The 72,089-nt window shown below is 42.9% G+C and overlaps 1 protein-coding gene across 1 annotated transcript; it reads right to left on the bottom strand.

Annotated features, from left to right (window-relative positions):
• Positions 1 to 33,976: 33,976 nt before the first annotated feature.
• LOC123518980 (homeotic protein empty spiracles-like) lies at positions 33,977 to 69,566 on the bottom strand. The gene is made up of 3 exons (XM_045280084.1): positions 68,243 to 69,566; positions 35,398 to 35,570; positions 33,977 to 34,661 (listed from the first exon to the last, which is right to left on the bottom strand). Exons 1-3 carry the CDS (start codon positions 68,787 to 68,789, stop codon positions 34,281 to 34,283), a joined length of 1,101 nt encoding a protein of 366 aa, XP_045136019.1. The 5' UTR covers positions 68,790 to 69,566; the 3' UTR covers positions 33,977 to 34,280.
• Positions 69,567 to 72,089: the final 2,523 nt, after the last annotated feature.

The following is a 72,089-nucleotide window of genomic DNA, read 5'->3' as shown; positions in this document are numbered from 1 at the left end:
CTCAGGTGAACTAGCGGACCGACTTCCTTCTCTTTTAGTTCCCTGTAGTGATGCTCCTTAACCTCATTTCTCCTGTACGTACTTCTGAGCTTTCTCGGTCGTTCACTCTCTCTCTCTCTCTCTCTCTCTCTCTCTCTCTCTCTTCGTTAGCAATATGTGTTTCCTTGTGCAGTGTTCTAAAAATAGGTCAGAGGTTTGCCTTTTAAAAGAGAATAATTATGTGGATTTAGTTTGGTTTGGTTTATTTTGCTTCCATTTTTTATAATAAATTAGAAGATAGTGAATAACAATACGCTACTCATTTATTCGTCTGTCAGGCAGTCAGTCATTAATGTTCTACGACTGCCTATCTACCTATCTGTCTGCTTGCTTGTCTGTGTGTTGATGTGGTTTTTCTCTGTCAATCCATTCATCATACGTACACAGAAATATCATGTTAACTAATAAGAGTTACAGATGTTATCCCGTCTGTCACACTTTGTTCTGTCACACTTTGCCTTGTCATTGAAAGATCAATGTTTTGCGTTGAATGACACACACACACACACACACACACGCGCGCGCGAACTCAACATAAAGTATATCATCCCCATAACAATACCTATCTTTTCACTCTCTTCAGCATATTATCCTAGTTACGTAAAATAACAAGGCAAAACATGCCACACAGAGGAAGGAATATTTTCCAAGAGATTGTCAATTCACTTATACGTTTAATGTGTGAAACAGGAAACCATGTCAGGTTATCATTGTTATTTTGCTGCAGGTGTTACTGAGAGGATATCATTAAATAGCTAGCCAGGTGTGTGTGTGTGTGTGTGTGTGTGTGTGTGTGTGTGTGTGTGTGTGTGTGTGTGTGTGTGTGTGTGTGTGTGTGTGTGTGTGTGTGTGTGTGTGTGTGTGTGTGTGTGTGTGTGTGTGTGTGTGTGCGTGTGTCTGGTTGGAGATGTGTTTCCCACACCTGTTCTCAAACTCCTAAGTGTTGGTGTATTAGGACAAAAACATTAGTATTTTACCACTACCACCATCAGCATATCCACTAGCATAACATCATCAGTGCTTCTATTACTACTACTACTACTATCACTACCACCACTACTGCTACTACTGTTATTAGTACTACCACTACTACTACTACTACTACCAATACTACTACTACTACTACTACTACTACTACTACTACTACTACTACTACTACTACTACTACTACTACTACTACTACTACTACTACTACTACTACTACTACTACTACTACTACTACTACTACTACTACTACTACTACTACTACTACTACTACTACTACTGCTGCTGCTGCTGCTACTACTTCCTTTTTCTTATAATATTGTACAGTACTTCCTGTTGATCATCATTATATGTTCTTTCATTTTTCATCTTTATCATCCACATTCTCGAAATCATTAATATTGCAGGTGGTTTGTAATAATATGCTGATAGATGGAGGGATAGTTAATTGAAAAAGAACTCCTTAATGGATGAAAAGATGGATGAAGTGACAAATTCATAAACGGAAGTATGGATAGATGAAGAGATAGAATGATGAATGAATGGATGGATAGATAAAAAGATAAACTAATAAACGGAACTATGGGCAACAGCAGCAGCTATTAAGGGGTAGATGGATAGAGGGAAGGATGCGTTTTAGTTTCAGCTTCTATGGGAGACGAAACAAGATTTGACGCTTCACTTATTGTGAATCCCTGAACTTTGAGAATTGCCTCAACCAAGATATTCCTTTAAATCACATCACGTTATTTGAAGAAAGGAATAAAACGAAATTACCTGCAAAATCCCTCTCCTAATCTGCACTAACCCTATTATTACCTTCTCTGATTTGATTTGGTGAACCAAAGTTGTATATTTGCGGCGGGAGTGAGTGTGGCAGTGGAGCCTTTTATTACATATCCCGGAAAATAAAGGCAGGGTGGGATGTGGTTACATGTTATCAGCGACGATTAGAATCACTAAAAAAAATAATTGGAAAATTGCAAATTGGCGTTGGTAGTGCATGTTTATCCCGGACCCTCTTGTGTTTCCTAGGCCATCCCCTCGTGTGGTTCATGGTAATGACGCTCAAACACACCCATTACCTTATGTATCACTGGCAATAGTCACTCTGTATATGCTTAATCGTACACCTCCTGATCCTTGCCATTGAAAACCTATCAGTTAAAACCGTGCTGTGTGTTATTAAATCAAATCTGTCATCGCTGCTCTAATGAGGCTTAGTGTGAATAGCGTGGCTTGGCTTATCATTTAGAGTTGCGATGTGTGTTATTGTATTAACTGTTCGTCAATGCGTCACTTCTCGGGCCTCCAGTAAGTAACGTGTAGGAATACTTAGTTTTCTAGTAAAAGCTGGTTTTTGTATTAACTCTTACTTAGTTTTCCTGAGAATATGGCGCAGGAATATTTAGCCATGGGGAAATACAAGAGAAAGAAGTATGTTATACTATTAAACTTCGCAAATTTGTTCTTTTGCACTGTTCTCAATTAATGAAGTTAGTTTGTAATATTTTTTTTCTGATTTGCTTTTTCTAATATGAGAGAGAGAGAGATAGATAGATAGAGAGAGAGAGAGAGAGAGAGAGAGAGAGAGAGAGAGAGAGAGAGAGAGAGAGAGAGAGAGAGAGAGAGAGAATGTATGCCGCCTATTGTCCGCCTTGTGATGGTGGCGGTTATGGTGGTGGTGGTGATGGCAGGGGGTCAGCACCACACTTACCTGGAGGCTGTGGCACCATCGTGAGGGCGAAGAGGTGTTGAAGAGCAGAGGTATTGTGATGTTGCAAGGAGCTGCTGGTGTTCCGAAATTGGATTCTCTCCCCTGCTTTGTTCTCGCTCGTCTGCGTTCATCTTCTGCTGCTGCTACCCCCCTTCTCTCTCTCTCTTTCTCTCTCTCTCTCTCTCTCTCTCTCTCTCTCTCTCTCTCTCTCTCTCTCTCTCTCTCTCTCTCTCTCTCCTCCTGTCAGGCTCATCTTCCTTTTTTTTTTTCCCTCTGACTGTATCTTTCTGTTTCTTGCTCTTTGTATTGTCGTCATCTTCGTCTCTCTCTTCCTTCTATTTCTTCTCTTTCTTATCATGATTTTTTTTTTTTTTCGTGTGCTTCTGTGGCTTGCGTATTCCTCTTCCTGCCGCTCATTTACGTTTTTCTAATCCTCTGTATTTTTTTTTGTCCCTCCTGCTCCTGCCCCACTGCCTTCTTCCTGTTTTCGTGAGGTGTTTCATGGCTGCATTCTACATCCATGAGTTATTGCCAGTTTCGGTTTATTGCCTTTTGTTTCTAGTTTTACTCACCATACTTCGCCAATGTCTCAGTCTCACCTGCGTGTTCTGTGACATTAAAAGCCTCACCTGGTCATTGCTTTATGATGCTCACCTTTCTTTCATCTTCCTCCTACCTTCTTTCCCTTCGCTTCCTTTTCTTCCTCCAATTCACTGTATTATTTCAGTGGAAGTTATCGGGAAAGAATAAAGCTTTCTATCACTATTTCTTTTCCTGAAACATGGTCTAATTTACTAGTTTTCTCTTTTCTTTTCTTTGGAGTGAGAAGAACAATACGAGGAAGGGAGGTGCTAAATAGAAATGAATGGGAATGGGAAGTTATGCGATGGTAGGGCAGGTGATGGGAAGAGGGTGAAAGGAACAGGGTGGGTTTGGATAGGGGGATGTGGCCATGGGTGTGGAAGGAAGAGGTTGGAATGGGCAGTAATGGGTAGGCGTAGGGAGCTATGGGTAGTGGGGTGAAAAGTATAGGTGTAGAGGGGAGGTGAGGGGAAGAGAGGTGGAGGTAAAAGGCAGTAGCATCTGAACAATGGGAGCTTCCAGGAACACCTCTCCTGTCCTGTATCGAATATGATGAGAGATAGAACGATTAATAAAATGTAAATATTTTTTTCAGTCCATCCATCATAAATTACTGAAGGACATATGAACGGTAGATGTCCAAATATGAAGCGAAGTTTAATATGCTATAAAACTGGAGGCACGCACGACAAAGATGGGCACTGTGCTGGGGTGGTGTAAGGGTCACTTTTCTTGGGTCGCGTGGGTGGCTTAGGCCTCTGTGCGTGAGATCCAGTTGCCAATAAATAACATTTACAACCAGGCCCTGACTGAGGTAACATTTGTAAACATTACTGGATCCTATTATCTCCCGTGCTATAACTCATCCCTTAATTCTCCCTTTCGTCTATCAGCGGCCATCTTGCTCATTGGACCTTTCTTTCAGTCACCGATTTTACTTGAGCTCCAGTCACGCCTCTCCACTTTTAATGCCGCGCATGATTACCATAACAAAAACATACTTGAATCTAAGTAATTATTTCTGCCCCTCGTAATTCAGGCATATTGTATAGAAAGGTGCCTTAAACACTATAATCTACCGGTTAAACCAAGCCTGCCTTCCAATCCTGTAGGGTGAGCAATTCTAGGCACTATGAGCATTAGACTAAAGGCGGTAGTTAGACGCCAGCGAGACATGATGTACAGCTGGAGGTCGCCGTGCTCTTTTTTTCATCGTCAAATATTAGGTTTTTATACTGTCAGAGGAGAGAGATGTGGCACTACATTAGTGTTCCGTCCCTGGGAGAAAAAAAGGGCGGCGCTCCGGAGTGTTGGTAAGACCTATTACCTCCGTGGCCTCATTAACGTGGGATTCCTATGATGAGGGGCCAAAGTATAGGGAGGTAGAGGGGAATAGGTGGAGAGAATGAGGAGGAGGTGGATGAGGAGGAGGAGGAGGAGGAGGAGGAGGAGGAGGAGGAGGAGGAGGAGGAAGAAGAGGAGGAAGAGGAGAAGGAAGGATGAATGAGGAAAGGAAGGGAGAGTAAGGAATGGAAAGGAGAGGGGGGCAGATTAAAAGAGGAGAGAGGAGGAGAGAGAGAGAGAGAGAGAGAGAGAGAGAGAGAGAGAGAGAGAGAGAGAGAGAGAGAGAGAGAGAGAGAGAGAGAGAGAGAGAGAGAGAGAGAGAGAGAGAGAGAGAGAGAGAGAGAGAGAGAGAGAGAGAGAGAGAGAGAGAGAGAGGAGAGAGAGAGAGAGAGAGAGAGAGAGAGAGAGAGAGAGAGAGAGAGAGAGAGAGGAGAGAGAGAGAGAGAGAGAGAGAGAGAGAGAGAGAGAGAGAGAGAGAGAGATTAGAGAGAGAGTGGGAGAGAGAGAGAGAGATGATGAGAGAGAGGAGAGAGAGAGAGAGAGAGAGAGAGAGAGAGAGAGAGAGAGAGAGAGAGAGAGAGAGAGAGAGAGAGAGAGAGAGAGAGAGAGAGAGAGAGAGAGAGAGAGAGGAGAGAGAGAGAGAGAGAGAGAGAGAGAGAGGAGAGAGAGAGAGAGAGGAGAGAGAGAGAGAGAGAGAGAGAGAGAGAGAGAGAGAGAGAGAGAGAGAGAGAGAGAGAGAGAGAGAGAGAGAGAGAGAGAGAGAGAGAGAGAGAGAGAGAGAGAGAGAGAGAGAGAGAGAGAGAGAGAGAGAGAGAGAGAGAGAGAGAGAGAGAGAGAGAGAGAGAGAGAGAGAGAGAGAGAGAGAGAGAGAGAGAGAGAGAGAGAGAGAGAGAGAGAGAGAGAGAGAGAAAATCGGTGTGGAGGATGGCGGACATTGCAAGAGAACTATAGTTTAAGAGTAAGAGACAGAGGGACCTGAGGCGTTGGTCAGGCGTACGTACCTATCTACATACATATACACACAGAAAGAGAACAAACTGACCAGTGATCGCATTAAACTGTCCTGCTTAAGACGTGATGTAGTAGGAAGAAGAGAAGGACTAAGAAGAAGAGCAGGTATTGAACAACTAGCAAATAATGGCATAGCTCGTTTTGCTGACTGGAACCCGCTGATTAGGCAGTGAAACTTTGGACTCGGTAAATCATAGCGTATCAATGCATCTTGGTAATAGCGATGATTTGGTAGTGAGCCGAGCGGCCGTCTAGCGAGGCACCGAAGCGTGAGGGTGGACAGGGATGCAGGTGGTGATGCTTGTGGTGATGGTTGTGATGCTGGTGGTGATGCTGGTGGTGGTACTGGTGGTGCAGATTTGGGTGGTACTGCTTGGAGATTGGTTTATGTGCCTATGATTGGGTGATGACATGATTCATCGACTGGCTGCAGTGAAAGAGAAGTGCAGTGGAAAGGAAGAATGTTTGGGTTTTTAAGTATTGTTGTGCCCGGGAATAAGGTGTGGGAGTGATGTGTGGTGATGGGGTAACTGAAATGTGCTGTGGTGTGTGTGGAGCATTATGGATATTAAGTATACATTGGGGGGCAGGGAGAGTTTCTGGAAATGAAGGGGTGTTGTCACATTGTTGAATTTAGATCAACATTACTTTATTCAACTTGCTTCTTTCTTAACTGCCCTTCGATTTCATTATCTACTTCACAATATGTACTTGTATACATCCATTATATATATATATATATATATATATATATATATATATATATATATATATATATATATATATATATATATATATACATATATATTTATTTATTTATTTATCTATTTATTTATTCAATTATTTATTTATTACTCCATAACATAAACCATAACAATTATAATGCATTCATGAATATTTACATGGACATTCCTCTCTCATCTCCCAGCCACATCCTGACCTACGGCAACACCACCTCTGCCTCCTCTTTGCTACCTCTCTTATTCTTCGTGTCTCCTCGTTCAACTTTGCACTAGATTTCACCGCCACTATCCCTATCGCCCATATTCAGTAAACCCTTACACACCTCCCGTCATATGATCACTAAATCAACCAGTCTTATGTTTTAACTTACAAAGTATATTATTGATAAGTTCTTTGTATATATATATATATATATATATATATATATATATATATATATATATATATATATATATATATATATATATATATATATATATATATATATATATATATATATATATATACACTACCTTAAGGTTTCAGAAAGTCCAAAAGATTATCTATTTATTGCTGACTGAAACTTTTATATGCTTTGATATAAATTAGCCTTTTTTCCTTTCTTATATATATAGATGTAAGATGTTAGTTAAACAAACTTTTATCGATGGAATGATGGGTCGAATGAACAGATTTGTCAAAACACGTGTATCTGCTCCAGTGTCGAGAGTAGAGGAAGTGTATGCAAATATTTTCATCCACATTCAAGATGGGTGATAAGGTCTGGCAAATTATACAGCATTGCGTGCATCATGATGTAAATTAGTTTTGTTACTTGGGTCAAGTGTGCAATCACCTCGCTGCACGTGCAGAATACGTGTCTGCAGCCCCACGTGCTTGCATGATTCACCGCGCCGCAGAACACACTGCTTTGGGCCACTTGCTTGGTGATATACAGCCAACGCACTCAAGTGGATCCCTGTAGCTACAGCGGTGCGTCCCACATTGGAGGCTTGGAGGGTATGAGTGATGTCCTGCCGTTGGCACATTCTTTTCCCTGCGAAGGTCAGGACATAAATTCCCATAAAGGACTCAGAACACACTTCACACCCCTCACGGGCCCCAGGGGTTCATATACTCCTGAATGAGCCACTTTAGTCGCCTAGCCAGGCCGCGCTCAGACCCTCGAGGTGTGTGCTCTCTTCACAAAGGCATCTAAGGCACTCACTCTTCCCCTCCCCTTCCAACGCGGCCCTCCACACGCACTTGACTTCCTCCTCCAATCCTCCACTCCACTACTCCACCACTGCACCACTCCTCTCTCCACTTCCCCTCCCCAGGTGCCTTAGGAGGGGGGGAGGGTTACTTTCACTCCCCGCTGCTCAGGTGTGGCTGTTTGTGTGTCCAGGCGGGAGCGTGACGTGTACAAATGCGTCTACTCAGCCGTTCAGGTTACGTTCCTCCTCCTCCTCCTCCTCCTCCTCCTCCTCCTCCTCCTCCTCCTCCTCCTCCTCCTCCTCTTCCTTCTCCTTCTTGCGTCTGGCGTTTCCTGCTCTTAAAATATCCTGGTGGTCTGTTGCTTTGTTACTGGTGCTGTTATTTTATTATCTCTTCTTCCGCAATTCTACCATGATGTATTTTTAGTGGTTGCCTTGCCTTGTTATTTGGTGCACGGATTTGTTGCAATTGATGAAAATCGGTAGGTTACATTGAGTCAGGACCGAGTGAAATATGAATTCCTACACTTACAGGTATTATTCATTCAGCATTCGATATTGTTTTGCTACTTTGTCTGTTTTCATTTCCTATGGATGTGTTATTTCTATCCGGATTTCGATACATAAAGTTGTTTCTCTTATGCGGTTGTTAAACTGCTAGACAGTATAGATATGAAGATATGGTGAATCGAAATAGAGAAGATGAAGTATAAAAACTTCCAAAAGCTTTGACAACTCAAGTTACAATATATAATACATCTTGTGGGGTTATGATCTTAAAAAAAAAAAAAAAAAAAAATATATATATATATATATATATATATATATATATATATATATATATATATATATATATATATATATATATATATATATATATATATATATATATATATATATATATATATATATATATATATATATATATATATATATATATATATATATATATATATATATATATATATATATATATATATATATATATATATATATATATATATATATATATATATATATATATATATATATATATATATATATATATATATATATATTAATAAATCAAACATGCTATTCGTCAGTCTATATAGTCATATATGAATGGTGATAAGAAACTCCATTAATGAAGTGAATCAGAGCAGGGGAAAGGATCCATCTGGTATTTACATCTTGAATGTGTGAAGACTTCATCAGGACAGCACCTGGTCCTCCTGCCGGGCAGGGTAGGTGGGTGTCCTGGGCCTGTGTTGGACATGCGGTACAACATGCCTTTGCCGTGTCTCAGAGTTAGCCGAGACCTGGACCTGCCCACATCATCTCCCGCTAATGGTCTAACAAAGCCTTTGACACCGCGGATAAGTGGTGGGGAGTGGCCGGCCGGCCTGAGGGATGGCGTCGCGTGGAGGCCGCCGGGCAGGACGGACACACCCGTAAAGACCCGTGAGGTTATGGAGGTGTTGAATTAATGGGCGTCCTTTGTCCAAGTAATGGTCAAACGTGGGCGATGCAGGTCTGGCGGTGCGAAGGAAACCTGCCGCGAGAACGAAGGGAAACAAACCTATATAGGATAATTATACACTACGGAGAAGTAATGTGTGTGTGAGTGAGTGGGTGGTGTTTGGGTCTAGTTATGTGAAAGAGAGAGAGGGTGACGTAAAGGCTGTCCATTGAATAGAATGAACGGAGAGTTTGCCATTAGATTTTTTATTGTAGTTATTTATTTGCTTTTCGATCGTCTTTTCTCCGCTTTATGACTGCACACAGCAAGCAATGTTAACGCTCTGATTTAAAAGACCAGCCGCCCCTAAACCTGACTTATAGAGTAACGAGCGAACACACACTCACACACACACACGCGCACACACACACACACACACACACACACACACACACACACACACACACACACACACACACACACACACACACACACACACACACACACACACACACACACACACACACACACACAGGTTACTGGTGCAACACTGTATACCTTGTATATTTAGTTGGGCTGCCTCACTTGCAGCCACTCAGCAAGGAGTACTGCTCAACACAATTAATTTTCTAGCCTGGAGATGTGTTAGTGGTGGTAGAGGTGAAGGTAATGGTGGTGGTGGTAGTGGAAGGGATGGTCGCGGTGGTGCAATGTGGAGGCCCAGCGCGGCCAGAGGGCAGCCCCGAAATACAGCATCCAACTGCAGGATGCTTTACATAGATGGGTCTTTAAGATAAAACTTTTCTAAATTACTACCCGAAACCTATTCACAAACAAAGGCTCGGGATGGGATCCATTATGCATCAGTTAGTAGATATTCTCATGCAATTATGTTTACAATTTACAACGCCTCAATACAGGGGGCGGGACGATTTACATTCCGGCACCAGGAGCTGTCGGCGGCCTCCTACCTACTGAGAGAGGTATGGACTAGGAGAGAGGGAGCTGCAGCCCAATTACTATCAGCGTCCAGGAACATTCCGTCACCGTTCATCCATCTTGCCGTCACCTCTGCGGCGGACTAAGTAGGATGACGGAAGACAAGAGAACGCCCTGCTTCAGTATTCATTGGTGTGGAAACAGGTGCCGAGGCGGCAGGCGGGGTGTCGGGTGGCGGGCGGGGGTTCATTACAGGCGTGGCATGAAGTGTGGAAGAGGTGGTGGCGGCGACGACGGGACGTTACCCCATGGGGTGTGAGTTGTGGCAGCGACGGTGGGAGGTAGAAGGTTTAGATTATGCGTAATGGCCCAGCCTGGTGATGACTCTGTGTTTGGACGCCACCACCAGCGGGACTAGCGGCGACGATGATGACGGGGTGGTGGTGGAGGCTGTAATGGTGTTGGCGGTGCGGGTGGTGGTGGAGTCAGTAGGAGGAAAGAACAGTACGTAAATAATTCCGCATTTTGTAGTCAGGATTTGACTAACAAAATACAATCGATAATCTGATTCCTTTATTGTTTTTATTTGCAGTCTTACAGTAGGGAATCATGAACTATCATTCATTTTTTTTTTCCTGTTACCAGCACTACATAGAAAAAAATAAAGCATAAGACATTACTTTGAAAACCAACTCGGCTTCCATGTAAGACAGAAACAACTTGACAAAACAGAATCATATTGACAGAAGGCATCTCAAACATAGAGAAGAACTTTACAAAAAGATAATCAGAAATCAGGATAGTAACAGAGAATCATCAGCGAGGCAGAAAACAACTTGGTAATAAGGAATCATGAACAAAATCCACTGGTACAGATAAAAATTTTGTTGGGAAAACATATAATTGCTCTCGAATCTATATTCATCTGTGTTTTAAATAATGGTGTATATCCTTATGGTGTAGTCCTACGATGAACAATATAACTATACAGTAGATAGTCGATTCTGCTATTGAACGTTACGCAGCAAATTGTGCCACCGGTTAGTGAGTGGATATCTAGTCTTCTGCCCTCCCATGGATAAGAAAGAACTTTGCAGCTTCCTTCATACTTGCCTAAAATTGTGGCGATATGAGAGCGAGCTGAGTTGTTTATATGACCTGTATTTGTATGTAAAACATCTCAACTGGAAAACACAATGGAGATTTAGAATCTTCCTGCCTTTTATCCACAAACACAGTCTCCTCCTCCCCCTTCTCTTTCTCCTCCTCTTCTTCCTCCTCCTCCTCCTCCTCCTCCTCCTTCTCCTCCTCCTCCTCCTCCTCCTCCTCCTCCTCCTCCTTCTCTTCCTCCTCCTCCTCCTCCTCCTCCTCTTCCTCCTCCTATTGCTGTCCTCCGCGCGGCTGCTCCTTACTATTAAGGATTCACATTAGCCACGGTAGGCGGGTCCTGGCCTTACCGACAGTTATATCCTTCGTGGGCTTCCTCAGTGACGGATAACTGGTCATATTTATCGCTGAGGCGGTGGAGATTTATGTGATGGAAGGCAATAGGTTGCTAATGCGTTATTTCTATACAGGTCTGGGGCAAGGTGATGCATGGGGCGGCGCTCCGAATAAAGATACGAGGCATTTTTCCCGCTGATGGATGTGAAGTGTATTTTGAGAAGCCTTGATGGACACATGGAGCTTTGGCCGTCTGGTGAGCGTGAATTATTGGTACTTTGAGGATGAGTATAATTCAAGGGGGTGGACGTGTTGGCCGATGCCCTGGGGTGTGTGGCGTGAATACACAGACGCCTGTTGTATACATCCTCCTCTCCTCTCATCATATATATATATATATATATATATATATATATATATATATATATATATATATATATATATATATATATATATATATATATATATATATATATATATATATATATATATATATATATATATATATATATATATATATATATATATATATATATATATATATATATATATATATATATATATATATATATATATATATATAGTTATAAAGTAAACTTTTGTTCAGTGCGAGATCTTCTCATGCGACTCACTCTGTCCTGCTCTGAAAGCACTGTCTCCACCACACCCTCGCAACACAAGATCTTCCTCAGGGTTGTGCCTCCTTTAAGGAGCTTCTCAAGTATACGTAATATACGTTTGTTTACAATACCAATCTAAACCTCAGGAGGTTTATACTTGAGTCTGCCCATCTTGAAGAAAGTAACACGTCAACCTGCATCTTCTGATCCCGACGAAGAACAACTCTCATTTAATATCCTGGTCACGTTATCTGCCTGCAGTGTAAGCAGTTTCCACCCACCCACTGAGTCTTCAGCACTACCCGAGCCCAGAGCTGGCAGCGGATCGGATGCCATGCTTCCCCAACATGGTGGTAATATCATTATAGGGCGGCGTCACCATGGCGTTACAAAGGTGCTCAAGCGCCTCATCATTGGGCATAAAGATGGGCTTGGGGCAACGGAAGGAGGCGCCCCACCTTACCTGTGCTTGGCCGCCGCCTCCCGTCGCCTCAGTGGTGCACAACGGAGGTGTTCTGGCCCAGGATTGGCTGCGGCCGCCCAACCCTGTGGAGAATCGAGTTTCGGTAGGCGCTCGACTGACCGCTACATATCAAAACCTAAACCACACCGATAACATGTCGGGTTACGGAGCGCCGCACCTGCGTTTAAAGCCCATCGCCACATCGTTACGCCTCTATCTCACATTACACCGAGGACTGTATGTTCACAGCGTAGCCGCCTGGAGCAAGCCGCGGCGTTGACGACGATGTCAAAGACGGAGTGGTGGGGACTTCAGCAGGTGGTGTCGCAGTAACCGGGTTGAGATGTGAGGAATGTAATGGTGTAGGCCTACGATCTCTCCTCCTCTTCTTTCTTTCCTTCTCTTCCTCCTCCTCTTTTACTCCATCCTTTGTTTGCCTTTGTATCCTCTCGCCACCCATCACTTACTACATCGTTCCTCCTTCCTTATCGCCGCCAACTGATCTGCGAATTAGCCAAGGGTGAAATGGTTTCCCTCACGGTGCTCGGTGCGCTTTCTATTCACCACCATGTGTCTGAAAACTGCGTGCCTTCCATTTACTTGTTCTTGATGCTCTGAATTCGGGTATGAACTCTTGCACACCTTGAAAAGTGAATGGATCCTTCGTAAGAGTTTTTCATTTGCTTTATAGTCCAGTATGTGAAAAAAATCTATATCTATCTATCTATCTATCTATCTATCTATCTATCTATCTATCTATCTATCTATCTATCTATCTATCTATCTATCTATCTATCTATCTATCTATCTATCTATCTATATATATATATATATATATATATATATATATATATATATATATATATATATATATATATATATATATATATATATATATATATATATATATATATATATATATATCCATGCATAATTCATCCACACACTCTGGAAGGTGCGAAGTGATCAGTTCGCTCCATCACGTGCAGAAAAATAGCCACAGTACGTACCCGCAGTGAACAGATAAATGGCAAGCAGGATATTTACAATTACTGTCTGATGTGCAGTGAGGCCAAGCGAGGACGTTGCCAGACTTCCTGAACCACATTATGCAACACCTCATAAGGAGGCGGTGAACTCCCCTCCTGCTGCCGTCACCCGCTCCCGGGCAGTCCAGGCAAGGGAGAGCGACTTGAGATAGTGTTCATTCTCGCTCGTGTTTCCTTCAAGTTATCGATAAAGCGGGATTGCCTCTTCCTATCGTTGTTTAACAGGTGTTCAGGAAAGCAAGAGAAGAACGTTGAAGGCACTGCCACTTAAAATCATCAAAGTTTAATTTCTTTTATTTTCGAAATATACATAAATTTTTTTTCTGAACTTCAGGCCACACAGTGCTTGCATAAAAAGTCTCTGATTCTTTGTTTAGAAATATTAAGAGATTCATAAAGGTGTCATTAAAAAGCCTCGAATGAAAAGGTTGGTGCTTCATTATGCAGACTGAACTCGTACATTTTTTCTTTATGGGTTTGTTACGACGTGCCGCGTAACTACGCTGCCAACATAAACTTGAGCCAAAGTGAGATTGGTAGCATTTTTTGTAAGGACAAGTACAAAGCGTAAAAAGAAGCCCATCTGTCTAGACACAAGGCCTTCCTCAGGTGTGTGGCTGAGGAATGTGGTGGCGCGGAGGCGTGGGAGCTTCCGCGCGTCCAGGGGTGGCGGGTGGTGAGCTGCCCCGCCCTCAGACAACCCCTGGGGGCGGGGCGCACTTGTTCTCTGTAATAGGTTTTTAACCCAACAAAAGAGAGACCAAGTGTTAGATTAGCCTTGGAAATGGGTGAGAGTTCCCGACTGTGAGGGAGACGAGTTAAATTGCTGGATTTCTCGCGTTTCTGTCACTCGAAAGTTTATGGAGTGAGGGGCGAGTGTTGCCCAGGGGTGGAAGTGTCAGGGCGTCTCGGGAATTCTATTGCCAAACCCCCACTGCTCTCAAGTATGGCCACTTCCGTCAAGTCTACATGGGCACACAGGGACAACTGCGCCTCGCCTCAAGCCTGGCAACGCTGCTCTACTGACATGAATGGATATTTGTGTTGCCTAGTGCCGTTGTCCAAACGGTGTAGAGAGTGTATTAACTCTGGAGGGGAACGGCATCCACAACAACAACAACTGCAGCATCGACAATAACATTCTTCTTCTTTACTACTACTACTACTACTACTACTACTACTACTACTACTACAATTCCCTTCCTTCCTTCCTTCCTTCCTTCCTTCCTTTCTTCCCATCCCTTCTTTTTCTTTCCCTTCCCTTCCCTTCTCTTCCCTTCCCCTTCCTTTCTCTTATCCTTGTCCCCTTCATCCCCTTCAGCCCCTCCCACATACACCCTTTGAAGGACGTATCGTCGGGCCGGGATCAGTGTCGGGGGCGCGGCGGCGGGCAGGTGTCAGGGCGGTGCAACAGGTACGCGGGCGGGGCGACGTAAGGCCTGTGACGTTATTAATCAGCGGGCGACACCTGAGAAACGAGTGTGGCCTGCCGCCCTGGCACGACACTTCCCTCGCCTTCTGCTTTCTACCCATTATCTCCCTTATGGATTCACTCGTTGGTACTACAAGGGAGATGGATAGTTAGTAGGTGAGGTGAGGTGAGGTGGTGCTTGTCTGTCTGTCTGCTTTTGTGTCTATTACATGCTTTCTTCTTTTTAGTTTCTTTTTTTTCTTTCTCTCTTTTCTCTTCTATCTCTTCCTTTCTTAATTTTCTTTGATTGTCTATAAACTCTGGCTTATAATTCTCGTCTTGCATAGCTATTCATTATATCACTGTTACGTCCATGGTTAAATAATTAAATTTCTCTCACTCTCTTTCTCTTTCTCTTTCGCTCTCTCTCTCTCTCTCTCTCTCTCTCTCTCTCTCTCTCTCTCTCTCTCTCTCTCTCTGTCTGTCTGTCTGTCTGTCTGTCTGTCTGTCTGTCTGTCTGTCTGTCTCTCTCTCTCTCTCTCTCTCTCTCTCTCTCTCTCTCTCTCTCTCTCTCTCTCTCTCTCTCTCTCTCGCTCCAGCTCTGATTGTTGAGGAAGTTAATGCGCGGTTTAATTTGTTATTCGATAAGGTCTAAACCCAAGGTGGAAGTGGCTCGCTAATTAAACAGTAACTCAGATAAGAGGACTCATTGCACTATCGGAGCTCCGGCCACTACCTCGCATCGCAAAAGGATTACTCTCAATTAACACATCCGTTCGCCGCCCGGGCGTCGTGTAGCGCGTGTGGGTAAGTCTCTGAATGCTGCGCTAACCACCCGTCTTCTTCTGCTATGCTTGGCCGGCTCTTGGTTTTTCTGTCGTGCTGAAGAGGGACTAGATTTGTTCTCTCACTGTTACTGTTTGATGGTGTGTGCCGTGTCGTTTTTTTGTAGCGGTGATGCTGTGTTGATTATCATGCACTTTAGCTCTATTTCCAGCTGTGTACGTGCATAGTTCCGGGTTGCCTTTTGTTTTCTGTTTTACTTTTGTTTCGTGGGGTTTTGGTTCTTCGATTTATTGATATGGTGTTCAAGTTTTGATTTTTTTTTTTTATGGATAATGATTACTATGATTCTTAAGATTTTCATTCATTGAATAGTTGGGTGAAAGTTTTGCGAAATAGAGTATTGTTTATAATGTTTTGTTTTCTCTCACGTGTTGTCTTTCCGTCAACTCACACGGCTCACACCAACTCATACTGTCTTGAGCAGTCACGAGGCTCCATTGTGCTACAACTATATCTGAGGGAAATGTATAATTAGAAATATACCTGGTGCACAGTTTCATATTTCTGGGTGATTTACGTTTGTTTTTAAATGTTTGTATAGATGTCATTATTTATTCAATACAGTTACAGAAAAGTACAGTGAGGAAATGGACTTGTATGTTGTAACTGTATGTTGGAGGAGAACCTTATAACTCTCCACTTCACAACACCCGACAATACATCTCTCCCTTGAAGGACATCGAAGTGTTCCTCAACAATTACCTCTATTACCAAGAAAAGAGACGTATAAACTTTATCATCACTACATATAAGCGTAGAACTTTACAGTCTTTCAGTTCACAAGAAGTGACAGTGCATCGCTTTCCTTCAGAGGACATCGACGTGTTTCTTGTCACTTACCTGAGATAATGATAGAAAAAGAGACTAGTATGTACATTACTAGTACATACACAACAACCTTACAGACCTCAACTACACAACATCTCGCAATGCATCTCCTTCCCTCAATGGGCATCGAAGAGTCACTGCCACACGATCCATCTTCCTCACGTGCAACTAAGAAACGTGTCGTGTTGAACCAGTGCACGCCCCTATACCCTTCCCTCAGCCCCTCCTGGCCCGGGACCCCACACAGCGCTTCTCCCCGATGCCCACACTGTCCAACAGAAGCCGGCACGCCACATGTCACTCCACTACACTTACCCCAGCACGTCACCATTTGTCATTCTCCACAGGGCCCTCCGTGTCCTGCAAGCAAACATACCTCCTCTTCAGCCCAGTCCCTTTCCCGCTCTCCCTTGCTCGAGCTCCCCTTGTGTATATCCCCAGTAGACTTCCTTCCTGCCAGACGCACATACATACGCATTGTTCCTTTCAGGTCTTCCTTTGTTCAGCTCTTCTCCCGCTTTTCCTTTCTCGAGCGTTCAATGTGTGCACCTCCAGTAGCCTTTTCCGTGCCACACGCATGAGAACATTCAAGCAGCAACGGTACACCCTCTTCATTGCAGTCGTGTCTCCCGATACTCACCTAACAACCGGGGGGTTGCAGCGGCGGTGTACTGGCGTGATTGCACTTTGCCTCATTACGTGTTGCCTTCACGATAAGCCCCCCACGTGTCTAGGTTTTTGCCTGCGATGCGCCTGAGAGTTATCACCCGCTCGATCTGTACTCCGCAAGACTTCCTGGTTTTGTTTTGCTTTCCCTTCCTTTCACCCGAGTCACCAATAGTTAGGCAAGCGCTCCCATATATAGTGGTGGAGATCCCTTCAGTAAACCGATCAGCTTTGAGGGCTAGTTATCATTAATTATCATGGTGGCGGCCACAAACCTGCTCCCTGACGTCGGCGGCGGACCGTGGCCCCGGAATCCTCCCGGACTGACGTGGCAAACAGCGCGGCCCAGCCAGAATAGTCACTGCCTCCCCCACTCCTCTCTCCGTTCTATTCCTTCTGCTCTTCCTTTTCTTCCCAGACCTTTACTCTACGGCTGCTTAATTTTTTTAGTGTGTGTGTGTGTGTGTGTGTGTGTGTGTGTGTGTGTGTGTGTGTGTGTGTGTGTGTGTGTGTCTGCATGTGTGCGAGCAGTATCTTCTTGCTCTGGTCTAAATTGCTTAAAGAGTTCATCCGGAAAACATCTGTACATGTTTTTGCTCTTATACTTATGTGCAATTTCCTCTAGAACCCTTCCCCCAGTCTCTCTCTCTCTCTCTCTCTCTCTCTCTCTCTCTCTCTCTCTCTCTCTCTCTCTCTCTCTCTCTCTCTCTCTCTCTCTCTCTCTCTCTCTCTCTCTCTCTCTCTCTCTCTCTCTCTCTCTCTCTCTCTCTCTCTCTCTCTCTCTCTCTCTCTCTCTCTCTCTCTCTCTCTCTCTCTCTCTCTCTCTCTCTCTCTCAAGGATGTAATGGATGTTTACTGATGTTTGTTGCTTTACTTCTATTATTGTTGGTATATCTTCAACTCCTTCTTGTTTGTTTACGCTCTAAGTCATCACTATCTTTGCTTTCCTTGTGTAAAATGTAGTAGCAGAAGTAACCATAGTAGCAGGAGGAGAGTGGCACCTATAATGAAAGACGCTGCCACTGATACGGTCTTAAGGCATCTGGGAGACTAATGGCTTGTTTGGCAGCTAGATGGCGCGCCACCTTACCCATTTAACTCAACTAACAGAGGGAGAAAAAGAAAAAAGAAAACTCATGTGGAGACTCTAAAGGCGAGAACCACTACATTGAAGCTAGTGGGTATTTCACTCTTCACTTGTAAGTCTTGGCTCTTTCAGTAATCTCAAAAGAAAAAAAAATACATCCAAGGTCCAGCTAAGTATCATCGCTGGTCGGCTCCTGACAATGACGGTCGAGTTTGTGAGCAGGTAACCCGTTTCATTAAGACGCTGCTGTGTAGTGGAGGTAGTTATGTGTGTACTGGTTGTCCATCCTTTCCTCTCTTTATTTCAGCTTCGAAGTGTCATCAAAAGAAAAATAAGAATAAGGAAAAGACTAGAAATATGATAGATAAGAAGTAAAAAATAATAGCAGCAGAAATGGCAGACGGAAGGAGAGAGAGAGAGAGAGAGAGAGAGAGAGAGAGAGAGAGAGAGAGAGAGAGAGAGAGAGAGAGAGAGAGAGAGAGAGAGAGAGAGAGAGAGAGAGAGAGAGAGAGAGAGAGAGAGAGAGAGAGAGAGAGAGAGAGAGAGAGAGAGAGAGAGAGAGAGAGAGAGAGAGAGAGAGAGAGAGAGAGAGAGAGAGAGAGAGAGAGAGAGAGAGAGAGAGAGAGAGAGAGAGAGAGAGAGAGAGAGAGGCGGATGGAGAGGCAAGCAGACAAGCAAGCAGGTAGTCTTAATAGATAGTTATCATAATAATGTTGTTATGGCCGTGTCCTCCTTGATACACTTTTGTTTGCTGTTCATTTTCTATTTTTTTTCTGGCGGGAGAGAATACTAAATACATAACATTCCTGGCATTGGCGTGGACGCGATGAGGGTAGTAGCCTGCGAAGGATCTCCTGTGTAGAATTAGGTTGAGTATTGGAGTGAGAGAGACATTCTGTAACGAGGAGGAAAAAGATATGCTGTTTTGACACTTGGCGACAACGGCACCGACCAGACCCCGTTGTTTTCATCACAGGGCGACTTATACAGTTAGAAATAAATCTACTCTCTCCTTACGCTTAGCAATGGCGACCAATTTATGGCAGGAAGACACCGTTTGGTTTTGACACGAGGATTTATGATGCGGATTCACTTTTACTTATTATTATTAGTATTAATTTTTTACTTCCATCGAACTGAGGAGATGAAGATACCAAATTGACTGACGGCATCAGATAAGGGACAAAAAAAAAAGGGACTTGATAACCAGTTTTGACATTCTTCATGCTAATCAGCCTCGGCTGGCCGTCATCCGCGGAGGAAATATGCAGATCAGTCCACCTTTGCTGGCAATTACCACATTCCTGGCATCTAATGAAGTCGTTAATCACGTCAAATACCTTAGGCGACTGGGACAGGCAAGGGGCACAAGACGGGGAGCGGCAAGGGGACATAAGGACATTGGTGCACATGGACAGGAGGCAGGAGGATAGGGGCTAAGGGCAGTTTAACAGAAAAGACAGGAGAGGGTAAAGGTACTACATGACGGCGGCAGGGCAAAGGAAGGGAGGCTTAAGGTTTTGGCAAAAAGTGTCATTGGGAATACTGACGTGTTTGCATACACCTGCCGGCAGCTGCTGTATTATCTCAAGGCCTGTCATTTGTAAGTTTTATTGTACAAATGAGTGTTTTTGGACTATTTCGAAAATTACTTTTGATGTATGTTTTTTTCATATTTCCTTTTTTTATTTTTCTTATTGATTTGCTAGTAGAGATTAAAATGAATGGTGCTTTTTTTTGTCTTCGTCTTTTGTCTCTCTCTCTCTCTCTCTCTCTCTCTCTCTCTCTCTCTCTCTCTCTCAGACAACCGGCTGATTCCTGTTTTTATCGAACTTAGAATTAAAGTTGTTATTGCTTTATTTGCACGATATTTTACAGCAAGGAAAAATGCATGTGAGAATGTGGAGGTTAATGATTTCGTTCCTCCTTCAGATGTTACTGCTTCCTGAGATGAGGGTGGTAGTGGTGATGGTGGTGGTGGTGATGGTGGTGGTGATGATGATGATGGTAGTGGTGAAGGTGGTCGTGAAGATATAGTGGTGGTAGTGGTGGTGGTGATGATTGCGGTGATGATTATAATGATGGTGTTGGTGATGGTGGTTGGACTGGTGGTGATAGTGCTTGGTCTGTGGTGATGGTAATTAATGGGAAGGTGAAGGTGGTTGGTATGGTGGTGGTACTGCTATTACTATTACTATTACATTTTCATTACTGTAACTGTTGATGTTACTTTAGCTGCTGCTGCTGCTGCTGCTGCTGCTGCTGCTGCTGCTGCTGCTACTACTACTACTACTACTACTACTACTACTACTACTACTACTACTACTACTACTACTACTACTACTACTACTACTACTACTACTTCTGCTGCTACTACTACTACTACTTCTACAACCACTACTTACAATAATAACAAAACAATCAACAACAAGAACAAAACAACAGCAACAACAACAACAACAACAACAACATAAAAAATAATAAAAACCACAATTTTTTTGCTACTTAAACATCAACAAATCTCACTTTCTGATCTGGTAATTAAATACAATATCAGCACCATCAACAATTACCGTGTGTCCGTGTTCATATATCTCATCATCTCTGTCACTGCCACGCTCTCCTCTTTCCTTTACATGTTATTGTTTCTTTGTGAGAGACGACGTGCGTGACTCGGAAGGAGGTTTGTTTGACGTAACGGTGATTGATGAAAGCTTGACAAGGTTTTCCAACATTTAATTTTTATATATTTTTTTGTGGGAATTGGTTTGTTATCTTTCGTCTTTTATGTTTACTTAACAATTGTTCTGATTTGTTTGTTTTATCTATTTATTTGTTATTATTATTATTATTATTATTATCATATTTTTTTTTTTTTAGTGAATTTATTGGTGTTATGTAGTTATATCTCCTCGCTACTTTTGAGGTGTGAATTATAGTTGTTTACGGACACACACACACACACACACACACACACACACACACACACACACACACACACACACACACACACCGCGTAGTGTAGTGGTTAGCACGCTCGATTCACAATCGAGAGGGTCTGGGTTCGAGTCCCGGAAAGCGGCGAGGCAAATGAGAGCTGCTCTTAATGTGTGGCCCCTGTTCACCTAGCAGTAAATAGGTACGGGATGTAACTCGAGGGATTGTGGCCTCGCTTTCCTGGTGTATGTTGTGTTGGTTGTGGTCTCAGTACTACCCGAAGATCGGTCTATGAGCTCTGAGCTCGCTCTGTAATGGGGAATACTGGCTGGGTGACCAGCAGACGACCGAGGTGAATTACACACACACACACACAACAAGAACAAAAAGAACAACAATAACAACACTAGCATCTCAATCACTGCCATTGTCATTCTCTCTCTCTCTCTCTCTCTCTCTCTCTCTCTCTCTCTCTCTCTCTCTCTCTCTCTCTCTCTCTCTCTCTCTCACTCACCGCGGCAAGATTGGGCAGTGGGGACGCGGGAGGTGAAGCTACTGATTCATAATAACTCAACAGAGGGGATCATGTGGGCCATAAACACCAAACTGGGGACTCAAGTACCTATGAAGTATTTCAAGTATATGTGTTGTTTTCCATAAGCGATTCTAAGGAGACATGTTTGTGATAGCAAGGCAGTGATGGCTGGGAATGATGGAGGGATTATGGTGGTGGTGGGGGTAGTGAAGAGGGAAAGGGATGGAAGATACTGGTGGCGATAAGGAAAGAGAAGAGAAGTGAAGGGTAGGAGTGGCGAGAGTGGAGGAATGGGTTGGAAGTAGGAAGGATGAGAAGATTGCTGGAGAGAAAAAGGAATGAAAGGAGAAGGAAGAAATGATAGAGGATGGAAATGTAAAGAGGAGTAAGGATGAAGAGATATTAAGAAGAGAAAAGAATGAAAAGAAGATGAGGCTGGAAATAAGTAATGGGATGATGATAGAAAAGAAAACGTGTGAATAAAGCTGGTGATGAGAAGGATGGGAAAAAGATGGGAAAAAACGAAATGATGAGTGGAGTTTAGTGAAAAGTAGATAAAGAGAAAAATGAATAAAAAAAACGGAAAGTAAGAGATGAAGAAGCTAGCATCGAATAAGGAGTAAATCAAGAAAAAAAGAGTGAAAGAGAAGGAAGATAATGAAGAAAGGGAAGACTATAGTACCGAATGAAAGGTAGATAGTGAGAAAGAAAATGAAAGAGAACGTATAAGAGAAACGAGGGAAAGTTAGGACTAGAGGCGAGAGTGAAAACTATAAGAGAAAAGGTGAAAGAGAATAGAAGAGAGGGAAAGGAAAGGGAAGAATAGGGTTGAGTGAAGGTAGATAGATGGTAGGGAAAGGAGTGTGTAGTGATAGGGGGAGAGAAGGGGTGGGAACTGCAGACCTAGCCTAAGGAACAGCTGATAAATGATGGGTGTGCGCCCTCGATATGGGACACGCTGCCAAGATTAATGAATGATGGCCATGAGTGACAACTTTCCTGCCGGCCAGATTTGTTAGACAGATTGATCGTGCGTTGGTTGGGTTGAGACGCCGCTGAGGCACCACAATCTTCACGACCTGTACCTTCCCCCTAGCCAGGCTCCCCTCCTCCAGCCCCGCACCTCTACACTACACTCTCGCAGGGTTGTTTTAGGCCCAATGAACGCCTCTTATATGTGGGTACGTATGTTGATGTTATTTTTGTGACAGTTTCTGAAAATATTACGCTCGTGTTTAAGGTTTACTAGTGTGTTTCATGTACATTATTCAACCTAAACTAGCTTAATGTTTCCAAAACTAAGGAAACTTAATGTAACATAACCTAACCATACCTATCTTAACTACCTTAATTTAACTTATCCCTACCTAACTTAGTACAACATAACTTGATCTAACTTAGTCAAACCTACACGTTTTCTCCTACGAAAGCAATGTAGTGTGTGTGTGTGTGTGTGTGTGTGTGTGTGTGTGTGTGTGTGTGTGTGTGTGTGTGTGTGTGTGTGTGTGTGTGTGTGTGTGTGTGTGTGTGTGTGTGTGTGTGTGTGTGTGTGTATGTGTGTGTTTTCACACACACACACACACACACACACACACACACACACACACACACACACACACACACACACACACACACACACACACACACACACACACACACACACACACACACACACACACACACACACATACACACACATTTTTATCGCAAAACATATACATGATGACTTGAAGATCTGATTTAAAATGTACGCTACCACAAATCAACTCAAATCCAATAGAAAGGAAACTCACGATTATCAGACCAAAATAAATATTAGGGTATAAAAATAATGAGAGGTCTCGCGGGCAGGAATGGGGTGCGGTCTACGAGTCCTCTACATATTTATTATCACGTTTCGATTTAAGTATCAAATATCGTAGAGGGGAATGGCACCTTGTGGTATTTGCTGGCGTGTAAATGTAGTGTAAGTGTGTATGTGTGAGAGAGAGAGAGAGAGAGAGAGAGAGAGAGAGAGAGAGAGAGATTGCAAAAAGAGCAAAATGCTACATAGATAACCACGAGCTCATTGTGGTTTGTATGGGAAGTTTCTCTCTCTCTCTCTCCTCTCCTCTCTCTCTCTCTCTCTCTCTCTCTCTCTCTCTCTCTCTCTCTCTCTCTCTAGGGTGGTAGCAATCTGTATGAAGCTTATCGAGGAGGCCCGTGGCGGCGTGGAGGGGACTTGGAAGGCCGGGGTAAGGCAGAGGAGGGGGCACCATAGCACTTCTCCTCACGCTAATATATACACGCCCTCAGCGCTAAGGCATTCCGGGCCCCACAATCAGCATCATTCTGTTGACGTCGCGATGGGCAGTCAGATTAGCCTGACCTGCCTATAAATCGAATGACAGATAAGACTTGCTTCATTACCAGTCGGGCGCTATAATAAAGGCAGAGAGTAAAGCATTATGTGGGTACAATCCGCTGAAAAATGACAAGTCTATCCTGGGCGGACGGGCGGCTGTGGGTGACGGGCGTGTCAGCGTTTACCCGACACACGTCACAACAGAGACACGTCCTCCCGGCTTCTCTTCCTCCCTCCCTCCCTCTCCCCCTCCTGCTCCTTATCCCTCGCCCCATCCCTTTACCCCTTCTTCCCTTTCTCCAGCGTCTTTCCCTCCGTCCTGTTCCTTGTCCTTCCCTTCATCCTATCACCCTTTCTTCTCTCCTTCGCCTTTCTCACGGTATCCTTTAGCTAGCATGCTTCCTCTGCCATTAATTTTTTTTCATGCAAGATCAGGAAGTGAATTATCTTATTCTTCCTGTTCCTGTTACCTCCTGGTGCCGTAAAAAAATAAAAGAAAAATTTTAGCCTGCATAATTCAATTGGTTAATTTTGTAAAGTGAGCTTCTATACATTACTTGGCCTCGAGTTTTCATAAAGTTGCGTATCATTATAGAAGAAAAGAGGTAACCACGAAAATTATGCGGTTCCCATGTTAACCAAGGTAATAAATTGGGGAATTGCATTGGTATTACATTTATCATTAAGGTGCGGCATTTGGTATACTGCTTGTGTAGAGGAATCAGCGAGAGGAATGCGCCAGGTGAGGGAGGATACAAGCAGTAAACCTGTCTTGTATTGGCACCCATCTCGGGGGATGACAGAGGAGTATGTGGTACGCTATTTGCGGTTTACCACACACACACACACACACACACACACACACACACACACACACACACACACACACACACACACACACACACACACACACACACACACACACACACACACACACACACACACACACACACACACACACACACACACACACACACAATGTTATTTAGAGAGGAGAAAGGTTCATATTTTAAGCCTGAGTGAGATGTAGATGGACAAGTGTAGGACACAGGCGATAGTAGACGAGTGGTACAGGATAATGAAACCTGTGTTCACTTGTGTCCACCTGTCCTCTTCCCTCCTTACCTGTATGTGTCCTCAGACCTGGGTGTGTATCTTAGGTGACAAGAGTCTGTGTGTGTATGTGTGTGTGTGTGTGTGTGTGTGTGTGTGTGTGTGTGTGTGTGTGTGTGTGTGTGTGTGTGTGTGTGTGTGTGTGTGTGTGTGTGTGTGTGTGTGTGTGTGTGTCTCCAGCAACACCACCACCACCACCATCACGTGCCAAGTCTGCAGTGGCCTTTGCGTTTTGGACACTGTGTTCAATCTGTCCTGCTTAGCTTGATGGATCGCCGCTGTTATGCCGTTTGCCCCGCCGCATCCTTATTTCACCTCTAATAAAACATGAGTTATGGGGCCGCTCTATCTGCCCTGACGACGAGGACTTGGGCCCGTCCCCTCGCATTCCGCCACCCGTCATCCTCTTGGGAGTTTTTGTTCCCGCGACGTAATGGCAAGTGGACAGGACGGGACTTTTTGACGGAGCAGAATTCCGCCGCGTCTAACTTCTTTTTATTCTAATGAGAGGGTTCTTTTACTCTAAGCCTTGTTAAGTGTTTTTTGTAAAGAGTGTCCAGTGCAGGATTGATAAATTGTGAGGGCAGGACGGCGGCATGTGCTTTATAATTGCAGGTCAAGTTAGGTCTTAGTTATATTGAGGAACAGCAGCAGCAGGAGGCTTGCACGGAACACACAACAACAACAATAGCAGCAGCAATAGCAGCAGTGACGCATTCTTCGGTGACGGTTCTCCCTCGGCCGCAGGAGACACGTGGGCGCTGTAGTCCATTTTATCAGTACACACATCGGACAATCACATTCCTCTACCCGGGCACCAACACATAACGTCATACCCTCCACTACGTTTTCCAGGACTTTAATAATTGTTTTTCGGCCTCCGCCACGCTTCCATAATGTTGTCCCGTCCCTTTACTTCCTCTCATATCCTGGCGGCCGTCATCTCACGCCGCCTTACCTCATGGTGTTGGCTCATCGTGCCCCTCCCTGATAGACGTTGTACACATCCACCCTCCCGTAAGTATCAGTGGTCGTTCCTTAATAATCGTGATATTTCCTCACTGAAGTTTTAAGATACAATTATGTCCAAGGTTTGTTTTTCTTCTTTGTATTGACAAGGGAACTTAATTAAGGTTAGGTTCTCATAACAAAACATGTGGGATCAGTGGAGCTAAGTCTTGAGTGGCGTCCTCTTATCCTCTTTCTTCATTTGGCTTCACTACTTCTAGATGTCTGTCAAGCCACCTATTAATTAACTAGACACTGAATTCACTTTTCAGACTTCTTCACATAGCTCTTCCTCACATATCTGCATTTAAGCTCAGGGCCATTTCTCCTGTACATCAGCACCCTTTTATTTTCACTTACAACTGTCCATACGCTGACGTACGGGGAGCAAGGCGCGCAGGAAGCGAAAATGAATACAGAAGCATAATTAGCAGCGTTCACCTCAGCGGGGTCGGAGCCGTGCAGCGGAGACACGAGAACCCTGCGCGGCTTGTCATTACCTCAGCGACTGAGTAAATATTGTGAATAGAGTCCGAACAGAAGAACGTGTGGAATGCTTCTTTTTACTCTTAACATGGGGGAGAGACAGATCGGATCCGGGAGAGGAGGTGAAGGCTACGGTCCACTACACAGGTACTCACACCGGCACGTAAGTCAGAGCACTATAAAGCAAGGTATTGTATGGCGAATCAACTTGGAACTTGAGCACCCAGGTGTCACACAAGGTCCTCGGTTCACCCGCTGAGACGCCGAGTGATGGATGGGTCCACTTTCAGTTAGTGGACTATGATTAATGCGTCAGGGAAGAAAGTTCGTCTGTTATTTCTAATTACGTCGCCCCCGAAAAGGGAGCATAATATGGCAGTGGCGGAACTGGAACTAATGGTCGGCAAGATGCAGCCCGTCAGCAGTGAGGGGTTGCCTGCGTGCTTGTGGGATCACGGCACTGCAAGTGTGGCTAAGCGTTCAGGATTGCCGGTGACATGTTTACTGTTTTTCCTCCCTTTTTTTTTATTATTTATCATCGTTGTATGTTATGTGTGTGCTGCAGGTGAATGGGTGGCTGCCACTAGGTAGGTGGGAGGGTACAGTCGGATGGGTAGCAGCCTGTGTTGTGCATCGTCAATTGTTGTGGTGAAGGACATGATGTTCAGACAAAAGAAAATGTTGTTGACACCGCATTTCGTTGTTCCTACGGTGATACCAGTCATACGAGCTGACTGTATAGCTGAACTTTTTTTTTTCTTAGATTCAGTGTCCTGCCTGGACGTTTTACCTCGTTGCATGAAAACTTATTGGGCATTCTCAGTAGTCTTAAAGTACTCGTACAGTAACTTTGGATATTTCCCGTCCACATACCTAGGGGTGATTGTAGCCATCTTTATGTGCTAGTTTTTCTTCATTGGTAAGATTCCGTTTTTAAGTAGCTCAAGGGTTTGAAAACAGTGCGTGCTGGTGGTCCCGACGACAACTGTGGGAGTGCTTCGTAGAGGTCGTCTGTGGATGCTCCTACGCAACTCTGTCCTGTCCGACGCCCTGTGATGCCTGTGATAATTAATGTCCTCTTGTCGCTCGTGATCCCCAGTGACTCCTTAAGCCGGGGCGGCCATTCCCTGTGATAGCATTCGTGATTTATGGACGCGGGCGTGAGAGGTATTGTTTCCGAGGCCGGGAGTTGTGTCTTTTGAACTGCCAGTCCGCACTTCACTGCGCCATTGACAAGTAATTTGTTTCTTCATTCCCTGGACAACATTCTCCTGGTGTGCTGTCATGGTGATGGCAGCGTGGCGTCACAACAACATGGGCCTGCCTTCCACTTCAGCAACTCTCATCCGTTTTTCTTTTAACCCGAGAATGTTTGGTAATCTGACAGTGCACAAGTACTAAAATCATTTCATTTTCCATTAGTAAAAAGATTGAAAACATAAATACATATGGTAGTAATATATTGCTGAAGATAAAGGACTGAAGCCTTAACATAGTGTGAGGTCAAATCGCTGCATTTTTATTGAACACTCACAAAGCGACAACATGTCTCTGACACAACGTGTCCTGAAGCCCTTTGCCTACAGAGAATAAAAAGAATAATCTCTCATATAACACGCACAACTCAAGAATATTTATATGTATTGAGATGTGCGTGACCCAGTTTAGTTGAACATACACTTCATCATCACACTTATCGCCTCTACATCAATAGTCACGTCTTCTGCTAGGTACACGAATCTCATCTTACTCTTCCGCTCTCCCTTATCCTCAATTCTTCGTATTTCTTACAATAACCGTTTTTCCTAAGCAACAAGGCCTCCATACACTACGTATTCTTCTCAAGCTATTTTCCTCAAAGCCCTTACCTCATTTACCCTTTCCTCCTTACCTCTTCTCACAGGCTTCCCGCTCTCCTCCCCTCCATCCATTGCCTTGGTACCCCACTCTCCCAATCCTTCTCCATGCCTCCTCTCCTCCCTACCCACCCACGACGCGCCAGCCATCAATCTCGCCTCCTCCACGACGTGCTAATGACGCCTTCGCCACGACTGCGCCACCTCCACCCCGACTCATTCGATTACCTCTTGACCCGGCACTCTTGCCCTCGACACCTCTCTCTCTCTCTCTCTCTCTCTCTCTCCATCCCTCTGTGAAGCTAATGGTGTGCTTCTCTCTCTCTCTCTCTCTCTCTCTCTCTCTCTCTCTCTCTCTCTCTCTCTCTCTCTCTCTCTCTCTCTCTCTCACACACACACACACACACACACACACTGGCTTGATTTCACTTCCTTCCTTACTGATTCTACTCTTCCCTCTCCTGATCCTTTTCTTCCCTCTCCTGATCTTTCTATTCCTCTTGTAATTCAACTTTCTCCAATCCTCATGTAACAGTTCTCACGATCCTTCTCTCTTCCTTCTAGATCCCATTCCCTTTCCTCTTAATATCACTGTTCTGTTTTGATTCCTTTTCCTCCCTCTCTGATCCTTCGCTTTGTCTTGTTCAACTATTAACCTTCGCTCTGTCTGGCTTTAAGTGAACACCCTATAGAATGTAGTTATTTATATGGTGTATATTTAAGCATCACGTAATCTTTTACCAAGTGAAAATAATCTGAAACTAAAAATAACAATATTTTCAATGCTTTTCTTTGTTGAATAATTACAGAGACGACAAAGCATCGTCGCAATGTAACTTTGTGAACATCTTTGCCTCTTCCTTTCACTTGTCGTGGCCTTCTTTCCTTATCTGGGAGGCTGTAGTTCATTTTGATTACCACCAAGGGTTCATCTCCAAACTCATTCAGACTAAAGAGAAGTGATAAAACAACGCATTTTTGTCAATGTTCTGTTAATTTCTCTGTCCCTTCCATTTCCCTGTCCGTTCCTCACATCAGCTGCTGTACAAAAAGACGCCTCTCATCTCCTATAGCCTTTGTATAACATGTTCTCTCCCTTCCGTAGCCGACTCCTCCCCTCCCGTTGAGATGCGCGCTGTAGGCAAGCTATCATCGCATTAGTATGCAACTCTTCTCGGGAGGATTCTCGTTCACAGTCCGTGTTAACACACTCGCCACTCTTTTGTCTTCACTCTCTCCCTTAAGCTCATTTGCATTCCCCTCACCATGTTCTCCCCTATTGCTCTAAATATAAGGGTTTTGGTAACAAGAAGAATTATACACAGGTATAGATTACCTTGTCGCTCCTGGTGGGTCGTCTGCTTCAATACCTTCTCCTTACCTCTGATGGTTCAGGGACAATTTCTTCCATCTTTTTGCAAGTTTTATGTTTACTAATGTGATATATATATATATATATATATATATATATATATATATATATATATATATATATATATATATATATATATATATATATATATATATATATATATATATATATATATATATATATATATATATATATATATATATATTTTTTCAAATCGTTGTTTACACTTTAACAATTATTGTTTTCAAGGTATGATATTAGGTAAATGATAAATCTCAGAGATAAATATGTTTATTAAAAACATAAACAACATGTTAAACCTTATAGGAATAGCACAACTGTGAAAATGGCCCGGTAGGACCAGGGTTAAGTCGCTTCTACAAACACAAGGAAGATCTCCTTTCAGGAGGAAATAGACGAGTGTCTGGTCGCAGGTGAACAGTGTCCATCAATACATCACCTTTAAGTCTCATACATACTCATAGATTTACTTAACAACAAGCAACAGAAATCTAAGTTTTCTCTTTTACTTTTCTTGATGCTGTTGCAGAGACGGCACACAATGCTGTTCTTGGATCATTTGGAGACCTTAGGGGCGCTGCCTACACGGTCGAGACTCGTTCCGCCCTTGCAGTAAGTTGCTGCGATGCTCGCGCTGGCTCAAAATGGTTGATAGAATACATGAGAATACACAACTGTCACGTTACTGACCTACTCAAGTTGTCAACATATTTTCGCCCAAGGCTGATACCATAATACTAATTTGACATACTTGTGAAACCTCTACAGACCTTTTGTTTAGAGAGAGCAGGAATGGTGGCAGAAGTCCAATGCCTTCCAAGGTCTGACCACGGCAGTCGCCAACATGTGGATCTTAATGAAGCTGGACAGGTGTGGAGATAGGCTGCCGCCACACCTGTATTTTGTCCACAGCACTGAACCGCTTTCACAGTCCACACGGCAACTCTTGGTTGCAAGTATTTTTGTCACCTTTCAAAACGATTAGCCTTGCGGCGCGTCCACGCATGTAAAGCTTCCGACCACACTGCGGCGATGGAAGACAACACACACACAAGATTGAAACTGTACCACGACCGACAGACTAACCATTGAATTAACGTTCTATGTGCGTTCGTGTATGTGTGTGTGTGTGTGTGTGTATGTGTGTGTGTGTGTGTGTGTGTGTGTGTGTGTGTGTGTGTGTGTGTGTGTGTGTGTATGTGTGTGTGTAATTTCACTTCGGTCGTCTGCTGGTCACCCAGCCAGTCTTCCCCATTACGGAGCGAGCTCAGAGCTCATAGACCGATCTTCGGGTAGGACTGAGACCACATCACACACAACACACACCGGGAAAGCGAGACCACAACCCCTCGAATTACATCCCGTACCTATTTACTGCTAGGTGAACTGGGGCCACACATTAAGAGGCTTGTCCATTTGCCTTGCCGCTTACCGGGACTCGAACCCGGCCCTCTCGATTGTGAGTCGAGCGTGCTAACCACTACACTACGCGGTGTGTATTTACCTAGTTGTATTACCTATTTGTAGTTTTACAGGGCCTGGGTTTATGCTCGTGTGGGTCCGTCTCCATATCTACACTTATTCAATTTTTCTTTAAAACTATGCACAATTGTTGCTGACACCACTTCCTCACCCAAACTGTTCCAAGTGTGTGTGTGTGTGTGTGTGTGTTTCACTGTTTGATCTGCTGCAGTCTCTGACGAGACAGACAGACGTTACCCTACGGAACGAGCTCAGAGCTCATTATTTCCGATCTTCGGATAGGCCTGAGACCAGGCACACACCACACACCGGGACAACAAGGTCACAACTCCTCGATTTACATCCCGTACCTACTTACTGCTAGGTGAACAGGGGCTACACGTGAAAGGAGACACACCCAAATATCTCCACCCGGCCGGGGAATCGAACCCCGGTCCTCTGGCTTGTGAAGCCAGCGCTCTAACCACTGAGCTACCGTGTGTGTGTGTGTGTGTGTGTGTGTGTGTGTGTGTGTGTGTGTGTGTGTGTGTTTCACTGTTTGATCTGCTGCAGTCTCTAAGGAGACAGCCAGACGTTACCCTACGGAACGAGCTCAGAGCTCATTATTTCCGATCTTCGGATAGGCCTGAGACCAGGCACACACCACACACAGGGACAACAAGGTCACATCTCCTCGATTTACATCCCGTACCTACTCACTGCTAGGTGAACAGGGGCTACACGTGAAAAGAGACACACCCAAATATCTCCACCCGGCCGAGGAATCGAACCCCGGTTCTCTGGCTTGTGAAGCCAGCGTTTTAACCACTGAGCTACCGGGTGTGTGTGTGTGTGTGTGTGTGTCTTTATATATGTATATGTATATCTATCTATCTATCTATCTATGTATATATATATATATATATATATATATATATATATATATATATATATATATATATATATATATATATATATATATATATATATATCATGATATTGATATTAGTGTTGCGGCCAAAGTCTCCTCAGCAGATGCAAGTCACAGCTCGTTGCCAGAGTTAATTACGAGCCATTCATGGTCCTTTTGATACCGCGGCGGAATTCCGCAAGTAGGCGCCTCAAGCTGGGTGCTGCCATTAACATTTCATTGAGTGATCGGTAAAAATGAGACACACATAGGAAATAATGAATTCCTCCTAGCCGTGATAAATGGCAGCTACTTGCCAAAAATGCACTTCTGTTATTTTACATTAGAGTCAGCTTCCAGATATGTCCTTGCCACAGCCTGTTCGGTTGCACCTTTTTTTGCCGAGAACAGCAACAACCTTCCTCCACCTGCACCGCGAAGGTCGCGACAGCTAGGCTGGGGCGGCCACGCCACCAGGAAAACTCTCACTCAGACCACAACGAGAGGCCTGACGTCCGTGCCGGCACGCCATGAAAGACCTGTTTCCGTGTCAACGGAAGCCAAGAAACCAAGACAATTTCCCTTGGCTCATAATTCAGGTCCTTTTCGAGGTGGGTGGCGCGAGCCTGTAGCTGGAGACCGCGCCGTGATCTCCAGCCTGCAGCAGGCCGCCACAACTACCACCGCCACCACCGCCACCATCACCGCCTCGTGACCGCCTGTCTCCAGACTAACTTGTGGCGCTAGACTGAAGAAGACATCAGTTGTGAGTGCGGCCACTGCCACATTCGTCAGTTATTTGTCAGAAATAAAATATTTACATCATAAAACTTTCAAAGAAAACTTTGTTGCCTCATGTAATAGTAAATTACTTCCAGCTTACATGAACATAATTATAGCAAGTATCGTAAAGCTTCCATAAGTGACAAACAGTCGCATAAAAGGCTTATCCTACTTTGATGGATTGCAGTGGTAGCGTGTACTCCTCCAGTGTATGTCAGGAATATGGTCGTTGTGATATGATATACAATACACCAGAACTATGATATACAGGACGCTTACTCAGCAGAGTTAACAAAGCAACACCAACGTGGACGTTGAAACAACAGGAAGACAATGTGTTCGTAAACTTAGGCTACATAGGAGGCGGCTTCCTGAGGATGCCGTGGCGCCGTGACTGGCGGAGGCTCGTCAGCAGCTCAAGTCTGGGGGGCGGGAATGTGTCACTTGACTAATCTTGATTTCGGTGCTGGAAACACAGATGGAGCTTCAAGGCGCAGGAACGTCCTTCGTTTCATTCAAGGGGTGAAGCACAACACTTCTACACCTTTACACTGACAATATAACACTATTGCACTTTGATCGTTTTAGAGATTGTGACTCATGTTTTCAAAGCGCTCACAAATTACTTTTTGGATTCCTTATCATATATATATATATATATATATATATATATATATATATATATATATATATATATATATATATATATATATATATATATATATATATATATATCTTGGACAGCGTTGATTTCCATTCTCGATTTTTCTCGAACATAGGCGCTACATAATTTTCGCTCTTAGTAACGAAAAATATATGATTCAGTTTTTTCTGCCGTCCACCCGTGACTAGCGGAGCCAGGTCAATCAGCCTGAGCCACTCAGGGCGTTGTGTCCTGTACACATAAGGCGTCTCCATAACGCCGTTCAACGCAGCAAACACTATGTACACGCTTCGCCCGGACACTACTCACCGCCAGCTGCCGGGGCGGATGTCAGCGAGGCGAGGCTCCTTTGACTTGGCTCTGGCGAGGCATTCATTATTTCAGCCCGTGCTGAGATCCACTCTGCCGCTGCCCACTCCCACCCCAACACCCACACCGACACCGACGCTCACTTCCACGCTCTCGTTTTCTGAATCCTCCTCAATTATTTCATCGTCATCGTCATCCTCCTCCATGGACTTGGAAACTCTGTCAGGGGAAGAGGAGGAGGCGGAGCACTTGTCAGGGGAGGAGGATCCAGCACCGCCTCCTACTCCTCCTGAGGCTGAGTTTCCTGCTCCTCCTCCGCCTCCTGCCGCGCTTCCTCCTCCACCTTTTGCTCCACCTTCCCCGCCGGCTGTGTTCGAGTCACCTCCGTTGTCGCCGTCTTCTTGTTGGATCCTCTTTTCTTTCGTGCGTCTGTTTTGGAACCAAACTTTAACCTGCGAAAAAAAGGAGATTCGCATTTCACCCAAAGATGAAGTATTACTCAGATAGCCCATTTAAGAGTATCACAAAAAAGCCATCTTGATCAACTTATTATTTATGTCATGATATGCGGTAACAAAAATGCTCTTTAGATTATATTAAAGAAGTGAAATTAGTACTTCATATTATAGCATACTAACTTGAGACAACGAAGTTTCCTTGTCAATGTTAAGTGACAAACTTTTACAAACTAAAGAATAATTTGTGAAAAACATTTGATAAATTCTTCTGAGGTGAAGTAGAAAGAGGTTTGAGCGATTTAATATCTTCATTTAGAAAACTCTGACACAAACACCTAACTTTAATATGCATGCAATAAGGAGAAGGTGGAATGTTACAGATCTCTCATACAGGCGTTAAGTGAGCAATGACTCTCCTCAATTCTGAACGTAAATGTAAAAATAAACGCATGATAATAGGCTACAGGAGTGCGATTCGTTGTTGGTTTTAGTTGTTTTCAATTTCTGTATTCATCATTCATCGACAGCTATACCTACAGCAGATCCCATCCCATCAGCAGGTACTCACTCCCGCCTTGCCTCTCTAAAAGGTTATCCCGTGCGGCGATGCCTTATTGTTGAGGTCTGAGCGTGTGATTATGCACAAGGAGAGTATCGGGAAATATTATCATTTGACCTGCTTCTTTTCATCTCTCCGCGGATTAGTCGTGAGAGAGTGGCTGAGCCTTACCTGTGTCTCGGAGAGATTGAGGGACTGGGCGAGCTGCTTCCTCTCGGCCCCCACCACGTATTGGTTCTTCTCGAAAGCCTCCTCCAGTTTCAGCAGCTGACTGGGGCTGAACGCAGTCCGGATCCTCTTGGGCTTCCTGAAGGGCTGTAGGAGATAAGCCAACTGCTCCGGACCTGCGGCAGAGAGAGAGAGAGAAATAAAAAAAATGCATGAGTAAAGAAAAAGAGAACAAATAAAGAAAACACTCACTACTCGCGCTGAGGAGCTGCCTGTATCTAGCCCGCCAGCCTCCTTAGACTTCAGATTTCTTTCATATTCATTGAGAAGTAAATCATAATTTAGGAAGAAATGGTTATTCTGATACATCACGTCAGTACTTCAGACGTGGCACCTGACCGGCTTCAATTTCCTCACCCACAAAGCAATGCAATTGACGCGGCCGGCATTTATCTTTTAATAATCCAGTGGCTAATGTTGACGAAATAAAAGTCACAGGAAATATTCAGTCATAGTATTATTTCTATCAACTTCTGACCAGCTTAAGCGGACGAGCCTCACAATAATTTTGACGCCACAGTGCAAGTGCGATAAAGTCGTTTGATAAACCGCCTCAATAAGCAGCGCCCTAGTTTACCACGGAGATTAACCCATAGTAAAGGAATAGCCACTTTGGCCCATCGCGATGAGAATGGCGCCGTTCCTCTTTTTTTCTATTTTTTCTTCTTTTATTTCAAGCGGGCACTCGTATCTCCCCTCGCCGCTCACGCCCCGGAGAGCAAGCCGCAGATCTCAATACTGTTTGGGGCGGAGAAACCTTTCCTAAATCTCTCATAATGTGCATAAGGGCTTCAATCCACAGATAAGCGAATTGAAACGAGCTCGGTCCCTCTTCGCTTAACTGCTGCGGACGGAGAGGCTCACACTCCCTCGCTCGGCCGCCCGCGTCTCGCCCCTACGGCACTCCCGGCCTAGTGTTATCGTCTTCAGGCCACTTGAGTCTGCGGCCATGAAGGAGGATATTATTACTCTTAGCAGGCACGAGCACCTCTTATGAAGCGCTGTCAAGCTCGCGTGATTCTTCCTACCTTTGGTTGGCAGTGTTATGGGGTATGTTTCAGCGTTATTAATTTTTTTGGACAGCCTGCATGATTACAGGTGATGTGGGGCAGGCAGCGAGTCGCCCTGGGTGGCGTGGTCACGGGTGCACAGTTTTGCTCCTTTAGAGTGGGTGTGTTGGTGGCTGGCTGCCTTTCTGTATCGCTGCCTTGCTTGTCTCTGCGTGGGAGGGAAGGAGGAATGGACACACGAGTCAGCCAGCCAGACAGTCTCCCAGCCAGTAGTTAGCCAGGCCTCACTACACGATACTCAAGGTAGTGACATGATGGTGCTTATTTCTATTTCACGATCATTCTCTGGGTCGTATAAGTCGCTGTGGTAAAACTAATATCTGGATTGCATAAAAGAAGAAAAGAAAAAAAGATGTGAAAATATCAAATCCATGACCTCGAGGCTGCCATAAAAGAGTGATTATCGTTATTATTTTTTGAGTGAGATCTGTCTGATAGGGTTTTCGGAACTGAAACAAGAAGAAAAGTGGGGAAAATTTAACCTTAGCCACCAACGTTATCTGCAGAGTAAGAGAGAGAGAGAGAGAGAGAGAGAGAGAGAGAGAGAGAGAGAGAGAGAGAGAGATAGTGATATTGGTGGTGGTGGTGCATATGTGTGTGGGTGGTCATGGTGGTGGTGATGACTGAGAGCTAATGGTAGTGGTTGTGAGCAAAAGAGGTCATGGTGGTGGTGGTGCTCTGATGAAGGTGACAATGGTTCTGGTGAAGGAAATAAAAGTACTAGGTGATGATGGTAGTGGTGGCGATGGTGGTGGTGATGGAGCACTGATGGTGGCGGTGTCGGTGGTAGTGGTGGTGATGGAGGGTATTGCTATATAGTGTTCTCCTTGTTTGCTCAACCTCAGTCATTCCTAAAAGTAAATACGAATATTCCCTTCTCTCTCTCTCTCTCTGTGTGTGTGTGTGTGTGTGTGTGTGTGTGTGTGTGTGTGTGTGAGACACACACACACACACACACACACACACACACACACGGACTGCATGGCCCTCCCCCAAACCCACAAACTTTCCACAAGCGAAGGGGTTTCAGGAACGATTTCCTCGATGATATGCGTCGGTCTTGAAAATTTATCTCTTATATTTATGGCCCTATAACTTGAGTTGATTAATGAACCGAGGGCCGACTAGTCTTCCCTTCGTCCGCCTTCACCCGTGATCTAGTCTTATATTTAGCATAATTTTTGATACTGCAGCAGGAGAAAATTCTCATAATCAGTAAATCAATAAAGCAAGACGGATCGTGGTATTATGGTGTATATTTTAGCGAGTTACCTGACGGAGGGCTGGCTGGCTGGCTGGCTGGCTAGTGGGTGGTGGTGGGTGGTGGGTGGGGTCACCTGGGACGGATGGGGCGGAGAGAGGCTGCTAGGGCTTCATTGCTGCATCGCTTTGTTTACCCACCCCGGCCCGCCCACTTGAGGCCAGGGCTACCAACTGACAATGCTTCTGACAAGTTTCTCGTTTTTTTAATGCAAGCAAATCCTTCGATGATTATACAATATACGGGAGGGGTTTCCTTATAACGTAGCCACTTTTCTGTGACGTGGTGACTTAGCAACAGGTAAGGCCGAAAGAGTTTTCTGGCCTAACCTTCCTTCCCGGCTCAGGTTTCACTGGGCGTTGGTAGTGCTGTGTAAAAATACAAAGCCGCGGCATCAGAGTGCTAAACGGTATACACTGGCGACTTCCAATCTCAAACTGTGCTCAGAGTTATTAATGAACTTTTGCGGATATTGCGTCAAACTGCCCCGGTCTCTCTCCCTCTCTCTCCCTCTTTCTCTCTCCTTCTCTCTCGCCTCTTAGCATATCAGAAGCACAACCGTGGGAGAAGGGGAGGAGTAGGTGGAGGAAAGGAGGGATACAGGGAGTGAGGAAAGGATGGATTGTTGTCTTAGTGAGGGAAGGAAAGGAGGCCAGAAGTGAGGTCTATAGGTGAGTGGAAACACAAGTCGACGGAGAAGTTATAAGTGCTTGCGTTGAGTCGTAAAAAGAAATATATCAATACAGATTGATATAAGGAGAGGGAAGTAAGTGTGGAATGATTTATATGATGGGTATTAGGTACTGATGCTTGGGCAGACACATGAACTGTAGGAGGAATCAACTGAGCGCGATGAGAGAAAACATCAATTGACTTTTATAGAAGGCATTACATTTTTATCAGAAGCGCTGACTGAAGCAGAAATTAACAGCGCGCTGACTTGTACTGATGAAAAGCAGCACGTAAAGAAATACATGACGAAAGCAAAACAGATAAAGAAAAAAAAAAACATAGCACATGTGAACGTATCTCAAAGCATATCAGGAAATATAGAAAATACAAAAAAGAAAAAAACATTAATAGAACGAAAAGAGAAACACATCGTAACTTTGATTAAAAAAAAAGTGGAAGGGGAAATCACCAAACTATTTTTTTACATACAAATACGAAGAGCCATAGTTTTGTGTACATTGCCGTGCCGAGTGGAGGGTGTGTCCTAAACATAGAGCATACGGGTAAACAAACAGGTGCGTAAACAAGAGAAGCAGTGTCCCACTCTATATTTTAACACTTATTCAGCCTACTTGTCGTACCATCGTGGGTGTGCTGAGACGTGTGCACATACTTGCGGTGATGTTGAAGAAGCAAGTATGTGTTTGGAAATACTGTGTGTGTGTGTGTGTGTGTGTGTGTGTGTGTGTGTGTGTGTGTGTGTGTGTGTGTGTGTGTGTGTGTGTGTGTGTGTGTGTGTGTGTGTGTGTGTGTGTGTGAAAAAGCGTTGTAGGGAATTATAATAAAGACGGCGTCATCTTGTAAAATTCAATCAAGTTACGTCACTGGCAGAAATATTTAAATCTAACTTGTATTTCTCTCTCTCTCTCTCTCTCTCTCTCTCTCTCTCTCTCTCTCTCTCTCTCTCTCTCTCTCTCTCTCTCTCTCTGGAAATGAAGTAAGAAGGGATTTGTAAGAATGTATAACTTTCACTGATTTATCTTCAAACAAAAAAATAGAGAGAAAATGAATTTTCACTAATGCAGAGTGCACTGTAATGTATCATGTGTTGTTGCGTTGTAGGACTTCGATCTAACTTGCATTTCTTATCTCTAACAAAGTTGAAGAGAAGTTGCATTGCAAAATAGGTAGAACTGATTATTTTCATATGCGGAAGAAAGAACGAGTTTTCCATCTAAAAAAACATGTACATTGTTGCATCATATGTTGCTTATATATATATATATATATATATATATATATATATATATATATATATATATATATATATATATATATATATATATATATATATATATATATATATATATATATATATATATATATATATATATATATATATATATATATATATATATATATATATATATATATATATATATATATACACACACACACACACACACACACACACACACACACACACACACACACACAGAGAGAGAGAGAGAGAGAGAGAGAGAGAGAGAGAGAGAGAGAGAGAGAGAGAGAGAGAGAGAGAGAGAGAGAGAGAGAGAGAGAGAGAGAGAGAGAGAGAGAGAGAGAGAGAGAGAGAGAGAGAGAGAGAGAGAGAGAGAGAGAGAGAGAGAGAGAGAGAGAGAGAGAGAGAGAATGTGTCAAAGGAAGCATCCAATATCAATATACTTGGCATTATTATGTGGCACTGTGCTGCAAAAAAGGAATATAGAACAAAGGAACAAACATTAGCTAGGGTGACATTCCCTAGTAAAATTGATTATGTATGTTTGCGTGTGTGCGTGCGCGTGTGTGTGGGCGTGCGAGGAGGCACTCGCTTATGCATTTCCTACACCTAGAACAATAATAAAATAAATGAATAAAAACAGGCTTGGTAACAGAAGACTTAATGTTACAGAACTATTTAGACGCGTTTACATATAAGAAAAAGAGAAAAAAAATCCTTTGCCTGATCACTCGTGGGGTTGAGGATAAAGAAAAAGCAGAGAACAGATAGAATGATAGACGAACAAGTAAATCCGAGCGAAGAGAAAAAAAATATCGATGGATCAGCTTATAACGCAGGAGCTAAAAAAATGATAAGAACGTGTCCCTGCGTGAATGAGAGAGAGAGAGAGAGAGAGAGAGAGAGAGAGAGAGAGAGAGAGAGAGAGAGAGGGGATGTGCAAAATTAATAGAAAAAAGTGAGATGAAAGATAAATAAAGATGATAACTTACTTCTTCCTTGAGGGAAATGGAGGAGGAAGAGGAGGAGAAGAAGGAGGAGGAGGAGGAGAAGAAATAAGAGAAGGAGGGAGAGACTGGAAGGAGAAGGAAGAGGAGGAAAAAGAGGAATTACAAAAAGGGAAAGAAGAGAAAGAGAAAGGAGGAGTAGAAGAAGAAGAGAAGTAGAAAGAAGAGGAAGAGAAGAAGAAAGAAAAAGGGGAGCAGGAATAACATGAGCAATCAAACAAGAACAGCAATAACAACAACAATAATTACATAAATAATAGAAAAAATATACTAGAGGGAAAGGAGGAAGGCGAGGACACGACGCAATATAGAAAAGCGGCAACAACAACTAGATGGTATCAACAGGAAATGTCACAGATAGGATGAGAGATGAGAGGTGAGTGGAGGGGGACCGGCGCACCTGTAGCGAGGTGATGAAGGATGATTTAGCTGATAGCACATGCAGTTTCTAGCATCCCACGTGTATGAAGTGAACTGCTATCAGGCGCCACAGGTGTGTTGAAGTTGGGGATGTGAGCTTATATATGCAACCCACGTACACACACACACACACACACACACACACACACACACACCGCGTAGTGTAGTGGTTAGCACGCTTGACTCACAATCGAGAGGCCCGGGTTCGAGTCCCGGTAAGCGGCGAGGCAAATGGGCAAGCCTTTTAATGTGTGGCCCCTGTTCACCTAGCAGTAAATAGGTACGGGATGTAACTCGAGGGGTTGTGGCCTCGCTTTCCCGGTGTGTGGAGTGTGTTGTGGTCTCAGTCCTACCCGAAGATCGGTCTATGAGCTCTGAGCTCGCTTCGTAATGGAGAAGACTGGCTGGGTGACCAGCAGACGACCGAGGTGAATTACACATACACACACCGCGTAGTGTAGTGGTTAGCACGCTCGACTCACAATTGAGAGGCCCGTGTTCGAATCCCGAAAAGCGGCGAGGCAAATGGGCAAGCCTCTTAATGTGTGACCCCTGTTCACCTAGCAGTAAATAGGTACGGGATGTAACTCGAGGGGCTGTGGCCTCGCTTTCCCGGTGTGTGTTGTGTGTGATGTGGTCTCAGTCCTACCCGAAGATCGGTCTATGAGCTCTGAGCTCGCTCCGTAATGGGGAAGACTGGCTGGGTGACCAGCAGACGACCGAGGTGAATTACACACACACACACACACACACACACACACACACACACACACACACACACACAGACACACACAATAAAATAAATGAATGGATAAATAAGTGAAACAAATAAATGAATAAAGAATATAGATAAGAAGAAAAACATGGTAGAATAAATGAATGTATCAATAAGTAAATAAATCAATAAATATTAAAAATCGAAGAGATAAAACAGAATCAGCAAATCTTTATTGCCTCAAGTTACTGATAGCAGTATTGTAACAAATAATCAATAGTATTTATCAAACTATTCACTTTTGCTTCATGTTGTCAGTAGACTTCGTTTTAATTCGGATATTTCTTTCTCTCATCGTGAATATTTGGATGAATGTTTTAAAAATAAGATTGTATCTGCTATGTGTGTGTGTGTGTGTGTGTGTGTGTGTGTGTGTGTGTGTGTGTGTGTGTGTGTGTGTGTGTGTGTGTGTGTGTGTGTGTGTGTGTGTGTGTGTGTGTGTGTGTGTGTGTGTGTGTGTGTGTGTGTGTGTGTGTGTGTGTGTCCGAACAAGGTTCTTTGGGATCAGACACTTCCTTCTTTTCTTCCCAGAGTGTTGGGAAGACTTAGGACATCCTTCTCTCTTTCCTTTTTATCCCTCCTTCTCTCCTTCCTTCCCCCTTCCTCTCCATATTATTTTCTTTGAGGGAAATTGAAACATCCAACCCTCCCTTCCATTTTATTCCTCCTTCTCTGCTTCTTCCTTCTCCCCTCCCACTTCACAGTTTTTTTTCTCCCGTCTGTTGGTCTCTTGTCTGGTGTCTTCGCTTTCCGCCCGTCACGTATTGCTTCTCTCTCTCTCTCTCTCTCTCTCTCTCTCTCTCTCTCTCTCTCTCTCTCTCTTTGCGTGTGTGTGTGTGTGCTAATTTTTCTCTGGATATTGTAACACACAGGCCGGGATTTTCATTGAAAGAAAGACTCTGTTCCAAATCAATTTTACATTTCGGCCTGGGTGTTACAGTTTACTTTATTGGAATATTTTGTAAGGTTAACTGTTACAATATAAACGTTTTACCACTTCGCCTACAGTTTTAGTCTACTTGTTTTTGTGATTTTTTTGCAGTTTGTTTTTCTATTAATGTCTAGTTTTCTTTGGTGGAGTAGCCTCAAACTGTTAAGATGTCGATGTCAAAATTTATCAGATGAAGTGCACTGACATGAAGAACACGAAATTATTCTTATTATCTTGTTACTGGTAGAGTCACCGAACGTGTACTTGGCACCACAACCTCTCTTTACGCTGCACATCCAATAAAAAGTAAGCCAAAATAGATGGTTACTTATGCCTATATAATTCTTCTCACCACATCTCGTTCACGCTGCTTGAGGATTACAGTCTACCATACGAAGAGCTGAGGGTGAATAGCACTGAAGCAAACATAAAGTGACCATATTGTAACATAGTGTCTCGAAACTGTTTAGCTGTCCACCTCTTATTTAGGCACACTGATATAAAAACTGAGAGATGAGGAGTAAGATTAACCACTGGGGGAGTCTAGGTAGTAATTTAATGATACTTTTTTGTAGTAAGACGCGACTACCATCACGGATGAGTTAGATTATGTATATTATGAACCTAGAGGGAGCGAAGAGTGATGCAGGTCGCCACGTTCTTTGAAAATATCAATTCTATCAATAATTTGAAGTAGGTGCACAGGAAATATGTACATTTCTTAAAGACTTTATAATTTTAAGAAACCATCTTGTGTATCATGTATTGTGTGCCAAAAGAGAATGAAAAGTGATGCAGGTCACCACGTAGCATAGAAACGTCACATTCTTTTGGAATTAAATGTAGGAGCATTTTTTTTTATACGTGAATTATCATTACTTTATAATTTCAAGAACATACAATGCGCATTTTGTCCTTAATAGCAGATTACTTTCTGTCCCCACTAGCATTAAGAAAAGATGATCATAGAGTGTCTCTTGTGCAGGATAGATATATAAGAGAGAGAGAGGGAAATAATATAGAAGCTCTTCGCCCACCTATCTTCTCTCTTGTTCATTTTTTCTTGAAAAATCTAAGCTGCTTATTACAACCTACAATGGAAACGTGTCAATGTACTTTCCACAAGACGTTGCATCAGCAATCAGAACAACAGTTATGGCATGCATCAGTAAGCGAGGCAGAGGCAAGGAACGGTCAGGCAGGCGGTGGAGGCAGGGTGGCACAGACTGTATATGTGTGGACCACCCAATGGGTCACACAAATAGAAACACGTTGATGGGAGGGCCCTGTGTTGTTTGTGACTCTTCATACTTCTGTCTTCCCTTTCCTTCAGCCTATTACTTCCCTTGTATTAGTGAAAAAGAGAATCAGGGCAAAGTTTTCATAATTTCATTGAACTTGTAAGAAAACAAGAATAAATATACGCGTAAAGTATATTTGAATAAATACATAATAAAGAATAACCGAAATATTATAGGCAAATTACATTTCAAGAGCAGATATAGACATATTGAAGAGTCTACTAAAAGATAAACGGAACATATAGAAAAGTAGCCACTTCTTGGGAACAAAGTGAGATGTCACTGGTTGGAGGTACAGTGTGTGTGTGTGTGTGTGGTGGGTGGTAGGTAGTGGCGGTGGGTGTGGCGCATGACAGCAAGATGAATGGCCATCCCTCGGACATGGAGGAGGTGCAGTGGTCGCTTTCGGTAGCTTCCCTCCACCTGCATCTTCATTCCCTGAGGAGCAGAGCACCTCAGTGTTCCACTGACTCCATGCTAACCTGAACGTGGTAGACGTAGGAAAAAGTCATGAAATTTCTGTAGAGACTACATGAAGAGCACAACTAATATCAATCAAAGAGAAATCTGGGTTAACACAAAACCCTAACAAGTTGGAAACACTTATCGTTAAAATTATATAAGAGTCTTGTGGGGTCGGAGAGTTAAGTTTTGCTCTTAGCTGTACTTTACGCGCATTTCCCTTTTGGTCATGGGGGAGGAAGTAAAACAGCGAAGTCTACTGTTAATGTAGAAAAGAAAACGTGACCCTCCCCACAAATAGCCTCTTACCTCCCACACGCCTCATAGGGAACAGAGATTAAAGGACGCACGCCACTACTTGCCTGAAATCTCGGCTAACTTTCCTGCTATGTGTTTCTAAATTTTCTCATTTGTCAGGGCCTTGGTGGTGTACTGTGGGCGTTGTGTGTGTTCAGAGGCACGTGCTGGGTACACTTTACACTTAATAGATTGGAAGCAGTTGGTAAAGTGTTTGCAGCAGCTTGTTTTGGCAAGATGGAGAGGTGTTGTTTTACCGAGATAGGGACTCGTAGCTTTCCTTGCACTCCGCGGTAATGCAGGTTAAGGAAATGATAGGCAAGGCAAACTGACAATAACAAGGGATTTATGGGTTTACGAACATGCTGCCTGGTTCCTTTTCAAGTGCTCTCTCTCTCTCTCTCTCTCTCTTTGTTTTGTGGAGGGTGACGTTAAATTCTCAAATACAGACTGACTTCAGAACACAATCGAATTAGTGATTGTTATTAATGATGAATTTTCTTTTTAAACTCTTCGAAAAAAACTTAGACGCGATTATTACCATATGGAAAATCACGTGCTCCTTGTAACTTCAAACTGATCTCACTCACTCACCTTTCTTTATTTTCAACGTATCATTGAGAGAGAGAGAGAGAGAGAGAGAGAGAGAGAGAGAGAGAAAGATTAACATCAGCCGCGGGACGTCATCACCAGCGCCGACCTCCTGCGCAATCACTACAGGATGCATATAGTCTGGTTAACTGTCTCTCTCTCTCTCTTTTTTTTTTTATCGTGCACCATCGGTGGTTCTGTGCATCTCTGGAGCCGTGTCACGTGTGCTTGAGATCCAGGAAAAACTTCAGCATTCCCAGCACAAGGTAAATATGAGTTCTTTATCAGGGAATAGATGCGTGAGCTTGATTATTACGTTGATATGGAGATGAAGAGCTGTCATTCATTCCTCTCTCATGCGTGTCTTGGTTATTTGTATAATTTATGTTTGATAACTAGTCATTGCATTCGTGGATATGTTGTGTTCAACCTGAGTGCTGCTTGGTTGGATTGATAGCGTGATGGAAATGTAGTACAGGAACGAACATTTGTGCTGGAGTGTTAGAACGTGCGTCGCCATTTGGTAAGGACAAGGTCCTAGATGCTGCCATGGGATTCACTTTCCGCTACAATAAGCTTTCTAGCCATGGTGTTTAGTATTGTGGTTAGGCTTAATATAGGGTGTGTGATGCATCTACTTGTAGTGTATAACTAGAAAAAAAATGTTGCGTGACGGGTGATACTTAGACATTGTATTGGAAAAAAAATTATCTAATTGGTTACGCCCTCCTGGTTCCTGAGGGGAGGGACCCATACTTGTATTCGGAGCTTCGCGCGCTGCTTCGGTTGTTGCTGAGGTGGCTAAGAGCGGCGGCAAAAACGTTTCTGAGAGGTTAATGTTAAATTAGATAGTCAGACACTAAACTATTATATTTCACTTGATCTGTTTTTTATCATTGTTTGCTAACCACGATTAATGTATATGATGAGGTTCAGAGAGAGAGAGAGAGAGAGAGAGAGAGAGAGAGAGAGTCGTGACGTGAAGTTGTGTGATAGTTAGCTAGCGTGAGTTATGTATCACAGCCGGCACGGAAACATTATTCCCTCCACAGTGTACGTAAGGTACGTGGCGGCGTCGTGGCTTCACCTCATTGCGGTGCCATTCGTGACAATTATGGTGCTATATCCATATTTCACCATTACAGACACACATAGGAACCTCATTTGGAAGACATGAAACCCCAAACAACCCGTACAGGGATCATTATAAAGTATTATTTATTGTATGTAGAGAAGATTGATAGACGCACGAATGGTATAGACTGAGGACGGAGTTTGTGTGTGTGTGTGTGTGTGTGTGTGTGTGTGTGTTTGAGAGCTGACGTTCATAGGTCCTTGTGCCGCCATTTTATGTAGATTATATAGCCACAAAGTTCAATGATCTGTGGTTTTGTGGAGTTTTCCTCGGCTTCCATCTGTCGTGTTACAATGCTGGTACCACTTCAGGCAAGTTTGTGAAATCATGATTCGAATTTCAAGTTAAGAGTCATGTACAAGTATTTTTTTACTTCATTTTAAGTAGGAATAGTTTAAGGTTGTATTCATATCTTTAAATTCAAATAAACACAACTGTATTAAAAGGAAATCTTACTCGAGCAAGACTGGGTGGGTAAGAGACCGTGTTAAGCACCAGCAGGTTCTTGCCGGCATGCACACATTCTCCTCCGGGTACAAAGTGGACAGTCCATGGCCACAGTGTTATGTTAGGCACCTGCTGAACACACGCAAAGATAGGGTAACACACTTCTTTCTTTATGAATATTTACTTGAGTCATCTTCTGAAAACTTTGCTGCCTTACAGGAGAGCGTGTTGGAAAATAGTAGGTGAGTTACTGGTGAATGAATTAAATGATGCCATTTTCAAAGGAGCGGTCAGGCAATTCTGTTTACAAGAAGGAAGAGACACGGCAAATTACTGAATAAACAGAGTAAAACAAAATGTCGGGCATTTGGTGCTTGGCGAGGATAAACAGTCTAAAAGTCCAGATATCGTGTTTATATGCAAGAGTCCCGAGCCGCAGGGTAATTTGGGCGATTATGAACTCTGAAATTATCTTAATTGCGGCCATAAGACGTCCAATTACGGTGACGGAGGGCAGGCCACGCCCACCGCGGGGAAGAGGCGGACCAGGCCACGTTCTGTCTCACTTCCGGGGGTCACGTGACAGCAGGGAAAGTTAGCTTTATTAACAGCGCGTTCCTGGCAGTTTTCCCTCTCTCTCTCTCTCTCTCTCTCTCTCTCTCAAACACACAGATACGTATTGGAAGTTCACATTGACAATCATAATTCCGTATGTCATATAAATAAATTTAATCAGAATTACCTCAAGATATTGTGACTTATTACCTGATGTCAGACATAAAGGGCTTTACATCAAGGAGCAAATTAAGAGTCTATGAGGAATACTTCAGTGGATCCATGAGGGTGTTAATGTTTAATGTATGTTATTGCGTAATACTTTCCCTCGCTCTTTGGCAGCTGCAAAAAAATCCTTTCTGGTTTTATTTACTTGTGTGTATATTGATTTTCTTCATGTGCATGCAGCTGTTTTGTTTATCGTTAATGAATCCTTATGCTTGATTGTAAACCTGAGTGACTAGTGGAGATATTGATGGTTTATGTTCGCAATGGGCGGGATGCGTGTTTTGTTACCTGCGCTGACTAAAGAAAAAAAAGTAATAATTGATAGCTAAATAAATAAAATAATGATAATAGTTTACTGTTTTTATGACAAGTGTCATACATCTTACACATTTTTTATAAACGTTGTTTTTCATCTCAGTAAGAACATACAATCTATGCTCTTAATTCACTCACTCATACATTAATTTATTATTCGTTCGTTAATGCATCAACTCTCTCATGACTGTCACTCGGTATTTCATTGATTCATATTGCTCATTTATATTGATTTACGGTTGAGAAATTGACACATTCTTCATGTCTTGATTAGCTTTTCTTGCTCATTCATATTGCTCTTTGAAATTGATATATTACTGAATAACTTGCACGTTCTTTCTCTCTTCGTTGGCTTTTCTTGGTCAGCCATATTCCTCATTGAAGCTGATATATGCTTGCTAAATTAACCCATTCTTTATATATAATTTCATTTTCCTTAGTCATTCATATTTTCTTTTGAAATTCATATTTGTTAAATGATTCCCTGATTTTTCTCTCTAGATTGACTTTCCTTATTCTTTTATATTATTTCTTAAAACCGAAATACTATTTATCAACCAGCGCATTGTTTATATCTGCGTTAGTTTTCTCCAGTCATGGTCCTCCTTGAAACTGATATATTAACAGTTGATTAGCACATTCTTCGTACTAATGAATTTGCTTGAGTCATATAATGATTTAGTGCCGTTCTTGACGAGTGCCATTAGTGCCTCGTCCCTGAACATGATTGGCACTTGTCCCTGCGGTCACGAGTTATGACAACGGCGTCACCTGTCCAGACACGCCAAGAGTAAACACTGATTGCTTATTGGGTCACTCGATCACCCGTGAAAGGCTTAGTGAGAGGCGAGGGCCGCAACCTGAGCAGGGTGATCAATGCCATCACCTTTATCATCACAAACACTAATCGTCATTGTCATCATCACTAACACTATCATCACTATTGCTAATCATCATTGTCAACCTTATTGTCATTGTGACTTTGTTACACTTATCGGAAATGATTGGAAAGTGTGTGTGTGTGTGTGTGTGTGTGTGTGTGTGTGTGTGTGTGTGTGTGTGTGTGTGTGTGTGTGTGTGTGTGTGTGTGTGTGTGTGTGTGTGTGTGTGTGTGTATGAGTGAGTGAGTTGATGGTGCACCTACAGCATATTCAGCCGGAATAGAGCACTTGGAGAGTTATTGCACAGGTGTTCTCTTATCTAGCACACATATGCACGCACACACACACACACACACACACACACACACACACACACACACACACACACACACACACACACACACACACACACACACACACACACACACACACACACACACACACACACACACACACACAAACACGCAAAAAAAACATGCCAACCATTTCCTCAAAACCTGTACATCAGTCAGCAACAATCGCAGGAGAGGGAGAGCAAAGCAGCTAAAGTACACTTGTTTGTTGCCCCAACCAAAAAACAAGTGCTCTACAATCACCGCGGGATGTACAAACACAAAGCAAGGGAAATTACACGTTGTCAAACATTTATGGGATTCCCAAAAGGGGGTGACTAAAATAGGTAACATAGGGAAGAAGGTGAACAAGGTGAAAGTAAAAAAAATGTGTTGTTATGGAAATAAACTATTAATATAAGAAATCTTGATTCACGTTAATTTGTAGAACATTTTGTATTTGTTAGTGAAGTAAAAATCAGCAATTTCTGTAGAATTCCTATAGGAATAACTCTCCAAGAAAAGAAATTGTCACTTCAGGAAACGTGAACCTATTCAGTGCTGTGATGCATTCTGCTTACTATTTAGTGATTTTATACAGCTTCAGGAACTTATGTGGGGATTAAAATATTGAAGACTGTGGTTATTAATCTTCTGATCTCCACAGACCGTTCCTAATGTAAATAAAATCGTCTAGTCACGCCCAAAACTCGAAGTACAAATACGTCACATTACTGAAGGCGTTAAACAGAAAAGACAATACAAAGTAGATGCCAATACAGTTCTAAGGACATCACCGTACTTCCCTCGAGAAACAGTTCAAGTCATAGAAAAGGAGACGAAATAGAAACAAAGAATGTTATCGAATTGCATGAAAAATGTGGCAACTCTTTTTTTATGCATGAGACACCGGTCGAGAGCAAGAAAAAGTAACAAAACAAAACAATAAAGCCCGGTAAAGTGCCAGTCCCCACATTGTCGAAAGCATCCGACAAAACCAAAGAAAAGTGTCTTAAAACCTTCCTCTTTAAAGCATTCATCTCAAAGGAGGGAGGAAATATAGAAGCAGGCACGGAAACGATTCAGAACACCGAACTTCATATAAGCTGATATAGGTAGAGATGGGATATAAAGTTTTCAGTTTAGAGATCATAGGTAAAAGGCAGACTGAGGATGTTCAGTGAAGGGGAACAGTTGAGTGCCATTGAAAAGTAGGAGATACTTGTTTGGAAGGCTGTGACGAGTTGATTGATGGAGGAGTTGGCTTTTTAAAACAATAAACAATAAGTTTGTTCTGTCCCAATCAGAAATTTAAGCATCCTTGCCTGATGTTAAGGGTTAGTACTCTATGAAAAGACGATGGAAAAGTGCAGGGCAATATCATTTGCATAGGAAAGGACAGGACAAGAAGTTTGGTTTAGAAGATCATTGGTGAATAATGAGAAGACAATGGGTGATAGGACAAGAATTTAGAGAACTAGAGCAAAAAATAGAGTGGAATGTGATTCCATGTATGAAATGAAAAGAATGGAGGGATAAGAGAAAAACACCGAGGAACTTTTGATTGCATGTAGGCTACAGGTGTTGTGAGGTAGCGGTTATGTAGATGGTAATAGTGCCGGTGATGACTGGTGCTATTGTTGTTGCAGCTGCTGTTAACATCACAAGGAAAATAACCATATTGATGTTACAGAAGGGACAGAAAGGGATGGTTAGAAAACAGTGCCGAGCCGCAAAAATACAAATAGACCTGTGTACCCGCCAAATCTGTGTTATAATTTTTTTCTCTCTCTCTCTCTCTCTCTCTCTCTCTCTCTCTCTCTCTCTCTCTCTCTCTCTCTCTCTCTCATTAGAATGTGGGCCAGATATAGGACACAACTCAATGAAGAAATGAAACTTTTTTCGTGAAAATAAAATTTAGACATCTACATGAATCTCTAAAATCATAAATTTAGGCTTGATTCTTTCAACTTTTTTTTTTTTTTTGTTTGTTTCAGCGGACGCTTAACTTCTCGCCGTGGTACAGTGGAACAATGCGCGCTTTGGAGTCCGAGGGGTCTCCAAGCGCACGGGTTCGAATCCTATCCACGGTCCGAGTCTAGGTTGGGCTTCCTCACTCGGGGCAACGGTTTTTTTTAGCGGGTGGGCTTTGAGATAGGAGGTACCCTAAACAGTATCCCCTTTAGCCCATAATTTCCCGTGAAAAGCCCACATGGTATAAATGAATAAAAAAAAAAAATTCTTGCTTCGTTTCACAAGTCACACACACATATATATATATATATATATATATATATATATATATATATATATATATATATATATATATATATATATATATATATATATATATATATATATATATATATATATATATATATATATATATATATATATATATATATATATATATATATATATATATATAGCTAATGTTTTGGAGGAAAGTAATAATTTTGATATCTTCTTCCATCTTCTTTTTCTGTCTTGTAATGAACAGTTTGTTCAGGAGTTCTTTGGAGGAGCCGGCAGCAGGACGGGACTCATTAGGCAGGAAGGCAGATAATGAGTGGTAGTCACGTGAAACACAACACTGACAGGAGGCCGTAGCTAATCAATCAACACTGTTTGCATCATGTTTTGTATGTTTTGGTTATGTATAATATTGAGAGTTAGCAATCTCCCAAAGCAGTACCGCATCTGATCAACAGCCATCACTGATTGCCTGAAATACACGTGTAATTCACCTCGGTCGTCTGCTGTATGTGTGTGTGTGTGTGTGTGTGTGTGTGTGTGTGTGTGTGTGTGTCTGCATATATATATATATATATATATATATATATATATATATATATATATATATATATATATATATATATATATATATATATATGTGTGTGTGTGTGTGTGTGTGTGTGTGTGTGTGTGCTGGGAACATGGAACAATGGATTAAAAATAGAGGTGATGGATCCTGACCGCTTAAGGAGACGTATGATCGTGTGCCAAAGAACAAAGGACGCAGCGAAGGCAAGTCTGCATTTTCATCACATCATCCATCTAATTGTTATCGAGAAAAAGTAATGGACCATAAATTCCAATAAAATCCTGCGTCAAACACACCCGTCTTGAATGGATAACTAGGCAGGCATTAGAATGGCCGCGTGCCCCTTCCCTCCCTCGCCGCGGAAAGCACGCTTGACCTTCACCGGGCGCCGTCTTCAGCCAACAACCTTTACTTGTCTTGATCTAATCAAGTTTTCTCAGACACGCCGCTTCCTGGGAAATGTGTCCTCTCTTGGTGTCTTTCCGGATCTGTTCTTGACACGGACTCGTCTCAGTACGTGCGTCAGTAAAGCGTGAGGACATTTTAGGAGCCCTTGTGAGAAATGTGTGGAGGAAAGGAGACTTAATTCATCCATCTCTATATTAGCCATTCTTCGCTTCTTTCTTGCTTCCCTCCCTTCTTTCTTTCCTTCCTAGGTTTATTCCTCGTCTCCTCCTTATCTTACTCTTCGTTTTCTCGCCTTTTGATTATAATCGTTTGTTGTAGATGTTAGTGGTGTTACATACTTGATCAAAGATGATATGGTATAAGTACATACCAAATTCTAAAGTTACTGTCGGCATAACATTTCTTCGATTGTTCTTTTTTCCTAAGAATTGTATGAGCCTGCGTTTCCTCTAATAATCAATCCACATTCCATATGTGATCGATGGCAACTTGGCTTGACCCGGAAATATTCTCCATGAATGGCGGAAAATATCTCATGTCGTAACACAAATGCATCAATTTTGTGCCGCACCCAATTACCAGTACGCGTTTCCTCCTCTTTGCAGGTGTGCGGCGGTCATCCACGTGTGGTCTTTTGGGTTTTGTGATTAGATTGTATTGTTTACCGTTTCATGTTCTACTATCATTATTATAAAGGAAGATGTCAAGTGGCGCAGATCGTTTGCTATCTTGTTTTTCTCTTGTTTACCTTTGACACCAACTCTTCGTCTATTACATCTGTTTTCCTGTCCGCATGAAAACACCTGTCCCAGCTCCCCCCTGACGTTTAATTTTTCCCTCCCCCCATTCTCTTGGTAACACTTGTCGTCCAGGTGTCCCGTGGAGAGCGGCTGAATGGACCGCTTTTGACTACATTATTGACTAGCTCTTTATTCTTTGGTTCATTTTATTTCTTAGTGTTTCCACATTTGACTGAACTATTGCATGCATGATTCGTGCTTTGTGTGTGTCACTATTTTTTCGTGAAATGTTGTGCTTTCTATTATTTTCTAATTACTTGTCTTTTTGTCTTCAGGTTTATGTTTCCTATTGCACATATGTATAGTTTGTACGTCAATGTTTTTCGTGAAATGCATTTTATGTTGGGTTCATTTACGTCCACGGAATATATTTGCTATTTCCTGCAACTAGCCGACGCAGGTGACGGATCTGGTAACACCACTTCAGTCTGTTATAATCGAGATCTACGTATTTCGTATTTCTTGTATGGCTGCAATGGTGTAAATTCTGCAATGGTTACCATCCATGACTGACATTTATATCACCCTAAATATCTTCTAGTATATTGCCAAAATTACACAGCCAGAACAGAAAAAAAAATGTAATTAGGGAGATTTCAGGATATTATCAGTTGCATGTGACTACCGGTAGCAACAGACGGAGCGATGATGCATTAGAGAATCAGTAGGAATGAAAAACGGCTTTGTGTCTTAAATCCCGAGTGCCATCGATGTGATACAATTTTCTGCGTGGATAGACGAGAAAGGGAAACGAATGTGGTGATTATTTTTTGTCGGAGAGGGGATGGATGGAACATATCTGTAAACGTGAAGTGTTTGTTCGGTAGACAGTCAGCTACCCGAGACAAAAGGGGCTCAGATGTTTACACATATATAAGAATTCAACGCTAGGTAGTCTAGAGCGTTTAAGTTCCCAGTAATGTTTATTTGCTTGTATGTTTTCCGGAGATTACCATTTTGCCTCGGTGGTTTCACCATGCCGGGAATTCACTTACAGCCAGTTAACTCGCTTGAGGCAAACAGTGTGCAGGGGTAATTGGTGAGAGTGCTGGAGGCGGTGTGATGAAGCCGTATAATCTATGTACACTTCTGCTCTATAACTTAGGCGGGCAGGTAATGCCTGGGAGTGGGATAACGCGGGGCACTAATTCTGGGATAGCCTGTCCTTCCTGCCGTGGCTGGCGGCTGAGCAATAAAGATAAATAATTACAAGAAACCTAATCTTTGCTAATGCTTTATTTCCCGCATAAACACGTCACCGGCGGCCCTGCAAACCCCGCCGCGTTACACTACACCATCGTTAGGGTAATAACACACTGTCACCCCAGACGCCCCCTGACTTACTCCCCTGATCCGCCTTCCCTTACCTTACGGCTTCCTCTCCCTTGGCTACCCTCACCTGCCTCCCCTCCCTCGCCGTTGTCCACCTCATCTAATGCACTTGTCGTTATCCACTTCTCCTTGCTATCAGCGCCCACACATGTGTTTCCGTAAAGGTTTAGTTTATTTGAATATGTACTATTTAATTTAGTGAGGTGGTGAGCATGCTGCCCTTAATTTGTCAGCCAGTAGATGTATCTGACGGCCGGGCAAGGTAGTAGCTATCCGTGTACCCGTCGCAAGGTGTCGGACAAGTGCATTTATTCAGTGACTTACGCAACAGTGGAGGACACGCACGTGTTACCTTTCTCGATACACTAGCTCTTTCTTTTGTGACTGTATTAGTAACCAGCCGCATGGTTAAGCATCTGAAGAGACGGATGTGAATGCGAAGGCAATGTGTGTGATACCGGATATCCTCGGCCCCTACCTGTGTTGTTTAATTAACCGTGATTATCTACCTGGCCGACTTTATCGTCTCCTTGATCATCCACGTTGTTAGGGAACAAATTTTCTCATTTTCACATCAACTGTTTGTTTTTTCCTCTTTGACCTTGTTATGATCTTCCTTCTCTCCCGCTTTTACCTCATATTCTTTGTTTTCTCTTATTTTTTTCAAGTCTTCTTTGTTCTCACTTATAATCGCTTGAGATCCTCCCTACGAAATTTTTGTCCTCTTTCCCATCCAATTATTTTACCCATATGCACTTTATCATATTTTACTGTATTGTGTAGTTTTCCCAGTGGTAGATCGTGGACTTCAGTACAGCCTTGTTATATTATTTTCATTTCTCTATACATGGTCATTTCTAGCGCCCTGTTCTCCGCCAATCAAACACGAATCCAGCTTTTTTGTTATCATTTTTCACCCAGTATTGTGCAAAGCTCTGAACATGTCATCTTTTGACACTGTAACTCGCCCTCACTTTGTTTGATTCTATTTGTATACACTTGGTCATTTCTGCTTTTTCTCTTCTTTCCAATTACTCACGTATGCATCTTTTTCATATTTCTTAACATATCGCTTTGTTTTTTTTTTTATCTACTGCTTGCAATGCTCGTTATCGCCTGCATCTGCTTCCCCTGCCTACTTGTCTGCTTGCCGGCTTTTCTCACTCTCTATCTCCTTACTTTTGCACCCAACAATAGCCCATAACTCCCCAGCGAACAGTGACTAGGTGTGACAGGCAAGTAGGAAGCAGCTACGGTGTGTTGATCGCGTCCTCTTACATCCTCTTCTGCCCTCCACGGAGAGTTATCAAAAAGTAGCCACCACCTACATCACCAAATCAACTTTACCTCCTTCCCTCTCATATTCGTCGCCACTGTTCTCATTTTAGTCGCCGCCATCGCCTCTGTTATTTCTCTTTCTGTTTTTCTGTCGGTATTTTATAAACTCTGACTTTTCTTTGTGCTTTGCAGTCGTTCTGTTTCATATTCACTTTTCTCTCATCCTCTTTCTCGCAATTATATTCTTAATCATTTAAGCAGTTCCTTCTGGCTGTCAAGCTGGTAACCAACATGTAATACTATTGGCCATATCTCTCTCTCTCTCTCTCTCTCTCTCTCTCTCTCTCTCTCTCTCTCTCTCTCTCTCTCTCTCTCTCTCTCTCTCTCTCTCTCTCTCTCTCTCTCTCTCTCTCTCTCTCGTTGCAGTTGTTTATCGCCGAGTTAGTGGTGGGCTCTTCATCGCCATTAGGGTTCCTGGCATTAACTTCCTCGAGGAGTTATTTACATACAATAGTGAGCGACCGTAAGTGAGTTCGTGGCCGTGAAGGTTCCTGCAGGCCGCGAGAGAGAGAGAGAGAGAGAGAGAGAGAGAGAGAGAGAGAGAGAGAGAGAGAGAGAGAGAGAGACGTGTCGTTTATATGGATGTATAAAGTTTACGAATGATAGCACTGACACATCTGATTAGTTTTGTTTTATATATATATATATATATATATATATATATATATATATATATATATATATATATATATATATATATATATATATATATATATATATATATATATATATATATATATATATATATATATATATATATATATATATATATATCTGTGTGTGTGTGTGTGTACTTGATATGTCTATAACTAGGTTTATAGGTCTCATAACAATTTGCATGCGTTTTTCATTATGAGAATATATATACACACATGTAAGATGCGTGTATGTTATTTGTACGTATTGTAAACAAAAGATGTGAAAATTCCCTTTATCTCATAAATTTAAGCTGAAAGCGGCATTTCAAAAAGCAACAACATCGAAAAAACAACAACGTAACAAATGCTGAAATACATGATATAGTTCGAGCAAAGAGACATGTTTTGGACAGGTGTTGATGACGTGGCCAAATAGAGGAGAGACAGACAGGTGTGAAGGCTATAGTTGTGGTGCAGGTGTGGCAATGCAGGGGGAGGCGGTGTGTGGAGCATACTCGGTGGATGTAGAGATGCACGTATCCTTGTAATATTGCTCGAAATGTGGGCATTACTGAAATATTTAAGTTGTGTGTGATAGAAAATCCTGTTCGATTGTTGTTATCTGTGTTGCAGGAATGAATAATTTGTGTGATGGATAGATGTGTTCTCTTTGTTGTGTTTGTGTTGTAGAAATTAATGATTTGTGTGTTTATAGTAGAGGTGCGGTATTGTTACTGTGGTGTGTGTTTTGTTGTGACATATTTCTTTGTATTTCTTTGTGATGAATGTGATAGAGTGCTGTTGTTGTTATTGGAGCGCCAGCTTTTATTTATATTACAGCTGTCTTAAGTTACTGGATCATGTGTGTGTGTGTGTGTGTGTGTGTGTGTGTGTGTGTGTGTGTGTGTGTGTGTGTGTGTGCGTTAGCGAATATTACTCGTATGGTATAATGAGCTTGTACAGAAGAGATTCGTTGTGTATATGTAAAGTAGTTGAAATTAAGTCACGCGAATGAGACTATAAAAGAAACGAAACGTAAGTGAGTGAAATTATGAAAGAAACTAAGTAACTTGGTGTCGGGGGTGAAATTACATGAAAACAATGATAATGATGTAATAAAAGGACGATGATTTCAACTTATGCGTCTTTGAAGTAAAATAACTGCTGTTTTATCGTACAGTAAGTCAGAAACATGAAGAATTATGCGTTGAAAGAAGGAAATAACATAAAAGAAGGAAAGATTAAGAGTCAGATTAAATCAAATTATGTGAGGAAGTGTCAGAAACTGTAAAACTAACGCCATAAATCTAAGAGAAGAGAAAACAAAGTAAATAATTGAAAAAAAAGTAAAAAAAATGAACTTGCAGGTGAGGCAAGAATAAACGAGGGAGAAATACGGCGGCGGGTCTTCATCAAAGCAGAGAAAATAAAGTCACTTCATTCTTATAGTCAAGCCGGAGAGTAGCGAGTAGCATCGGTGCAGAGTTACAAGGGTGTAGAATAACGCCTGTCTGTCTGTTCAAGTCATGTAGGGAGAAAGAGACGTCTTGAGGCGGCGGGAAGCTTTCAGGAGGTGGTCAGATGGAGCCGAGTCTCGACAATCAGGTATTTGTTTACAGGTTGAGGTTCTTTCAGTTTTCCTGTAGATAAGAATTACTTTGGCGTGAAGGAGAGAGTGAAGTGGACGTGGCAGGTGCTCCCTCAGTCCTCAGGAGCCGGACGAGGACAGGAAAATAAACAAATACCATTAAAATTTAAATTAGAAAGTATAGGAGGCGCCAACGTGCAGATAACTAGCGTTTTTATGGCGTTGCAGATGAGGCGAGGAAGCAGCTGCCATAACACTAAAGGCTCGGAGGAGGAGAGGCGTTGTAAGAAAATACTGCCTGGTGAGCTGAGTTCAAACACGAGCAGTACCGATAATGGCAGAGTAAACCTAATGAAAGGAAGACTACTTGGAAAACGACGTGTGGGGTACTGAAGGTTTTGACTGGCTGCTAGAATTCATATGTGGACTGTGAGGTAGTGGAGTAAGACTGTGCAGCATGTTAATACTACTGTGATCTGTACTTACTCTGCTGTATAAGCTAAATATGGGTATTTTATGCTCCTATGAACAACCTTATGACACTACAGGAGTTGAGTTATAGGTTGAATGATCAAAGTTATGGACTAGATGGCCAAAATTATGGGTTGAGTAAGAATTAATGCAAATGTGAATATGTTTATGAGTTTTGTAAAAGAATTACGACTACTGAATAGAGTTATGTGCTAAAAGCAGTGATATGAAAAATGTGAGTTAGTAAAAGTAGATTAGTCTTGAAGTTAAGGAAAATTCAAGTTAGAAAGATAAGATCAAGCTTGAAATTGAACAGAAAATAAAGAAAAATTAAAGCCATAGAAAATATCATAGAAAGTGATGCTATTTGACATGTTAATAATAATGCAGTAAAAAGAAAATGAAATTAAGTGAGAAACGAAAAAGAAGAGAAAAGAGAACATTGCAAGACTTGATAGGACGATACTCAAGATATTGTGGAAAACTGATATCAAATTTACTAAAACAAAATACACTCAGTAAAATATTACGTTAATTGACGCGATTGGGTTTAGAAAGTAAAGACAATGAGAGAATACTTGAAAAAAAGAAAGAAGAATAAACTTCCAGTACTCTAAAGAGAAAGAGATACCGATCCAGTACTCTAAAGAAGAAGAGATACCAATTATTATAAGTTACTATGAAAATATCCTCACGTGACCCTATTCTGAGGCTTCTTTAGATAGACTGCGAGACTAACACCACCATCACCACTACCACCAACCCCAGCCGTTCGAGCCTCCACCGTCTGCGTGGCTTCACTGGAGGCTTGTTCCCGTCGGCATAGGGGGGAGGGGGAGGCCGCGCCATGCCTTTAGTGCGTCGTAAATAACACAGCGGTGGACGGCCGTAATCACCGGCCGTATTTAAAGGTGATAAAGTGGTAAACGGCACCAACAAGGCCTCCTCTTCATCCCAACACCCCGCCCGCCCCGTCACTCGCACCCTCATATTGCCCTTCATCACTGTTCCTCTCCCTATTCACTCTGCTCACCCTAGTCTTCCTCCCCACCTACTCCTTGCTCATCACTCCTTTCCTTTTCCCTGACCTTCGCCACCCTCTCTAATCATATGGTGATTCTTGTAGTTCGGTACCTTTTTCCATCTTTACTTACGTGATTTTTTTTTTTTTTAGTTTTCTCTCCATCATGTCTTCGTTAGGAACACCAGGATTACTTTCTATTTTCGTTTCTTTCCCTTCGTCTCTTCTCATTGCCTCTTCTTTGGTCTATGACGCTTGTCTTTCCTCTGACGAACATTTTCCAATTTTTCTCTTTGTTTTCAGTCTTCTTTATTTTTCTCAAGATCTATCTCTTTTTTTTTTTCACTTCCACCACCTCTTCACCCATTGCTACCCGCCCCACCACCACCACCACACCTTCCTCTACACAATTACTCGAGTTACCTTCGCTCCAGCAATCTTCCCTGCTACGCGAGTTAAACACAGTATGCAAAAAAGTGTACTCAACTTGCCATGTCCTTAATTAAATAAGTGTTACCATAAATATAGTTTTTGGAGGTTCCCACATCATTCACCCTTACCTTGACTCCCTCTCTCAAATATATCAGGTGTTGATTAGAAAATGCGACCACAATAACACACGGCGGTGATCATCTAACGCTGTCTGTCTCTATGTGTGATGGTGGATTATTATCATTATCATCGTTATTGAGGGAAAAACGGGAAATGTCAAGGTAGAGTCATGGGTGTGACGTAAGTCAGTGTGTGTGTGTGTGTGTGTGTGTGTGTGTGTGTGTGTGTGTGTGTGTGTGTGTGTGTGTGTGTGTGTGTGTGTGTGTGTGTGTGTTTGTGTGTGGGCGTTTTGTAAGAAAGAACACATGGGATACATTTTTCACGATCTAACTCTCGAGAATATTTATTTTCTTTTTGTTTCTTTTTCTTCTGTTACTTTTTTATTCTCTCTTTTTCTCTCTTGTTTTGTATTTGTATTTTCTTTACATTTCCACGGTGACTTTCACTTTTTTTACTTCCATATTTTATATCATCATTCTTTACTAATTTTCCGTAACTCTTCCCTTTCTTATAGTCTTATCTTGATCCCTCATCTCTACTTTTCCTTCCCCTTGCCTGATAGTGAATGGTCTAGATAAGAGTAGGAAACGAAAGGCGATGGATAAAGTATGCAGTAAGGAAGATAGTGCTGAAGTGTTGGGGATGCAGCAGCGTCTGGATGAGGGAGGAATGCAGGAATGCAGACAACAAAGCACATCTCCCTGCAGCTTCACTGCTTCGCTTTCACGTTGCTCTTTGTATTTAGCGTTTGTTTTATTCCTTGATGCTAAAACAAAAATGATAAAATGAAAAAAATATCAATGTTTTGGTGGGCCAATGTGCTATCCAATGATTGAAATATACCATAAAACGAATTAGATCAATATCACGGCTATATTGTCTTCTCTCACTCTTTTATGTATTATCTGTGATATTCTGTTAGACCATTCTCGCTATTTTTTTTTCTTTAGCGTATTCATATTTTTGTGTTAATGGCTAGAGTATATGATTAGCTAACAGGAGACATATTGTGTTTTGGCTATGTTGAGGCTGAGGCTGCAATCTCGCCACCAGACTTCTGAATGCTTAATTTTCATGGCGTGCGCTTGGAACAGGAAGACAGAGGAAGCTATATGGAGGTGCTCCTCCTCTTTAGCCGCACTCTCAGCAATCGAGGTCACAGGTGCTCTCTTCATCACCATACAAGAGGGTCGCCTCCCTCTCAGCACCTGTATGTGAATGACTCCGTCATGACGCACCGATATGGTGAGGGTGAGCAGGAATGTCTGTCTGATCCCCTACCGCCACTTGTTTCCTGCCATTAGGAGCGCTGCCATTCGTGTGAGTCTGAATGTCTGGGTCAACACTGGTAATCATCTGCCGGAGTGCTTCCCGAACACGTGCAATGGGCGATGGGTAACGGAGCCATACACACACACACACACACACACACACACACACACACACACACACACACACTGCATTCGGCGCCGCCCTGACCACAGCGGCGCGGCGCCAGGCACGATCGATATCTTAGCGTGCTGTGGTGCGATTAGAGCTTATTGGACATAGTCATTTCCAAGGCCCGATCATCCATTTTTTTTTATGCAAATTACCGGGTTTCACTTTGAAACAATCGGTCGGTAATAGTTGAGCTCCGGCATAATTCTATATTAAGGCGACAGTAAACTTGTGGCGAAAAGGTAATCACGTATGTCTGTCTTGCGTGGTGACGAGACCCTCGACAGGACAGCTCCGATTTGTATGATGAAGAGACAGGAAGCGGACGGGAGGCCATTCCCAAAAGTTTGACAGGTGACGCCGTGACGGACATTGCTCGCCCTCCCTTATCACCTTCATTCTCGTCTGGTGGCAGGATTTAAATACCTTCCGTCTGGAATGATCTCTAATTTCACTGCCGGCTGATTACCCAATACCCCGCCGCCGTCGCTAGACACAATAGAGTCCGGCGACTCCCTGACAGTGCGTTGTTGGTGCTCTTGGCGTCACGCTTATGATGCGTTGGCATTCATACACCAATAATTATGTTGCTGTGTCGTGCTGTTCCGTAGTTAAGTCAGGACGGGTTTCGCAAGACGATAGTGTGCTAAACATGATGTTTTCACCTTGTTACTGCAAGATTTATATATACATTTTTTTCACACTATGACATCTGACGATATATGTAAACATGGCACCTTAAGACTAAAACCAATTGAAACATATACTACAACAAAGCTATTTTAAATTTCAAATATTATAGTTTTTCCCGCCTAGTGTCACATGTCCGATCTCTGGGATGGGAGGAAAGGGGGGAAAGGAAGAGAGATAGAGGAAGGGAGGAAAGAAGGGAGGGGGAAGCCGCGTGCATGGTTTTGTCACGTAATACTGAGACCGCTGTGGCGACCCTCTACGTGGCTTCTTAGTAAGTGACCCCTCGACGCTATGGTTTAGGTCACGAAAGGTACAAGGCGGACTGAGATAAGCAGTAAGTGGCGTCAAGTAGTGTGCAGGTGTGGCCTTACTTGCTGACCCTCATTGGCCGAACAAATAATCAGTGGAGACTCATGTCCAGGAAACACTTTATGTGAGAGTCAATAGGATTTGCATTTCAACACTGAGCTCTCTGGCGTGTTGATACAAAGACCAACTTGGAATGTTTATTTGTCTTGGAAAGGTGGACGAGAATCTCGAAGTTTGACACGTTTAGAGAATGTTTATGCAGCAAATAGAACTGGAGATGCGCGGAAGTGATCAGCTGGCGGAGTGGTGACAGTCGTAGCCACGCAAATAAATAAGGAGATAAAACAACACGTGGAGGTCTGGTTAATAGATTGGTGACGGCTACTTGATAACCCATCCGACGCAAAAACTAGAGAAAGCAAAAGAAAGGAGAAAAAAAGTAAGGAAATTGAGTCTGTCTTCTGTCCCTACCTATTTTTCCCGCTTGACCTTTTAAATTACTGGATCCTTATCACAGCATCATTAAGACTTATTTGTAACTTGCAGACTTATTAGAACAATTAGCATAGACATTCCATATACTCCCAGTGATTGATGGTGATGATTTCATAAGGGTACAAATGAAGGAAAGTATTTGTTAGTTTTCATTGAGCTTAACATAACAAAGGGGATGGGTGTTATATTACTCTAGATAAACTTTTTGTTCCCCATAAGGTGATCCAGTCCTAAATGATTCTGAATAATGTACCATGATTTCTTAAATTTCTGTCAGCGTTTCTAATCATTATAATGTGAAAATATAGTTTCTTCTTTATTTGTGTGAGAGTGAAAAACGAAACACAAGTCTTATGGAGAAGATAAAAGAAAAGTAACAGGGGACGAGGTAGGGGAGTCAGTTGGAGTGGGGGTGGTGGTAGTGGAGGGATTCTGTAGGTGGAATGGGGCTAAGGGGGGAGAGAGAAGGGGAGCGGGAGCGCGATAACTATCAAGGAGGAAGTAATTAAAAACCCACTGCTGACCCGGTTATTATTACTTTAAATTACTACCTGTGAAAACCTACAATAATTACCACAGAGGGCAGCGTGGGGGAGGAGGTGAGGGTGTCTGTGCTGGGGGTCTGGTGACTACTTGGACTGTACTTGTCGTGGAGGAGCAAGTAAGAGGCCAGGATAGTTGTGATAGTAAGACTCAGAATAATATTTTAGTGGTATTTTGCATTTAGATTGGCTGTATAGTTATGTTCTTACCTCTATTGTGTTATGCTGTTATGTATTATACTCCCATAGAAGTCTGTATCTCTGTGGTATTATGACTTTTAATAGAAACATGGAAATTTAAGTACCTAAGAGCAGGACGTGTTTACATATTCATTCTGGTTACTATTTGGCGATTTTCTTCAGCTTGAGAAACTTTTGTGGGGATTGAAATAGTGAAGACTCTGGTCATTAATCTTCTGACCATCATAGACTCTTCCTAATGTAAGTAAAATCGTCCAATCATACCCATTATTCATGGTAATAAAAGCGTTCTAGTACTGAAAGGGTTAAACATACATGTTACATTCACTATAAGGAAATAACTTACCTACATACAATTATCCTTACTATCCATAAAAGTCATTTAAAGTTTCTTATAGACATTAACCTTATAGGCATAATATTCATATGATAAATCAATACTGAAATCACAAAGGCTAGAAAATACGCCAAAAATCACGTGTGACTGAATAGAGCAATAGAAAAAAAAAAAAAAAAAAAAGAAAAGAAGTAGCTACTGTCTTCCAAATGTCCAAGTCTGTGTGTGGACTATATATATTTAGCAGTGGTGATGAGCTGTATTCTTCCTTAGCCGTATTACCGAGGATTCAGGGATACAGCGGAGAATCTACTGCTTATTGGCGACACGCGAGCCATGTTTAGTCAGTCCTTAGTGAGCATAAAGTGACGGGTCGGGTCACAACATGCTGGAAAACATGCAAAGGCTCCTTGCACTGCGCACTGGTTGTCCCTCGCTCAGTCCATCAGTAATCAACCTCCGAGAAATATCAATAACACCTTAATCAGAAGAAAAGTGTTATGAAAATGGCTTTAATATCTACGCTTAGATTCAAGAACACCATGTCCCGTTTCTCTTCTGTCTCATCTCTACTTACGTATGTATACTGACTTAACCTCTTTTTCCTTTTTTTTTTTTCTAGCTCTTATCATCTCCTTATTATAAGCTCCCCTTCGCTGTAACCTCAATCTCTTAACACCGTACGCGGATCTTTCTAATCTCTACATTAAGTTCCAACAACACCCGGCATTGTTTTCCCTCTCTCTTATCATTTCGTCCTCACTGACTTAACCTCCTTTCCTTTTTTACCCACTCTTTATCTCCTTATCGTTCATTACCCCCTCATTTTTCCTTCAATCTCTTTATCTTACTGGCTTCTTCCTTCTTCCCCGGTCCGTCTTTTCCTCATCCCAGCTCACGACCTCCTTACTCCTTTAACACTCAGTCAAGGGGTATGCTGACCCACCACTAAGCACAAGGCAACAAAATGGTCGGGATAATTACTATGTGTACCTTTAGTTAGTGTGCGGTTCAGGTGTTGTGCATTTGGTTCCGTATAAAAAGAGGATAGTTGTGTACAATTCGTGAGCTGCCAGTATGCGTCAGTGTGCTGTGTGATTGTTATTTTGCTCATCACGCCTTCTGGTTGGTCACACGTTCTGCCGCTCCTCTCCTGGCCCCGTGTTGTGCTTGCCTGTGATTAGATGTCTGTGTCGTGTGAGGTTAATTTCGGTAGGATAGGATGGTTGGTGAATTATGTTAGGATGACAGTACTAGAGAGGCAATTGTAATACTGTTGTTTGTCTTCCGTCTGGATTGAAATATAGTGTTGTTTCTCAGTGATTATATGTGTTTAGAGCTTGGGATTAATATCGGTAGAGCTGAATGGTTGGTGGAATAGGGTAATGTAACAATAGTCCAGTGATACTAATGTTTGTTTCCTTTTCTGAATTGAAATATTGTTGTCATCGTGTACTTTTAGGGTAGATGCAAATGATAGTATTATCTATGTTTGTGTATGTATTGGGGGGTGGGGAAAGTTTACTTGTTTGAATCTGAATGATATGATTTATTCTATGCGTGCAATGACGTTGTGTAAAAGATCAGATGATTGTAATGTTCGAACGCTGTCAAGTGAATTAATTGTGTGGCAGATGTGAACTAAACACACTACTAGGGTGAAGTAAGACGACTCGACTGTAATGTAATGACATTGGGTAGAAATATGAAATCCGTAGAAATTAGTAAGGATGGAGTAAATTTTGTCATATTTTTTAATGAGTCCCAATCTTGTAATAGTGGCACTATTATCTTAGTGATAGTTACTTGTATTAATCTCTTCTTAGGTAACGGACATTACACTCCCTCATATGTGTGTGTGTGTGTGTGTGTGTTTCACTGTTTGATCTGCTGTAGTCTCTGACGAGACAGCCAGACGTTACCCTACGGAACGAGCTCAGAGCTCATTATTTCCGATCTTCGGATAGGCCTGAGACCAGGCACACACCACACACCGGGACAACAAGGTCACAACTCCTCGATTTACATCCCGTACCTACTCACTGCTAGGTGAACAGGGGCTACACGTGAAAGGAGACACACCCAAATATCTCCACCCGGCCGGGGAATCGAACCCCGGTCATCTGGCTTGTGAAGCCAGCGCTCTAACCACTGAGCTACCGGGCCGTGTGTGTGTGTGTGTGTGTGTGTGTATATATATATATAGATGTAGGTACATGTGGCTAGCACACACCTGTATATTACTCCCGTTATGACTGACTGGCAGAATAACTGGCATGCATCTATTAGCGTGAGGGAAGAAAGAGAGGGCTGGAGTGCATGTGTGGTGCCGTGACGCTCAACAAACAGGTCATCCTGCTTGCAGCACTCCAGGGTCTGGCTCTGAGCTGCGCCTCATTACTGTGTTGGATACTTTACTTGCAAATCCATGCAGGGAACATGAGCATACATAATATTTTTGATGGATAATAATGGCGCTATTACATCTTGATTCTCTCATTCAGAGCAATAAAACTTGAACCATTTTTCTTCTCTTTTCGACGTGGAAGAACGTCTCGATAATGGAGCTTTGCTTCTTACTTTTTTCCCTCTCTTTTCCTCCTTCCTCTATGTCTTCCTCCACTTCCCTCCGTCACTCCCTCACCCTCTAGCTCCCCCTTCCCTCCTCCCCTCTCACCACCGTCACACATCAAATCTTTAGTAAAAAAGACTTCTGCTACTCTTTCTGGAGCACTATTGTTCTGGGAATCGTGTGTATGTTCCATTAGGATTCTCTCTCTCTCTCTCTCTCTCTCTCTCTCTCTCTCTCTCTCTCTCTCTCTCTCTCTCTTGCTTGTTTGTTTACGTTTTCTAGTGAACGTCGCGTACAAAAAGTGAGTGACCTATTTATTTCTTGCACTGAATTAATCATCTTAGGCTTTTCTTTTTTATAATTAGAATGATTGTATTTATTTTCGTTTATGTCGGGAGTGGTATTTTCCTGTTCCTTTCTCCAGTTGTATTGCCTCACTCTTTTTTATGTATATGTTACCAGATAAAAAAAAAAAAAAAAAAAAAGAAAACAGACTATAATATGCGTGACAATACGACAAAAGCTTCAAAAGAAAATGGGCTACATATGAATATAGTAAGGCCAGACACCTGTGCCAACTAATTTTCCTCCCACACCTGTCTTTTCGATCCACGCATTGTACGTATTATCGCTTCACGTTTATCGATTTCCCCATGCGAACTTCGTATTATGGAAACTGCTCCTATTATCTAACTACACGATGGGCACTGACATTCGAAGGCTCTGATAATTCTCTCCTATACTTTCCTTCTCTCTTTTTTCTTCCTTGTTGTTTAAGCTAGACACAGCACTACTTTCCCCCTCCTCCCAGTCACTCGTCACTCGTCTGGGATCAAAACACCCTCTCTTAACCACCAGAAAAAGGGCGGGAAGGAGGCGGGCAGTGTCTGGGTGAGGAGGACGATAATAAGTGTTGACACAAGGCTGGCAGAGTGGCGGGGAAAAGGATGGTATTCAGTGGTCGGGCCGCAGACACTAGCCAGGAGGGGACGGGTGCGGGAAGGACGGTGGGAGAGGAAAGACAGGGACGCGAGCGTTGGTGTCCTCAGGCCCAGCTGTCTGCACCGCGGGGCGAGGGTTACTGAGGTAGACATGCTGCTGATAGGACTACATGGCTAACTAATAACTTTGTAAGATAAGTCGTTGGAGCTTGATGAAGAACAATTTTGTTTGCATTCTGCTTAATTTTCATTTAGTAAATATTAGGTATTTTTCTTTCCAACTATTTTGTGGAGGACTGAGGGTTACGTGACAGGAGTAAGAAAGATGTCAGGTAGAGTACTCACTAGGGAGGCCGTGAGGGAAGACTCTTGCGTGCCGTGACAGCAGCCAGGGATACAGAGGATATTCCCGAGGGAGGTGTGCGGCCAGGCCAGGAGCGCTCCCGCCCATCATGAGGGGGTTGAGCTGTGGTGGAAATGTACCAGGAAGTCCTTGGAACTGTGGCAGGGCGGCCAGGTTGAGATGGTGGGGAAGAAGGGCTGGTGGAAATCCTGTGGGGAGCTTTGCCGCCGCCAGTAGGGAGGGCGGCAGGCTCACTTCCTGAGAAGGTCTGTGTGTCGCACCATTGATTGGCTGCGGCCGCTGGATGGGCAGAGGCTTGTACTCATCCAGCAAGGCACGCATGGCCAGAGGTGCCCGCAGGTCACTGAAGGCCGGAGGGCCTGGGGAGCGGGGTGACGGAGGCATGGAGCCGGGAGGAGACACTCCTCGCTCGCTGCAGGTGTCGGCGAGCGGCGGCGATCCACGGCCCTCCGAGTTCACCTTGCCGCCCACCAGCGACTCAATAGAAAAGCCGAGCTTGGGCTTCATCAGGGGATCGCAGGGCATCATTCAGCCGGCGTCCATGTGAAACAAGGGACGAGTACAACAGGAAGGGCAGCGTGCCTCAAAACACCACACGTGCAAACAGGCGTGCGCCACCTCGCAGCACAGTACACCACGTAACGCTAGCCGAGCAGCGCCGGGCCCGGGGTAACCACTCCAGTATTCTTCGGCTTCCACCACATGCCGTCACCCTGCCATGTGTCTGCCTGTCGCTCGCCCCGCCCATCAACCTGGGCCCGCCCACATAATCATCGTTCTGCCAATGGTCGTGGTGCTGGAGTGACTGGGGCGGAGCATGGTGACGGCTGGCGCACAGCGGCTCCCCCAACGCACACACACACACACTCACAGTCCGCCAGTGCAGATGGAACGCCCGCTCGTAGTCGCGTATGCCTTGCGCTCATCTGATGTCGCCTCTGGTGCCGCTGAGGGACAACACATGAGGGTTGAGTCTCTACTGGGACGAGAAACAATTTTCCGACCTCTTAGAATAAGCAATACACGGAGAGTGGGAAGCCTGGTGTCGCTCCTCACATCACCCGAAGTGGCGAGAAAGGCGACACCGCTTCCGCACCTCAGCGGACCTCAGTTAGCTCACCATGACCCAACATGCGCCATGCTGCGCCTCACACCGCAACATAAACTCAATACCACTGAACTATGTTTTTACCTTATAACATATCACGTGTTTGAATCTTACAATAAACACCGAATTGAGCGCTTGACTTATAGAACGGTGAAGGCGAGAAAATTATTAGCGATAAGACGGAGGAAGATATGAATGGAAGTGAGACTGGGAGGAGGAAGTGTGAGAGGAGGCATGCAGATTAGCTGAATGGTTGACTTGTGGCCTGATCATACACCAGCGAGAGTCAGTCTGTAGGACAAAGCAATATTGTGTTACCTGATTTTCATTTAATCGAAGAGTAATGTTTGGTTGCTGTAGGTGAAGTTAAAGGTGAGAGAGAGAGAGAGAGAGAGAGAGAGAGAGAGAGAGAGAGAGAGAGAGAGAGAGAGAGGAAAGAAGAAAGGAAAACATTGTACTAGTGACTATCTTTTAGGGAGAATTGCTCTTCACTCTTCACTTGTCACGGTGTTATGGTAACGATCTCACCTAGTATTACACCCCCTTGTCCTTAACACTTGATAAGCACGGCATCTGTTTTCTCGAGACTTCCATTAACACACACACACACACACACACACACACACACACACCGCATAGTGTAATGGTTAGCACGCTCGACTCACACTCGAGAGGGTCCGGGTTCGAATCCCGGAGACGGCGAGGCAAATGGGCAAGCCTCTTAATGTGTAGACCCTGTCCCGGTGTGTGGAGTGTGTTGTGGTCTCAGTCCTACCCGAAGATCGGTCTATGAGCTCTGAGCTCGCTCCGTAATGGTGAAGACTTGCTGGGTGACCAGCAGGCGACCGAGGTGAATTACACACACACACACACACACACACACACACACACACACACACACAAGACGTGAAGTCACCACAAACCTCTGTCATACATAACTTGCATGTATTAATTCGTTTCGTTGCACGTGTCATGCCAAGTATTACAGCAGCTGCTTTTGTTCCTTTGGCGACCTTGTTACGTGAAGAAACTGGCTACTTTCAATAGTGATCAGATTTCCTTGATTTTTAGATAAGTTTTAATTCATTTGCTAATTGTGGTTCTTATATGTTTGACATTTTTTACAATTTTGTGTTTTTATTTCATTTATTCCTTTTTCCTTTCCCTTGTTTGTATGTGTGTGTGTGTGTGTGTGTGTGTCCTCAATTTTCAAATGTTCCTATGTATATCATACATTTCCTTCTATTGGGTAAACTTGTATTGATTTCCACCATTATGTGTATTATGTGTCAGTTTTGTATCTACCTGCTTCCCTTCCTTGATGCATGTGTAAATTTCTCTCTCTCTATCTCTCTGTCACACATATCACGCTAAATAAAATTCTTCCCGTACACTGAAACGCTTCCCATATCCCTCCAAAACAACTACAGTTCCTTTTGCTGTTTGTTTTCTTTTCAACTACATACTTCTCTTCCTGTCCTCTTTTGTGCCTTCCCCTCCAGTCCGTCTCTGTCCTCTTCCCACAAATTCCTGTCGTTGAGTGATAGCTGAGGCGGAGCGTTGAGGGGGTGTTGAGGGACGGCACAGCAGAGGGTCTCGCCACAACGGTTACGATCTCAGCCGGAGTATTGGGCGCCTTGGGGCTGTAAGGGGGTCAAGATTAGTTAACTGAAGGCGATCGTGTTACTGGAGTGAAGGAAAGGAGAGAAGGAAACCAGGGAAAGGATGGCGGCCTGAAATAGCTCATATATACGTACTTGTAAGCGAAAGCGAATAAGGGAAATTAGAGTGAGGGATAGGAAAAGAAGAAAAGGAAAGAGGAAAAATGAGAGGGAAGTAGTAAAAGAATATACGTAATTGTAAGTAAAGTAAAAAGGAAGAGAGGAATAAATGGAAATAAGAAAAAAAGAGGAAAAGGACAGAAATCAAGGAAGATAGAGGAGAGGGAGGAGGAAAGGATGTAAGATGTGAGGATAGAACTTAGATCTGTTCAGAACAGAATATTATGCAAAAAAAAAAAAAAAAAAAGAAAACGAAAGAAAGGAAGGTGAATAGAAGTGAAAACCCTAGAAGGGACGGACAATCGTGTAAGAAGAAAAAAAAAAAAAGTAAATTGAGAAAAATAATAAGAAACATTACAGATAATCATGTGAAGTAGAAAATTGAAAAGATAACGAAGATAAAAAGAAAGAATCCCCTTCTATCACCTTGCTTCCTCAAAATAAAAAAAAATGCAAAAGGTGATGACTAGAGTTAAAATAAATGTTTCTATCAGTACATTTGGAATAATCGGAGTGGTAGAGTCAGATAGTCTTAAAACACTGTGACAATATGTTGGTGTGTCCTTATCTCCTCAGAGTAAAATACTGAGACATATGACACTTCAGTAAAAAATAAAGTTTGGGTGAAAATAAAGAGATTTCACCCCCTCGAAAGAACGGCTTGAGGTGGTTACAAGGAATGAGTGCCTGTGACAGATGAATGGGCTAGAAAACAGTGAAGTGGGCGGTGGGAATAGTGCCTCAGTTGCCAAGAGAGAGAAGGAGAGAGAGAGAGAGAGAGAGAGAGAGAGAGAGAGAGAGAGAGAGAGAGAGAGAGAGAGAGAGAGAGAGAGAGAGAGAGAGAGACGCAGATGGCAACCTCCAATATTGAGTGAGAAAAAAAAATAAAACATCAAGAACATATCGAGTGTCGTTTGAATTAACGATGAAAAGGTTCGG

This window comes from Portunus trituberculatus, chromosome 44, assembly GCF_017591435.1.
Source record: "Portunus trituberculatus isolate SZX2019 chromosome 44, ASM1759143v1, whole genome shotgun sequence".
Taxonomy (NCBI): domain Eukaryota; kingdom Metazoa; phylum Arthropoda; class Malacostraca; order Decapoda; family Portunidae; genus Portunus; species Portunus trituberculatus.
Note: the sequence above shows the minus strand (reverse complement) of the source record. Positions and strands in the feature narration are given on the sequence as shown.

Coding starts and splice junctions, on each gene's coding strand:
- LOC123518980 (XM_045280084.1), bottom strand. CDS start 68,789: ATGATGCCCTGCGATCCCCTGATGAAGCCCAAGCTCGGCTTTTCTATT. Junction 35,571..68,242: donor CTTCCCTCACGGCCTCCCTA/GTGAGTACTCTA, acceptor TCTCTGCCGCAG/GTCCGGAGCAGTTGGCTTAT. Junction 34,662..35,397: donor TCAATCTCTCCGAGACACAG/GTAAGGCTCAGC, acceptor TTTTTTTCGCAG/GTTAAAGTTTGGTTCCAAAA.